Genomic DNA, 72,089 nt, shown 5'->3' on the forward strand with positions numbered 1-72,089 from the left:
TTACCAATAAGATGCGTTGCATTATTTTCTGTTTAACTCTGACCGTGATCAGTAAATCATGGGGCTTCCAAAATGTTTTTCCCAAATCGCTCTCACATGGTTGTCACAAGTGACAACTAGGAATTATCCATTTTACACATCATAAGCAAAAAAAAAAAAAAAAAAACCACTGGCTTTAGATCTAATTGTTTTTGCTCATTTTACATTAATTACAGACAGGAAAATAAATCACAGTACAATTTTTAAATGTAATCCCTAAAAAAAAAGAAAAGTGTTACCATTTAGCATTACGGAAATTTCACATGTAACAGACCTAAAATTAACATTAGGTAACACTTTTAGGTGTGCATACATATGCAGAGATCCTAGAATATTCCAAGGTCTGTCACCTCCAGAAGGTGTTTTTCTCACAGAACTTCAAAGGGACACAAATAAAAGCCATGGACATCTCATTTCCATATTATCAACAGTTGAGTTAAATAGAAGTTTTAACCTTTGAATAGCCTGTGATCAGGAGCAGCATTAGGTCCCATGCACACATACAGAAGCACAACCTAGCTACACAGTATGCAGAATGTTTGCCTGTTCTATGAAACACTTGCAACCTTTCATGCTGCATAGTCGCACTGGACACTGTGGGGTTGATTTACTAAAACTGGAGAGTACAATATCTGTTGCAGCTCTGCATAGAAACCAAACGGCTTCCGTGTTTTTTTTTTTTTTTGTCAAAGCTTAATTGAACAAGCTGAAGTTAGAAGCTGATTGGTTTCTATGCAGACCTGCACCAGATTTTGCACTCTCCGGTTTTATTAAATCACCCCCAGTGCGACAGCTGTGTAAGCACACATTGTTGAGAAGTATGGGCATGTTTTTTTCTGAGAATAATGCTCGGGGAGCCATTTTCCTCCTTAATGCAGAGACCTGACAGCAGGCATGTTCAGGCCATCGGGACTACCGGGAGTTTCCCAGTGAGCCAATGGCTCAGTGGCCGGTCAGGCGCAGTCCTGGAGCCGCTCCACACTGACAGTGAGTGATCGTGATTTCACTCCTGCACTTGTTGGAGAGAGGATTAGGCTTTATGCTCCCTCCAGCCTGTAGGTGGACACTCTGATGTAAGGGGGTGCTGATGGGGACACTCTGATGTAAGGGGCTGCTGACGGGGACACACTAATGTAAGGGGGTGCTGATGGGGACACTCTGATGTAAGGGGGTGCTGATAGGGACACTCTGATGTAAGGGGCTGCTGATGGTGACACTCTGATGTAAGGGGGTGCTGATGGGGACACTCTGATGTAAGGGGCTGCTGATAGGGACACACTAATGTAAGGGGGGTGCTGATGAGGACACACTAATGTAAGGGGGTGCTGATGGGGACACTCTGATGTAAGGGGTGCTGATGGGGACACTATGATGTAATGGGGGGCTGATGGGGACACTCTGATGTACGGGGGTGCTGATGGGGACATGCTAATGTAAGAGGGTGCTGATGGGGATACTCTGATGTAAGGGGGTGCTGATGGGGACACTCTGATGTAAGAGGGTGCTAATGGGGATACTCTGATGTAAGGGGGTGCTGATGGGGACACTCTGATGTAAGGGGATGCTGATGGGGATACTCTGATGTAAGGGGGTGCTGATGGGGACACTATGATGTAAGGGGGGGCTGATGGGGACACTCTGATGTACGGGGGGGTGCTGATGGGGACATGCTAATGTAAGGGGGTGCTGATGGGGATACTCTGATGTAAGGGGGGTGCTGATGGGGACATGCTAATGTAAGGGGGTGCTGATGGGGATACTCTGATGTAAGGGGGGTGCTGATGGGGACACTCTGATGTAAGAGGGTGCTAATGGGGATACTCTGATGTAAGGGGAGTACTGATGGGGACACTCAAAATTAAAGTGGGCCGGTCTGGATAAAGTCCAGGGCCAAATTTGTGTCCCAGTCCAGTCCAGCCCTGCCTGACAGCATTTTTGGTACAAATCGCCAGACATACCAAATAGAAACCAAACTGGTTAACCTCTGTGAAAAATCTTGTTCATGTGTAGAGACCTATTTTTTTCTGAACTAAATAAAAACAGTAAAAGATTCTGCAAGATCCTTTACTTCTTAAAAGTAATTGAACTTCTTTGCCAGCAAGGGCTCCAGGTATACAATTACCTGGACAATATACAATTTTTTTTTAGCAACCACAGATCCCTATTCATCACAAACATATTTTTGTTTGAACTCATCTATTGGAAAAAGTGTCAGCTGCAACCATCACAGATTGGATAGATTTTTCCAGAAGCAACGTTTGGCATTGTTCGAAATACAGTGGAGTCACCATTAGCGAAAATGCAGACACTGATCTTCTATGTGACAAAAGCAATGTCCACCAGCTGTTGTCAGCTTCTCTCAGCAGTTATTCCCATGGTAAATTGGGCCTATTGGCATTTGGGGCAATAGAAAAGGCAATCTCTACTGCAGAGGATCCAAATGACTCCCTGATAATTTTTGAGGTGGTCAATGTGGTAATGGATTGAAGTTCCTAATTAGAAGAATTGTCATGCTTTAGACCCTAGTTCATTGACCACCATTACAAAATACACTACGCTAGCCTTTCTAGCACAGAAAACTTCTTCCCAAAGACCAGGGGGAAATTTGTCTTGGTACAAACTGTCAACAAATCAGTACTTTCTTACATCTGAAATCAAAAGGGGTACCCTGAAGTTCTACCTACAGAGAAAGTGGCACCTATTCTGATTTGGGCTGAATTGCACAGATATCTATATTCTGGGCCACAAAAAAAAACACCATTTCAACTTCTAGACCAATGGTCTCAAAGCTGTGGCCTGTGGGCCCGATGTAGCCCTTTGCTTACCTTTATCTCCTTGGGCACTCTTCCTCCCACTGATACTAGCTGCTATTCTTTCCACTGACAGCAATGATGGGGCATAATTCCTCTCTCTGACATAAATGATAATAAACTTTATTATATATAAAGCCTTTAAAGGTAACTTTTTAAATTGCTTTTCAAAGAAAACACAAGGAATACATAGGATAAAACAAAGAAAAAAGGGACAATTAAGTAAAAGCTTGTCTAAAGAATAAACATTTTTAGATTTGACTTGAATGAGTTTAGAGAAGATGCCTCTCTGATGTTTTTTGGAAGTGATTTCTAGGGTCTTGGGGCATGGCTGGAGAAGGCTCTGTCAACCATCGAGTGTAGGTAAGTAGGGGTGACACACAGAAGACCAGAATTTGTGGAGTGGAGGTTGGGGGGGAGAGTAAGTTAATAAATGTTCGGACAGATAATGGGCTGCCAAGCCATGAAGAGACTTATAGGTGAGCAAGAGGATCTTAAAGTCTATACTAAATCCGATGGGCAGCCAGTGCAAGGACTCCAGGATAGGGGTAATATAATCATTTGTACCAGACTCAGTCAGAATTCTGGCTGATTAATAGTGGACTTAGGTACACCAGCAAGTAAAGCATTGCAGTAGTCAAGTCGGGAGAACACAAATGTATGGATGAGCATTTCTGCTACAGTGTACAATAGTATAGGACGCAGCTAAGTAATGTTTCTAAAATGAAAATATAGGGGGATTTGGGACTTTAAATGAGGCACATAATAATGTGCCTCCATTCCTGGTTCAGGTGCACAAGAAAAGGGAATTTGGGACTTTAGATGAGGTTATTGACTAGTGGAGGTTAGGTTGTAAAAATATTTAATTGGCATAGATGGATGTATAAATACATAACAATGATGCAAAGAAGGATATATATACACTCATGCAAGCATGGCATGGACATAAAGAATACATTATTACATACATATTGGCTTTGCAAGATATGGAATGAATTGATGAGAAAATTTCATATGTACACACACATGTCATATTGCAATCTTGTAAGAGGTCATGTAAATGGTATAAACATGATTGGTTGTAGATAGTGAATCTAAATTGATTCCTATTGGCAGGCATATGATTGCATCCGGAATTCCTGACGTGTTTCGTGTAGAGACACTTCTTCGGGGGTGGATGCTTAAAAATATCTACAAAAAACAGGGCATAGTTAGTCTACTATAGCACTGAAAGTAACAGGAACAGGCAAAAGTTGCCAGTCCTGGGTACTTACATGAGATGAAATACATTGGTATGTGATGAGTATGGAACCAGGATCAAAACAATTAGTCTCTCCTCGCAGCTGAGGTAGTCTAAGGCTGTGCAACAGTAAGGCGCACACAAAGGGTCCCCAGAATACAAATCACCAGTCTTCATGGTGTATTGAAGCGATGAAAAAAAGTGACACACCTGTTCGTGTGGGTGCTCCAGTGTGCATGCTTGGTCCAGGACTCGTTCGTTCTTGCCTACGACTTGACCTACGCACGTTTGTATTGGAGGAACAAAGATTGACGCCTGGCATACGGGAACGACCGTTTGTTGCGATGGTTCTCTGACAATATCCGTGAATACTGTGTATTCAGATAGGGTAAATTGAAGGTAAGTACTCAGATAGGACCATGATGACAGTGAAACCTTGTGCAAATGAAATTATTGTGGTAAACTACAAATCAAATAGACAAGGAAAAAAAGTATACAGAAACACCACGACCAGTTCCAAGGCACCAAGACACAGGAAGGAAAAGATTACTAATTGAAAAAAGCAAAGTGATAAAATGGTATGGTAGTTACCCTAAGTGTGTGCATGAGAGCAAGGCGTTCCTGTGAAGTGCAGCCTATCCAGGTATGTGGTAAGGAGACCTGTGTTACCATATATATGCACCACCACCAGCATCACGCTGTTGCGGCATGTGCGGAGAGGGGTCACCAGTCCTGGCGGTAATCACCATCGTAACTGACGTCTAACCCAAGCTATGTCGACTCCGATGGAAAAACTCATGCTACTGCCAAGACGCCTGGAAATTACATCATGCGGGAGACACGGTGCGTGGCGCCATTGTGCTGAAGGAACCCACCGCATTTGTAGATATTTTTAAGCATCTCCCCTGAAGAAGTGTCTTTACACGAAACAGGTTGGGCATTTAGGATGCAGTCATATGCCTGCCAATAGGAATCAATTTAGATCCACTATCTACAACCAATCATATTTATACTATTTACAAGATTGCAATATGCCGCCCAGATGACGTGTGTGTATATATGAAATGTTCTCATCAATTCATTCCATATCGTATGCTGCAAAGCCAATATGTATGTAATAGTGTATTCTTTATGTCCATGCCATGCGTGCATGTGTGTATATATATATATATATGAAATTGCCTTTTATCCATCTTTGCATCATTGTTATGTATTTATACATCCATTTATGCCAATTAAATGTTTTTATAACCAAACCTCTACTAGTCAAAAGCCTCATCTAAAGTCCCAAACTCTCTTTTCTTGTGTAATGTTTCTCAATTGGGAAAAAAATGTTCTGACAACATTTTGTACATGTGGATCAAGAGTTAAAGTGGTTGTAAACCCTTACAACACACTTTGACTTACAGGAAAGCCTAGATTAAGGCTTACCTGTAGGTCCAAGAAATATCTCATAAACCTACACAGTTTAGGAGATATTTGCCGAAAGACAAGCACCGCTGTCTACGGTGCATGCACCGTAGACAGCGGCGCGCAGGCGCACTGAGCGCGGCACCGTCAACGGCGAATATGCTGCGCGTGGCGGCTTCTGTGCGCATGCGCGGGAGTGACGTCATCGCGGCTTCGCCGAATGACAGCGGTGGGGCAGCGAGACCCACCAAGAAGATGGATGCGCCAGACTACAGGAGACAGCGGTGACATCGCTGGCTCCTGTGTCAGGTAAATGACACATAATGGACTACTATGCGATGCATAGTAGTCCATTATGCTTTACCTTTGCAGGGAATGAAAGAGGAAGTAAACTCATCAGGGTTTACTTCCTCTTTAAACTAACATTAAATATCACCCCTAGATTTTTAATTTAAACTGAAGCTCAAGTATAACGCTATACCATTTATAACTACCAGGACTGACCTTACATGATTGTTGGAGGGGTGCCAATAAGCATGACTTCAGTCTTGTCACAGTTTAATTAAAGGAAATTGTGGGCCATCCAAGTTTTTATATCACAAATACAGTTAGATAGGAGAGAAGCAGACAAAGTAGAATCCGGTTTAGTGTGGATGTATATCTGAGTGTCGTCAGCATAGAAGTGATAATTGAGCCCGTGTGATCTAAACAGTTGGCCAAGTGGAAACATATAAATGCTAAAAAGTAAGAGACCCAAGATCGAGCCCTGAGGAACACCAAACTTGATTGGACCAACTTCATACTGGAATCCACCAAGAGAAACAAAGTGACAGCGATCAGTAAGATACAACTTAAACCATTTCAGAGCTACTTCTGAGACTCCAAATATGGTTTCAAGGCGAGAGAGAGTAAAAGATTGTGGTCTACAGCAGGCTTTCTCAACCAGTGGTATGCGTACCCTTGGGGTACGTGCACCAAGGGCAGGGGGTACACCACTTATGTCGGGGGCAGGGTGGCGCTGATGCAGGTTAAAAAGAAACTCTGATGCTTGCTGTGTACAGTCGCCGGCCGATGCTACAGTTTTACATTTGCAGAGCTGCCTGCAGCAGAGCGGTACGATTGTGCTCCTGCACCTGGCCAGTGTTACTCACACACAGGGGTGGACCGGGGCAGGGTGGCAGAGTGGTACGAGTGTGCCGAGTGCACTCCTGCCCCCAGCCAGCATGCTTACAGTCACTTCCCTGTCAGGTGGAGAGGAGCTTCCTAGGCCCCGCCTGGCGTGATATCCATTTAGAGTCCGGGAGTGTGGGATGGAAGTGGAGGAGTACTGCCTCTGTGATCCATGGACAACTTAGTGAGCAGAGGCTCAGGCTGATAATATGCATGGAGGGGGTTAATGTTTTGCCATTGGTCGCTGATGCATTAGTGGCAATTAATTAACCCCTTCGTGCTGCATTAGCGGCACCAGTGTCAGTGTTAATTGCATAAAGGGGTTAATTAGCACTGACACTGGCGCCACTAATGCAGCACAAAGGATCAATTGCCACTGGTCACTAATGCATCAGTGACCAATCGCAAAACATTAACACCCTTAATGCTTCATATTTCCAATACCAATGTAGATTTAATTACCCCCCCCCAACAGTTAAAGTTGTTGTAAAGTCTGAAGGTTTTTCACCGCCATGCATTATATGGGCACTGATGAGGAGGCACTAATGGACACCGATAGGCTGCACTTGTGAGGCTGAGCTGATGGGCACTGATGAGACTGCATTGATGGGCACAGGTGAGGGTGAGCTGATGGGCACTGATCAGGCTGCATTGATGGACACTGGTGAGGCTTCACTGATGGGCACTGGTGAGGGTGAGCTGATGGGCACTGATCAGGCTGCACTGATGGACACTGATCAGGCTGCATTGATGGACACTGGTGAGGTTGAGCTGATGCGCACTGATCAGGCTGCAATGATCGACACTGGTAAGGCTGCATTGATGGGCTCTGATGAGGAGGTACTGATAGACACAGATAAGCTGCACTGGTGAGGCTGAGCTTATGGGCACTGATGAGACTGTATTGATGGGAACAGGTGAGGCTGAGCTGATGGGCTCTAATCAGGCTGCATTGATGGGCACTGATCAGACTGCATTGATGGACACTGGTGAGGCTGCATTTATGGGCACTGATCAGGCTGCATTGATGGACAATGGTGAGGCTGCATTGCATGGGCACTGGTGAGACTGAATTTGATGGGCACTGATGAGGCTGCATTTGATGGGCACTGATGAGGCTGCATTTGATGGGCACTGGTGAGGCTGCATTTGATGGACACTGATGACGCTGCATTTGATGGGCACTGGTGAGGCTGCATTGATGGGCACTGGTGAGGCTGCATTTATGGACACTGGTGAGGCTGCATTTGATGGAAACTGGTGAGGCTGCATTTGATGGACACTGGTGAGGCTGCATTTAATGGACACTGGGGATGCTGTTAATGGTCACTGGTGAGGCTGCATTGATGGGCAATAGTGAGGCTGCATTGATGGACACTGATCAGGATGCATTGATGGACACTGATCAGGCTGCATTGATGGGCACTGATCAGGATGCATTGATGGACACTGATCAGGCTGCATTGATGGGCACTGATCAGGCTGCATTTATGGACACTGGTAAGGCTGCGTTTGATGGACACTGTTGAGGCTGCAGTTGATGAGGATTTTGCACACAAACATAAACTATCACAAACACACAGAGAAATCATCACAAACACATACTGACATTTCGTACACACAGAAACCATGACACTCAAACAATAGAAATTACTTTCTCGAGACAAGGGTACTTTGGAAATATTTTTAGATCTGCAGGGGTACTTTATCATAAAAGGTTGAGAAACACGGGTCTAAAGTATCAAAGGCAAAACTAAGATCCAGTAGAATAAGAATAGTTAGTGAGCAGAAACATAGGCATGCGCATGGGGTGTGCCGGGTGTGTCTGGGCCCACCCTAACCATCCCTTCTGTCTCCCGAGATCTGCCCCGAAATATTGCATCCAAGAGAGTGTGTAGCCCACGCTGCCTGTGAAACAGTTTCACAGGCAGCAGATCGTGAAGCTTGCCAGAGCCACTCACTGTGTGAAACTGTCCGATAATGTAAATGCATGCAGAGAGAGAGAGACCAACTGTCAAAACTCAGCGGTCATGTCATGTCAAACACCAGCCAATGGGATGGGGACTGGGTGGAATGCTAAATTTTTTGTGGCTCCACCCCCTTTCTTAAGTAGCCCAATCATTGGCTGGTGTTTGATAGTTGTTTAGTCCCACCCATCCCTATCACGGCTGAGTTGTGACAGCTGGTCTCTCTCTCTTTCTGTGCATGCAGTTACATTATCTGACAGTTTCACACACTGAGCAGCTCTGGCAAGCTTCATGATCTGCTGAATGCGTAACTCCCCCTATCCCCTATCAGTGCCAATCAATGCTGCCTATCAGCTCCAATCAATGCTGCCTTTCAGCGCCAATCAGTGCTGCCCATAAATGCTGTCAATCAGAGCCCATCAGTGCTGTCTATCAGTGCCAATTAGTGGCGCCTATCAGAGTCAATCGGTGCTACCTATCAGTGCTACCAATTAGTGCCCATCAAGGCTGCCAATCTGTGCTGCCAATCAGTGCAGCCTATTAGTGGCCATCAGTGCTGCCAATCCGGGCCCAACAGTGTGGCCTATCAGTGCCGCCAATCATCGCCACCTATCAGTGCCAATTAGGGCAGAACATTGCGGGATCTCAGTGCCCATCAGTGCTGCCTATCGGTGCCAATCAGGGTCCAACAGTGCGGCCTATCAGTGCTGTTAATCACTGCCACCTATCAGTGCCAATTAGGGCCCAACAGTGCAGCCTATCAGCGCTGCCAATCAGTGCTGCCTATCGGTGCCAATCAATGCTGCCAATCAGTGACAATCATTGCTGCCTAACAGTGCCACCTATCAGTGCCCATAAGTGCTGCCAATCAGTGCCATCTATCAGTGGCAATCAGGTCCCAACAGTGTGGCCCATAAGTGCTGCCAATCAGTGCCATCTATCAGTGGCAATCAGGTCCCAACAGTGTGGCCTATCAGTGCTGCCAAGCAGGGCCACCTATCAGTGCCAATCAGGGCCCAACAGTGCCGCTTATCAGTGCTGCCAATCAGTGCCGCCAATCAGGGCCCAACAGTGTGGCCTATCAGTGCTGTCAATCAGTGCCACCTATCAGTGCCAATTAGGGCCCAACAGTGCGGCCTATCAGTGGCAATCATTGCTGCCGAACAGTGCCACTAATCAGTGCCTATCAGTGCCCATATGTGCTGCCAATCAGTTCTAACAATCTGTGCTGCCTACAGTAGCCATCAGTGCTTCCTATCAGTGACCATCAGTGCTGCCAATCAACGCCATCTATCAGTGTCAATCAGGGCCCAATAGTGTGGCCTATCAGTGCCACCTATCAGTGCCAATCAGGGCACAACAATGCGGCCAATCAGTGCCCATCAGTTTTGCCAATCAGTGGCAATCATTGCTGCCTAATGCCGCGTACACATGATCGGAATTCTCGTCGGAAAAAGCTCTGATGGTTTTCCCAACAGAATTCCGATGGAATTCGGCTCAAGCTGTCTTGCCTACACACGGTCACATCAAATTCCGATCATTTATAATGCAGTGACATACAACACGTACGACGTGACTAGAAAAAGGAAGTTCAATAGCCAGTAGCCAATAGCTTCTGTCTCGTAGTTGAATCTGAGCATGCGTGATTTTTGGTCTCGGAATTGCATACACACGATCGGAATTACCGATAGAAAGTTTTCCCGACGGAAAAACTTTCTAACATGCTATCAATTTTTGGCTGGCGGAAATTCGGACAGCTAAATTCTGATGGATGGATTGATGTTTATTAATGCCACATGCCAATCTCTAGTATAATAGGTAATCACCACACTACTATTTACAATTAACTACTGGAGGTAAAATAAAAATGTGCCAGTAAAAGGCTTGCCGCTAAGCACTGTTACGTGTTCCCACACCACAAAAAAAAGTGCATTGCTAACTTACTAATCAAAAACTTAACAAGAACAGTGAAACCCTCTAATGCTGTGGTTTTCAACTTGGGGGTCAAATGATGAATTGCCAGGGGTCACTGAATCCTGGGCTGTTCCTGGGCCGGCACCGCTCTCCCAGCTATTTCATGGCTGCCCAGCAGGGCTGTCCCTGGAGTCCGCGGCCACCCACTCAGCCTCTTCGCAGCCGCCGATTCAGTTTATGGCATGGTTGAGGAGCACAGACTAGAGATCAGCTGACTGGTGAGTAATGTGAAGTGGGAGGGGCTGGAGGAGACCCTATCTCCTGATTTTGGCATAGGTGTCACTGCTGTGAGACACCACAAAGTCAGACACAGTGAAGCTGGAGACACATTGAGTAACACTACCTGTGATTATAGTTGCCATTGAAAGTTTCCACTACAGTTCTCAGATCAGCTAGGAATGTCACATCATAAGGGGCCCAGTCACCCAGTGACCCCGCCCCTTGTCCCTATATAAGTCGCCGCATAATGCGTCCCTGCCATTACGGCCAGAGAGAGCGTTGTGTCAACATCGGAAGAAGAAGAGAAGAAAAAGCAGAAGAAGCAGAAGGCGACAGCGACAGAAGACCGGGCCAACGCTAGTAAAAGAGCTGGAAGAAGAAAGTGGAGGCCCGGCAAGAAGAACCAAAAAGCGGGACAAGACCCCCGAAGTCGGAAGAAGAGCCCCGGGCGGCAGCAGCGACAAAGGAGAAAGCCAGGCTCCTCCACTATGAATTTGCCGCCGTACCATCGCGTGCGCGCTGACCGGGAGCTCCGTGAGTAGGACCGTCTCACGGAGAGGAAGAATGGGGGGATGCTAATGTAGAAAAGCACCTCCCTGTTCTGCCTAGTGACAGTGTCACTGATCAGCTCTCCCTGTCATCAGGAGCTATGATCAGTGATGTGTCATATCTAGCCCATCCCCCTTACAGTTAGAACACATCCATAGGACACACTTAACCCCTACAGAGCCACCTAGCGTTAACCCCTTCACTGCCAGTCACATTTACACAGTAATCAATGCAATTTTAATCGCACTGATTGCTGTATAAATGTGAATGGTCCCAAAATCGCACCAAAATTGTCCGACATGTCCGCCATAATGTCACATTCACAATAAAAATCACTGATCGCCGCCATTACTAGTAAAAAAAATATTAATAAAAATGCCATATAACTATCTTCTATTTGTAGACGCAATAACTTTTGCGCAAACCAATCAATAAACGCTTATTGCGATTTTTTTTACCAAAAATATGTAGAAGAATACGTATCGGCATAAACTGAGGAAAAATATATATTTTTTGTCCTTTTCCATTTTTTTTTTTTTTTGCGTTTTTCACATACATCCTCTCCTGTTTTTAAAATGAAAGAAAATGCAGACTTATTCCATTTAAAAAAATAAATAAATAAATAAATAAAATTAAAAAAACGGACCTGAACAGAAACAGACGTAAAACGGATGTAAATGGGTGACCTTTGTTTACATACGTTTGCCCATTAAGGCCCCTTTTTTGTCAGCTCTCCGCTCTCCTCTATGGGGATCAGATGAGCACGGACCGTCTGTCCGTGTTCATCCGATCCACTCTGCAGATGGATAGAAAAATAGGATTTTCCTCCGTCTGCAGAATCGGACTGTTGCGGAGGCGGACAATAGCAGGTGTCTGCGGATGTTCATCCGCAGACACCCGCTATCCCATAGGGATGCATGTATGTCCGTATTTCATCCGCAAACGGATGGATGAAATACGGACTTACTGTCTGCATGTGTGAAAGGGGCCTTACTCAGATCTTAGCCGTTTTCAGAGGAAAAACTTCTCTGTTCTTCCTCTGAGAACAGAAGTTCTTGGATTTATAAACAGGCTGCAGAGGAGATAATTGTCCCCTGAGAACTGCCGAAAACTGAACTCAGATAAAACTCCTCAGTTTAATAAGACTATAATATTTATTTATTGATCAGAGAAAAATGATTTATTTACTTTTATTGAAATGTATTATTATTATTTTTTTTTGGGGGGGGGGGGGGGGAATATGGATCATATTTTTAAAATGATGCATTTTTCATATAATAGTATTGCAGTAGAAGGGTGAGAGCTAAATGTTTTTATCTTTATCACCTTAAATGCAGTTTTCCTAAGCCCGTGGGTTGAACGAAAAAAAACTGCCAGCTTTGGTCAGAGCCGCTGTACTAACTATCCAATGTTAGTTCAGCAATCTCCCCTGCTAAGCTGTTGTGTTCTGACAGGGGGACAGTCCCCCTCCACCAGAACACTCCGATCAGCGCTCTCTGCAATTGAGGCTGAATGTTGGAGGGTTTTTTTGAACCAGCCATTGTCTCCCAACATTAGGTCCATGTGTACCCGGCTTAACAGTCATAACTTCAGGCTGTAGAACATTGTAGATCCTGGTCTTTGTGGTTTAGAAACCGTATTTGTGCCTTTTTCCTAGACGGGTAGTTCTATGTCCATTACCATATTCTTTGCAAAAAGTTTTGCTCTGCATATCACCTAATCTAAGATATTGAGACTTTACTAAAGAATAAAATGTGTAAATATTTGCTTCAGTTGTTTGAACACGTGCAAATGAGATAAGTAAACAGGGACTTCTCTTTTACATAAGTGGATAATCAAAGTAAATCTTCACACAATTCGGGGCCTCATCTACACAGGATGTTTTTTCAGCTGTTCCTAGGGGCGTCTGGTGTTTTTCTTTCCTTGCCTTTAAATGCCCCTCCATGTTAGCCTTTAGGGGAGATTTTCAAAAACTGGTGCACACAAAATCTGGTGTAGCCAGGCATAGTAACCAATCTGCTTCTACCTTCAGCTTGCTAAATGAAACTTTCACAATAAAACATGAAAAGCTGATTGGTTACTATTCACAGTTGCACCAGATTCTGTATGCAGCAGTTTTAGTAAATCTCCCCTAAGTGTCCATTGTACACATTGGGGTCAGGGTTGCTAACTTTCAGTAAATTTACAAAAGAGTTTGTAAAATCTGCAATTTTTGCATCTGTCCACAAATGTCCATTATGGACATATCCGTAATGAACATTCACGGACAGATGCAAAAATTACAAATTTTACAAACTGGTCGTAAATTTATTAAAAGAGGACAACCATGTTTGGGGTTGATTTACTTAAACTGAAGCGTGCAAAATCTGGTGGGGCTGTGCATGGTAGCCAATCAGTTTCTAACTTGTGCTTGTTTAATTAAATGTTGACAAAAAAAAAAAAAAACTGGCAGCTGATTTCTATGCAGTGCTGCACCAGATTTTGCATGCTCCAGTTTTAGTAAATCAACCCCATAGGCTTTTAGAGGCAAGGAAAAAAAAACACTGCAAGTGCGTCCAGGAGCAGTAGAGTTTTGGCAGAAAAGAATGCTTGATGCTTTTAAACGTGTCTAAACGCATGTTAACGCTAGGAGCATTTAGCGCTTCAGATAATTTTATTTTTAATGGCCAGAATAAATGATTATTCTGGCCAATAAAATGAATACAGGCATACCCCTCTTTTAAATACCCAATGGGGTTTATTTACTAAATCTGGGAAGTGTAAAATCAGGCTCACTTCTGCATAGAAACCAATGAGCTTCTAACCCCGGCTTGTTCAATCAAGCTTCGGTAATAAAACCTGGAAGCTCATTGGTTTCTATGCAGAAGTGAGCCTGATTTTGCACTTTCCAGCTTTAGTAAATAAACCCCATTGTGTACTTAAAAGCGGGGTATGCCTGTATATGCCCAAGATCTTGATGCCTGTAAATGCATCTAAACGCGTTACACACTTTAATTAACGCGTCATTCATTTTTTTTTCTGGCAAAACGCTACTGTCAGGAGTAAAGACTTCTAGGAGAGTTGGAAAAACATCTTCTGCGCATGAGGCCTTATTGTGTGAACATTACAACTTTAGTAAATCAGCCTCACTGTGTTACCAACACTTCTTTGAGATTCCTCATAACTTTGGTAAGATCCTTCAAAAGTATACAGAGAACTGTGACTTGGAGATCGGCTGAAAATCTGCTCCTCCTACCATGAGCCACATGTATGGCTGGTTCCTCAGGTTTCTCTAAAGATTGTGGGGGATGGCCAGTCATAGCAATTTGTAAAGGTTACTTTATGAAAGGCATTCACCCAACAGACAGTCTGAAGAAAAACCCACCAGAGGAATGATAGCCCCATAGGAAGCTTTCAAGGTAATTTTTCCAAAGGTCATTTATAAGGTGGCAAATTTTCACATTTCTAGCGCCCTACTTGATGGAATAGTAGCCTTAAAATTAATGTGTTCGTACGATCTGAGCTCCAGTGTGCATCTGATATACTTGTTCATTACAATTCTTGCAGATACCCACCCTTGTCTGTTGCCTACTACATACTATGAGTTTTTTGCCATATTTGTGTTAGAAAATGGAAGAATTGTAGTTGTCCGGTGAGAAGGAGGGATGGGGCTCTTCCATGAGTATGCTGCCATGCTTAAATTGTAGCTCCACTTTTGTTGGGAAAAAAACACATCCTATCTAGATGGCCACTGTACATTGCAAGGATTTTTAGTTAACTGTGTTACCAATTCCTACTTTTCTTTGTTCTGAAGCAATAGCTGTTTTTTTCACTTTCCATATTTCTGAATTGGGGGTGGGGGATAGCATTCATTATAGCAACAAGAGCAACCATCAATGTTCTGTTGTGTAAAGCTGTTGTGTATGCATCCTTTTAGAAGTAAGCAAACCTTAGGAAGCAAAATAATCCATATCTTATAATTATTTGTGCCAGGATTGGCAGCACTCGAATATCCAAAGATTAGATACATAGATTTTAAATACTAAATAGGTGGAAGGAGCCCAATTATTACATCGTTACGCAAGCCAATCTTAATGTGGTGATGCAAGTTTTGCCTACTGTGTAATATTGTGAGAATCTTGAATTGAATAATAAATTGTATTTTATGATGCTATTACACAATTGCTGTAAACATATGGATGATGACTAATATTTTTATGTATTAAGGGATCCTCAAAAAGTTTCTACACTTTTTTTTATATTTAATAGAGTTAAAAAAAAAGAGCAGAAACTTTTTGAAGAACATATGTGTGTATATATATATAAATATATATATATATATATATATATATATATATATATATATATATTTATTTATTTATTTACTGTATATAGCTACACATGTGCATAGTAAAATTACACATACAATATACTACAACAATATGGCTTGCTTTGCTTTTTTTCATTGGTATAATAATCGGCTGATGTGGTGTGGGTGTGTTGACTACTCCTGGAGATATTGCGCTGGTGGTGATTGATAATTCATTTTTTACAAGCTGCATTGACCTCCTATAATCTATATCCTTTGGAGGATCACAGGATTTGCAATGTTTTTTTACAACAACATTTGGCAAAGTTTTATGGACTTTTGAGCATGAACTTTTGGCTGGTTTACATTATTGAAGTTTTTTTATTATTTTTATTATTTGTATATTTCTTTGATTTATTTAATATACTGATATATACTGATACACTTTATTAATGGTTTGGGATAAGGGTTTTTTGGGTGGTGCCTTATGGATTTATGAGTATAGATTTTTGGTTATTTTAAACTATTTAATTTTAATACGTTAGTAAAATATGTATGTATTTATTTATTTATTCTACACTGATGCACTTTACTTGTAAAATGCAATTTATTACATACTAGACTGAATATATTTTGCCATGAATTATGAGCACCTAAATGGACAGCACATATATTTTGTATTAAACTCTTATGAAGTCTCTCGCTAAAAATAAATCTCCTATTGCAAAAGATGCTTAAGTTTGAGTTCTATCCCGCTGCACACTTTCAAGAAAATCAGTCAACCAGTGACTTAAGAAGTGGCATTTCTGAGGGCATTCTGTATGCCAACCATGTGCAGAATGCCTCCAGGTTGCCATATTGCTTTGAATTTTTTGACAGTTTTGAAAAACGATCGTAATTAATATTGTAATGGAATCATGTTTTTAGAAACATTAAATTACAAAATGTTGTGTGTAGCGAACGATATGGAGTTTCACTTTAGACCCCAGCAAACCATTTTCTGGTATTACACTAGCATCCCTACTATTACCAGCAGCTTGCTAGTAGAGAGAACATTGGGCCCCATGCACACTGGTGCCTGAGGCCATATAATGTACATTTGGGCGTATTTCCCCATCTGAGAGCCACAGCTGCTGTGTACAGCTGCCTATAGAAATCATTTACAGGATGCAGGTATACACAATACTTCCATAAACATGTGAATTTGCATGGACCTACGCCTCTGGGCTTATACCTGTGAACAGATGTATTTTGCAATTGATTTCTATGGGCAGATATATGCAGTAGGTCTGGCTACCTGGTTGGGGAATACAATAGAAATTTACATCACACAGCCCCAGGTGTTGATGTGCAAAGTTTGGCTGGTTCATTGGAAATTCGAACTAAAGGTGGTCCTGTCTGCACACTCCCACCCAACATTCTTTAATCTGAAAATCAATGGAGCCGGGCGGAATATTCAGCTGAACAATGGTTGCATTCATTCAGATGCATCCATTGTTTGTATTTACTGAGCATTGTTGGTGGAGACAGCCGATGGGAGATTTGCCCATCCACACTGGTTAGCGTGGATAGGGGAACGTCGGGCTGAACGAGTGAAACCTGATGCCCCATACACACTATTACATTTTCTGCTGATTTTTTCCTTCAAATTTACCAAAACCATGTAGTGAAAGGGCCTGCCTGATTGCATACAAATTGAAGGTTTCACCTCATATTATATGGTTTTAGTAAATCTGAAGGAAAATACTCAGCAGAAAATCTGATAGTGTGTATGGAGCTTAACAGTTTATGGACAGCATAATAGTGAAAACAATGACCCATTCAATGGTGTCCCTCCTTCAACCAGAGCTCTATCACTCCATTAATGAGGAGAGAGATTGAGGAGCATATTACCCAACAAAGCAAAGGAGAAACTACTATTTGTGCAACTACACAAGTGCCCTTTGACCCATGTACACAAGACGCAGGCTGGACGAGCCCTGGGACCCCCATCAACAACATGATTACCTAGGCCTTAAAGTGGAACTACACTGCATCTGAGCTTAACAAACCCAAATTAATTAAAAGCTTTTTAATTAATTTTTAATAAAGCAAATCCCCCCATCCATTCATATCTCCATGCATTATTTTGCTGAGAAATCACTTTGAAAAACACCCCTAGCTTTTTTAACTGTGGCCATCTATAGTAAGGGCAGATGATTCATGTAGCATTTACTTCCTGGAGTCCATCTGCCCTCAGCTCATGCATGCAGGCAGGAGAGTGTGCTTAGCTGAGAAAGTCTCTCCTCTTCTCCTGAACACTCCTGTGATGTATGACATAATTTGCCTAGGCCTAGAAACCAGGAAGTAACTAAAGAAAATATTTAAAAAAAGTTTAAAACAATAAAATATGACACACTTTTCTATCTATTTACTAATGCTAGCAGCATGAGGAATAAAATTAGTCAATGTTGATTGAGAGAGTGAAGTTCCGCTTTAACCACTTGACCTCCGGAAGATTTTACCCCCTTCATAACCAGAACATTTTTGGCTATTCGGCAATTTGCTACTTTAACTGGCCATGTCAACTGGCTGGTCATGCAACACTGTACAAAATGAACTTTAGACCCCTTTCAAACTGACGGCGTTTTTCAGGCGCTTCAGTGCTAAAGCTAGCGCCTGAAAATGCCTCATCTGCAATCCCAGTGTGAAAGCTCAAGTGCTTTCACACTGGGGCGCTGCGCTGGCAGGACGGTAAAAAAAGTCCTGCAAGCAGCATCTTGGGCGCTTTAGGAATGGTGTATACACTGCTTCTAAAGTGCCCCTGCCCATTGAAATCAATGGACAGCCCCGCCAAAGCGCCTCGGCAGCAGTGCTTTGCGAGTAATTTGAACCCTTTCTTCGGCTGCTAGCGGGGGGTTAAAAGTGCTGCGTTAGTGGCCGAAAAGCTCCTCTAAAATGACGGTAAAGCGCCGCTAAAACTAGCGAGCTTTACCGCCCCCTGCGCTGTCAGTGCGAAAGTGCACTTATGTCATTTCTTTTACCACAAAATCAATATATGTATAAGTGTATATTGATTGGTTTGTGTGAAAGTCATGTTTACAAACTATGGTATACACTATGGTATATACTGTACACTGAGCCATACGGGTACAGCTGTGCCACCAGCTCTCAGTACATCTACTGTGAGCGAGTCAGCAAAAGGTTAAAGCGGAGGTCCACCCTAAAGTGGACCTCCGCTCATCGGAACCCTCCCCCCCTCCGGCGCCACAATTGGCACCTTTCAGGGGGGAAGGGGGTGCAGATACCTGTACAGTACAGGTATTCTGCACCCACTTCCGGGATAGCTCTCTGCGGAAAGGGGCGTAGATTACGCCCCTTTCCACAAGTGCCCGCCCCTTTCCGCAAGTGCCCCGCTGCCTGCTGGGAAACACACAGATCCCAGAGGCAGTGGTGACCGTCCTTATTGCGCAGCGCGATTCGCGCATGCGCAGTAGGGAACCGGGAAATGAAGCCGAAAGGCTCCATTTCCTGATTCCCATACCCAAGATGGCGGCGGCAGCACCCGACAGACGATCTACAGATCGACTTCGGGTGCCGACATCGCGGGCGCGCTGGACAGGTAAGTGTCACTATTTTAAAAGTCAGCAGCTGCAGTATTTGTAGCTGCTGGCTTTTAAAAAAAAAAAAAAACGCGGAGTCCCGGCGGACTCCCGCTTTAAATATTTTCCTTTTACCAAACAAGAAGGTAATCTGCTCTACCACTCAGCCCCCCCCCCCCCCCCCCCCATCACAGAGAAAACTCACTACTTTGTAGGGCTCTTTGTATGCTTTACAAGTTTACAGTCTATCGTGAAAGCTGTCACATAGTAACAAGTGCTCCATAGGTGAAAGCAAACAAACTTTGGACAATCGTGCTTGCAGACATGTTTCTATAGAGTAAGGCAGAGTTAAAAATCCTGTCAGTTTATTTATTTGTTTTCTGCCTGGGTAACTTCCTGTCCCAGAGACGCAACAGGAAGTTCAGAGGAATTACCCAAAGTGAGAATATTCCTCAGTTGTCCCCATTGAAAGATTTCCCCTCACCTCATGTTCTGGGGACAACTCTGAAATTTTGGATTTCCCCTCACGATCTTTCTCAGTGGGGTCTGGCCACCCCACCCCTACATATCGAAGTGTTAAGGCTTATTCACACCAGTCCATGCATTGCAACACGGTAGCTGGTGTATGGTGCTTTGGGGCAGAGATCAGCCCAGTGATTATGTACTGAGCTCGGCCCATCACACTGTTTCCTTTTTTTTCTATTTCAAATTAACTTTATTGAGATTTCACACAGAGATCCTATCTTATAAAGTTCAATTGCCAGCCGTGAGGTGTGAGGCAGTGGGTTGCCTTACACTGCATAGAAAAAGAGTAGGAGAGGCAGTTTTGGTAACCATCCAGCGTGAAGGGGACATGTACACTGACAATCCGAGCACTGATCGTCAGTGTCCTGATCATCAGTGCTAATCCTTGCTGATCAGTGCTGCCAGTCAGTACCCATCAGTGCCACCTCATCAGTGCCAATCAGTGCCAACCAGTGCTACCTCATCAGTGCCGCCTAGCCATACCTCCCAAGATTTTGAGATGGGAATGAGGGACACCTACTAGCAAACGTATGTAGGCATAGGACACGCCCCCTGCCACGCCCCCTTAAAGGAGAATTAACCAAAACAAAAGGTTAATTAAATCCACAAGAGCTTTTTTTTTTTACCACTACTATTCCTTTATATTGGTTTTTAAAATTTACAAATGCACCAATTTAGAAATTGGATGAAAGGTTTAGCACTGCATTTTATATACATCTCTATAGATCAGACCAAAATGAGGGACAAATGCTATAACTTATTGTGAATTTTGTTGCTCAAAAATATGTTGCAGAATACATATTGACCTAAATTTATTAAGACATTTACATTTGTTTTTGGATGTTTTATAGCAAAAAGTAAAAAATGATGTTTTATTTTCAATATTGTCATTCTTTTTTTTGTTTATAGCGCATATTTTTAGCACTGATCACTGTATTAATGTCACTGGTTCCCAAAAAGTGTCAAAAGTGTCAGGTTGTCTGCCGCAATATTGCAGTCCTGTTATAGAAAAATAAATAAAAAATCCCATAGTTTGTGGATGCTATAACTTTTGCATAAGCCAATCAATACTAAATAATACTAACAAAATAATATACAGTTATTGGGATTTTTTGCCAGGAAATATGTAGCGGAATACATATTGGCCTAAATTTATTAAGAAATTTCAATATTTTTTTGTTGGATGTTTTATAGCAGAAAGTAAACAATATTGTTTCATTTTGAATTTTGTCTGTCTTTTTTGTTTATAGCACAAAAAATAAAACCCACAGAGGTGATCAAACACCACCAAAAGAAATATATATTTGTGGGGGGGAAAGGGGACATAAATTGTATTTGGGTTCAGCATCGCACGACCGTGCAATTGTCAGTTAAAGCAATGCAGTGCAAAAAGTGGCCTGGTCATGAAGGGAGTAAATCTTCCAGAGGTCAAGTGGTTAAACAGTATAGACCTTTTTACTTGATATACATGCAAAGGTAGCCTGAAGTGATCTTGCACAACTTCACTTTCTGATTAAAGTTCCACTTTAAAGTACATCCAATAAAGGTGACACGCCAGGATTCCCTCACTTTGGAGGCATATTCTCTCACTTCCTGTTTTGACTATGGAACAGGAAGTGAAAGGATCTCTCCACAGCGTGGAGGATTCCCCATCTGCATCTAATGTGTTTATGGGGGCATTGCGTCAATTTTGTCATTTAGCTCGGATGAATGACCAAGCTCCGGTTCACACTGATGCGGTGCGAATTTAAAGCAGTACACGGTACAAACATGCTTTGCAATTTTTTTTTTTACATTGCAATGTGAATTCTGCTTAGCATGTTCAGTTACTATGCGAATTTGTGAGGGGAGTGGTCACATCTGCGATTTCATTTTCTATAAAATCAAGGCAAAAAAAACTGCACTGATGTGAACACCGGACTGCGATTTCAGTCCGACCCCTTTGCAGTCTATGAAGCGGAAATTCGCACCACGCCACACTAAACTCGCACAGGATCCCCTTTTTGCGGCTCGGCTCACACTGGTGCAATGTAAACACTGCATGTGCTTCGCAAAGGAATCACACTGCGTTCCTGTTCACATCACATGCGATTTCAGCCATACAGTTTGTAGGGCTGAAATCGCATCAAAATGGTGCATGACCCTTTTTTGCCCCGTATCTGGATCCATAGCTCCCAAATGTCCCTGATTTCGAGGGACTGTCCCTGATTTGGAGCAATGTCCCTCTGTCCCTCATTCCTCCTCATGTGTCCCTCATTTTGGTCTGATCCATATAGATGTATATGAAATGCACTTTTTATCTATCAAAAAGTGTTTTCCAGCGCTAAACCTTTCACCTGATTTCTAAATTGCTGAATTTGTAAATTCCAAAAGCCAATATAAAGGAATAGAACTGATAAAAAATGGAAAAACTTGTGGGTTTAATCAATCTTGTTTTTTTGTACAATTCTCCTTTAAGGGGACGTGGCAGGGGGTGTGTCCTATGCCTGCATACTTTTTCTGATAGGTGTCCCTCATTCCCATCTCAAAAAGTTGGGAGGTATATGAATCGCATTGCATGGGTGTTCACAGCCAATGCGATTCTGGCAATTGCACTGCGCTTTGTGATCCTTTTTGTGGCGTCGTTACAATAAAATTGACACCACCGCAAATCGCATATACGTTGTGCCATTGCAATGTAGGAAACGCACAGGATTCGCTGCGTTTACCGCATCTCATAAGGCTGGGTTCACACTTGTGTGATCTTAGACATTGCATGTGATTCGCATCGCATTGCTGTGCAGATCACATGCTATGCGAATACAGCCATACAGATTTTATGACTGTATTTGCATCGCATTTGCACCGAAATGGTGCAGGACTCTTTTTCTTTTGGTATGCACTGGAATCGGATTGCATGGGTCTTCACACCTATGTGATCCGATTCATGCACCATTTGGCAGTTTGCACTGCGATCCGATCTGGAGGTGTCATGAACTTTACAATGACACCCGCAGCGGTTCGCAGATGTCAGTGCGACCCGCCGGCAGGTGACGTGCGATGTGGGAAGCCGCACTGGTGCCCATATAGCATATATGTGAACCAATACAAGTGATCAAGTCTCAATCAAAGGCTGAAAGGAGTCACTTCCTGTCTCCGCAGTTACGGGGTCACCAGGACAGAAAGTGAGGTAAATCTGCCCCAAGGAGATGCAGCAACAAAACTTGGAGGGAGGGCATTATACCAGCTGTTTAGCCTGGAAAGACACTTCATTTGGACCCAATTGGGAAAAAAACAAGACCCGTAAGTTTTTTTTAAATATTTAATATCAGCGTATCCATGTGACTCCATTTTCTGCACTCCATGTGCTGCACACGTGGTCAGAACAAGCCCCGCCTTCCGGTGACGTTTTTTGAACTACATTTCCCGGCATGCCTTACGGTGCGTTGCGCCGTTACTAAGCGCTCGGTCTGCTCAGGACGACTTCACCCAGCCCCTAGCTCTGTCTATACGGAGTCCCCTGGTGTTTTCACAACACTGCAACTAAGCGGCCCCATATTTGTTGTTGCTTTCTAACTTTTCAATGTCGTCATCCCATCCCCATCCACAAAATGGCCGACGACACCGCCCACTAGGCCTCCGTCAAGACACGCCCTCTACCGCCCCATAGGCGTGGCCACCCAACTCCACCGTGTCACGTTCCTTTCCTTGTGGGACCACGCCTCCTCCCGCTCTCTATCGTCAGTCACGGGTGGCGGGGCGGAGCCCCTCTTTAGCACACGTCATCCGCGTCAGAGCACGCTGTGCGTGCGTGCGTCCCTATAAATTGAGTGGCGGAGGGATGTGGTCTCTTCCCCAACTACCCCGGCTGTTAGTGCTGTGTGTGAGTGTGTGCTCCGAAGCCTGGCCTCGGCACACATTTCTTATTCATAAAAAAAAAATTAAAAAATAAAAAAAAATCACAAAATCCCTCGAAAAACCCAGAAAAATCCCCGTCCTCTTCTCTCCCTCTCATCGCGACACGTTTTATTTTTATTTTCTCTGCGTTTGATTTTAAAAAAAGCGAAGAAGAATCGTCCTTTTCCCGCCGCCGCCCTCCTGTTCTGATTTTAACGCTCGAGCACTCCGTGTAAAATACAAAAGAAAAAAAAAACCGGAATAAGTAACGGAAAAAATACCATAAAGAGAAACCAGAAGAGACCCAACGACTCTACGACTACAGGTGAGCGGGGACCGGGGGAGGGGGGACACAGAGCTCCACGGAGGGGCCTCCTCGGTCATACCGGCCTGGGGAGCATGGCGGCTTCCTGACAACTCCGAGCCCGGGCCTGCACTCCTACCCCCGGGCCATAGGGGTCCTCACACGAGGAGCTCCGCCATACCGGGGCCGACCGAGGCCTACTTCACCGCCGTATGTTATCTACGACTCGTAGCTCGTATTATGGGCTCTGTGCTATGCTGCATGCTGCCGGTGTGCCACAGATGTGGTCTGTAGATATACTGTGGGGTCTATAGATATACTATAGGGTACATGGAGGGTGTATGTTGTAAATATGTTGACTGAGGGGTCTGTAGATGTATTGTGGGGTGCGTAGATGTACTGAGGGGTCTGTAGATGTATGGCGGGGTGCGTAGATGTACTGAGGGGTCTGCAGATGTATGGTGGGGTGTGTAGATGTACTGAGGGGTCTGTAGATGTATGGCGGGGTACGTAGATGTACTGAGGGGTCTGTAGATGTATGGCGGGGTACGTAGATGTACTGAGGGGTCTGTAGATGTATGGCGGGGTACGTAGATGTACTGAGGGGTCTGTAGATGTATGGCGGGGTACGTAGATGTACTGAGGGGTCTGTAGATGTATGGCGGGGTGCGTAGCTGTACTGAGGGGTCTGTAGATGTGTGGCGGGGTGCCTAGCTGTACGGAGGGGTCTGTGGATGTACGGAGGGGTCTGTGGATGTACGGAGGGGTCTGTGGATGTACGGAGGGGTCTGTGGATGTACGGAGGGGTCTGTGGATGTACGGAGGGGTCTGTGGATGTACGGAGGGGTCTGTGGATGTACGGAGGGGTCTGTGGATGTACGGAGGGGTCTGTGGATGTACGGAGGGGTCTGTGGATGTACGGAGGGGTGCCTAGCTGTACGGAGGGGTCTGTGGATGTACGGAGGGGTCTGTGGATGTACGGAGGGGTGCCTAGATGTACGGAGGGGTCTGTGGGTGTGCGGATGTGCTGTGGGGTGCGCGGCATGGGTATGGGGTCTGTAGATGCACGGTGGGGTGCGCAGAGTGGGTATGGGGTCTGTAAGAGTATTAGAAGGTATGCAAAGGTGTTGTGGGGGAGGTTAGACTGGTATAAGATATTGATGTGCTATAGGACCACCACTGGCATTGGTGGGGGGAGGGTAGTGTAAGGGTTTAAATTTGTGTAAGGGTTTACATTTGTGTAGATGTCCTCTGGAGCAAGTGGCAGTATTATGGGGTGTGTGGTGTTGGGAGGGGGGGGTTAGGACTAGGTAACATATTGATGATCTGTAGGCACACCACTGGCATTGGTTGGGGGAGAATAGTGTAAGGGTTTGTTTACATTTGCACAGGGTTGGGGGAGTTTAAAATGAGCCTTTTACCCTCCAGCTGCAAAGGCATCCGGTTGGTGTTGCACACGTGAATCCTCCCCTTGTCACATTTGGCAGGCAGTTCTGCAACTTTGTGAGTGGGACTGCTACATATCCTCTGTGCCTGGCAAACGCCTCCTGTAAAGTGATCCACCACAGATTACTTTTGAGTTGGCAAGTCCCAGTGTATGTATAGTCTTGCTTGTTTCCTTGTTTAAAATGGAGCTGAAGGCCTTTTTTGTGCAGGCTGCTATAATAGGAGACTTGTACTGTCTGCGCTATAATATTACTCCATTAACAAAGGTGCAGCTTTAAAAAGAGATGTCAACGAATAAAATAAACTTCTAGCTATGCCATAAAATGTTTAATTCTCCTTGCGTGGTTACTGATGCACTTTATGGTATAGATGGGGGTTTATTTTATTCAGCTGGTTGCAGCTTTTAAGTGTTAAGATATTACTATTTTACTAAGGCCCCTTTCACACGTGTGACTTGGGACTGCAGAGTTGCATGACAAGTCATACCCCATGATTTCCAACGACTACAGTTTGTATCTGTGTGACTTCAAAGTAGTCCCTGCACTACTTTAATCTGACTTTGATGTGACTTACACAGGTGTTCCCAAAATCGCATCAAAATCACACGATTTTTGAAGCTGCGGTAGTGTGGAAGGGGCCAAAATTGGATTAGAGTTCTGTGTTCCACTTACTAAGGGATATGACTAGTGTCACCAGAAGTGCAGAGTCCCCTTTTTCATCATAGATTAAATATCCCTGCCGGCTTGCAGCATTCTCTAGTCTAGCATGTAAACTGAGCTGTGCATGAGCATCGCTGCTTATCACCAGTACTGACCCTCTGTGTGCACAAGTTGTATATTCTACACTGGCCAGAAATGCCACGCATCTTTGCCTCAGTTTCAGGGCCAAATTCAGACAAATATTCGACCCTGAAATAGAGAACAGGGAGGGACCACGCTGTGCGATCTGCAGCCGGTTTAGGTGTGAACCAAGCCTTAGGGTCCTTTCACACGGGGCAGATCAGTGATGATCCGCCCTGTGGATATCCGCTTGCTCAGCGGGGATTGCCGGAGCGATCTCCGCTGAGCAAGAAGAGGACAGGTCTGTCTCTGCACACTTCGCAGGGACGGACCTGTCACAGCGCAGCTCTCCCCTATTGGAGATCGGATTGACGGCGGACCGCAGTGTCCGTCACCCCACCCGATGACAGATGGAAAAATAGCTTTTTTCTCCATCACACTTTTTCGTATCAGAGCGCGTCAGATGTCAGCGGACATGTCACCGCTGACATCCGACGCACCATAGACCTCTATGGAGTATCCGTTCAGGTCCGCCTGAAAAACTGGCAGGCGGACCTGAACGGATCGGTAGTGTGAAAGGGGCCTTAGGCTGCTTTATATACATAAAGGGTTTGTAAAAACAAACATGTCATATCTTCACTGTGCAGCTCAATTTGCACAGTGTTCCTGATCCTCCTCTTCTGGGGTCCCCCGGCTGCGATGGTAGCTCCTCCCTGCAACGCGTGTCCACGTTGGAGAAGCGCTCTCCTTGGTGGACGCCTGTGCCGGAGCGCTCCCGAGTCCTGCTTCTGCACGTATTCACACAAAGTGGGACTTTCGCCCGCCTCATTGGACTGAAGGAAAGAAAATTGCTTGATTCCCCCATGAAGACATTCATTGATGGGTGAATCCCTCTCGCTGTGCTATCTTATTGTGACAATAGAAGGTTCCCCCCCCAAGAATACAAGGGTTACAGTTTCCAGCTATATCCGGTGGCAGTAATCACACCAAACAATCCGACAGTCTGGTTGTGCTGAATTTGATCAATTAAATTCTGTACAACCAACCTGCCCATCGATTGAAATTCAGGTAGCCCTGCTGAACAGCCAAATTTCAATCCATCTGACTGGCTTCATGGAGGAAGTAGGTATAGTGCCCTCAGTTCCACTTTAAGACCCCTTTCACACTGGGGCGTTTTTCATGCGCTTTAGCGTTAAAAAAAGCGCCTGAAAGAAGCCGCAACTGCAATCCCAATGTAAAAGCCTGAGTGCTTTCACACCGAGCTCCCTTTCACACTGGGGCGTTTTTCAGGCGCTTTAGCGTTAAAAAAAAGCGCCTGAAAGAAGCTGCAACTGCAATCCCAATGTAAAAGCCGGAGTGCTTTCACACCGAGGCGCTGCGCTGGCAGGGAGTCAAAAAAAGTCCTGCAAGCAGCTTCTTTGCAGCGCTTTTGGAGCGGTGAATACAATGCTCCTGAAGCACCCCTTCCCATTGAAATCAATGGGAAGCGCCTGGAAAACGCTATTGGCAGCAGCGTTTTGTGGGTGCTTTTAACCCTTTATTTGGCCACTAGCAGGGGTTAAAAGCGCCCCAATAACGCTCGAAAAACGCTGGTAAAGCGCTGCTAGTTTAAGCGGCGCTTTTCGGGCGCTGACATTGTGAAAGGGCTCTTAAAGCAATTGGGCTTTCACATTGGGACTGCAGATCAGGCTTCTTTCAAGCGCTTTACGGGCGCTTTTTTTAACGCTAAAGCGCTTGAAAAACACCTGAAAAACGCCCCAGTGTGAAAGGGGTCTAAACGTGTCCCTGAAACGGTTTCATTATATTCAACAAGTGTGCAGAAAAGTTAATCCAGTCACATGTTAGCGGACAACTTCCTGTTCTCTCTGCCTGTGGACTTTTATCTGTTAGCATTGTTCACTCATAATCTCCATGGACTACAAAACTCTCCTCTGGTATGTGGGAGAGCAAGGCGTTATGTAGCCCTAATGCACACTCTTTCCTTGTGTGGAATTGCTGCTCAGTACAGATGTCACCCTAGGCTAGGAAGAGGTAATGGCAGGAGATGACCTGGTTAGAATAAAGAAGTGTTTGGGGGGGGGGGGGAGCGGACATTGGGGGTGGAGGTGGGTGTGTTTGTGGGAGGGGAAAGAGGCGGGTGCCATGGTAGCCCAGGGGTTAATGGAGGTTATGTTAGAATAAAAACTGTTGCCATTCAGTGAAACTGCAGTCATTTAACCAAAACATGTGAGCAGGAGACTTGCATTTTCAGTCTTTGGCATGTAAATTGATTTTTGCATGCCGGCAGGTTCCCTGTGTGCTGTAAACAGTCCGGCCAGGGGAGCCGCCTTAAGACAATCGCCTGGAGAGGACATGCTGGTAGAGGGCCCAAGCTGTTAGAGAGGAGGTAAGTAATGGTGCCTTTAGTTTAAAAATATATCACTGAAATTGTTGTATTTGCTCAACAAGTGCAAGAAAAACTGACCGTTAGTCCAGAAATCTTGTGAGCTGATGACTTCCTGTGTTCTTTGCTTTTGGACTTTTATCAATAGCGTTGTTCACTGATCTCTCCATGGACTACAAAACCCTGTTATGTAATCCTCACACGCTCCCTGTCCTGGCAATGCTGCTCGCTATAGTCACTCTAGGATAGGAGGTGGTAATGGCAGGCTTGCCAGCTTACAGAAGTGCCGTTAGGAGATGCTAGACTTCATCAAGCCTTAACAGATTTATTTTTTTTTTTTTTAGTGCAGAGGTACCAAAACCCCCGGGTTGTGGCCTATTGGGGGATGGGCTGCATGGTGGGTTTCACTGTCACCTTCCAACCCCCACTGGGCACCTGGTCTCCACCTTCCAGCACTACTACTCCCTTCCCTCTCTGGTCATGTTGGTGGGGGGGGGGGGGGGGCGCTCATGGTGACATTGAGGGGAGTCTTAGAAGATGTTTCCAGTCACTTGACGCAGGTCCTGTGTGTGTGTGTGTGTGTGGGGGGGGGGGGGGGGTGTAAAAGAGGCAGTGTTGAAATGTAATTTGATGTAAACATTATGGAGGAGATGGGCTCATAAGTATGGAGCTATAGGTTCATTGTTGAGTGGGTGGTGACCTTTGGTTCATCTTTAGAATTCATGTGGGCTACTAATGTCCTGTACTCTTTTCCTTTGGGTTATCAATTGTTCCCTGCTATCTTTTACTACAGATCACCCCCTCCCCCCTGTCAAGGATAAGAGAGGGAGATGTTAATGTAGCCCTACTTGTTTTGCTTACAGCTCATGAATTACAAAGCCAGTTTTTGGTTCCTCTTCACTGACACAATTTTGTTAACAAAAGCAAGGAGGGTTCTCATTCTTGCTGTGAACTATAATGTAGTGTGCTGCTGCATGTCTCAGATATAACCTTCATTAGTAAATGACTTCTATTTTACTGAACCACCTCCTCAGTGCAGCCATTGCCGATGCCTCGAAGTGTGCACAGCGATGTGGGATGGTAAGATTGTTATACCAGAGTCATGCTCGATGTTCACAAATACACTCTCAGTGCTTGCTAATGTGTTTTCTATTGAAGTTAATGGAAACGTGTGAATGTGTTATGGTGCACATTGGTATACTAATTCAAAGTACATCATGATATGTTAAACGCGTGACCATTTTAATTGCGTTAATGCTTTGATGCATTTCCTTTGATTTCATGGGAAACTCGGAGGTGTGGTGGGGCGGCACATAGGTGTGAATCCAGCCTAAATTTAGAAAGTCTGCCAGACTTCTCGGCTCCCTCCCCCTGCAGTGTTACTCCAGTAGGACCCCCCCGCCTTAGTGCCTTTTTAAGGTTGTGTTCATTTGCTCAGATCCTAGTTTAAATCCCTATTTGTAGGGCAAATAGTATGAACTTCGGTTATTGGATAAAAGTGCTAATTACCTTTGAAATGCCTAGACTTGTATACAATGGGGTAGAAGCTTGTACACACATTTGATAGGATGGTGTTGCACATTTGGTTTCTTGGAATATGCCGGCTCAGGCATGCTCCATGCAGAGTTTTTAAATTGCTGCTAGTCCTTTAGAATTTACTGCTTGGGTGCTTTAGCTGACATTTTTCTATACTGGATCTGTGTAATGTACTTTTAGGGTTTTGCTGTAGATCAGGGGTCTCCCAAACTGCAGCCATTGCTTGCCCTTATCTAGCCCTTAAGGCACTGTTCGTCCCACTGATGAGACACTATTCTGCCTTTCTCCCACCAACAATTGGTTGATATTCCTCCGCCTAATACAAAAGATTGGGCACGGTTTACTCCCACTGATACCATAAACATGTTCTGTTGCTGCTGGCCACAGTCCAACCCCTTCTAAAGTCTGTAGGACAGTAAACTGGCCCTTTGTTTACGAAGTTTAGAGACCCCTGCTGTGGGTTATAAGAACTGCTAAATGGGAAGAGGGTTGGGTACTGATATCTTGTACAATTGGGACCAGTGCTGGGTCAGTCTGTAGTGTTGGGCCTCCCAAAAACAAAGGAAGAAAAGCCCTGCCTCTTCCAAGATGGCTGCCCCCACACAAACATGGCAATACTGGTGACTAGTTGCCTGTCTTACCTTTCCAGAGTTCAGTTCCTGTATAAACTACAGTAAAACCCAGTTCTATACAGCATTTGTTGTACAGATGACTGATTAAAAAAAATCCTTTCTTACTGCATAATGGCACTCTGCATAATTCCTGATTTTGGTGCTGGCTCTACCCATTTCTACTATAATGTACCTTAGTTTTGGTTCGTAAGAACACCATCACAATGAGTCTTTAGCAAGGTGCATCTGAAAGGCAGGGACGAAGTCTGTACTGGAGACCAGAAAACTGTCTCTCAGTATAGAGCACCCTGGGTTTGGGGGGATGTTGGGGGTCATAAGTTGCTGCTCCGCCAATGCGATAGCATGTGCCTGCAGCATTGTACCTGCTAACTGGTGCATACAGTGTTTTCTGTAGTGCAGGAAGATCCTACATGACCGCTCATAGGACTGTTGGCATACAAACCTGTATAATTCTAATCTGACACAATGTACATGTGCAAATATGAGCCCATCAGCTTCATGTAAACATTGTGCCTCCGACTGTTCCCCGTCTATTCTGTATGACTTGTTCTAGCACATTGCGGTGTTTAGATGCAGTGTTGTACATAAGGTCATCCGCAGCACAATGTCCCTGGAATGTTTAGGGCTTGGCTATTGGGGCCATAAAACTGCTGTTTTTATTCTGGTTACTATGCAATATACAGCTCAAGCACTTGAATGTACACTTGCCAAGATATTTTGTCATTCTTTGCCTTCGCTCTGTGGTCCAGTTATCAAGCCAGGTCACCGTTGTGTTCCTAGCAAGCTGTGCTGCTGAACAGATCTCCATTCTGCTGACTTAACAGTAAAGTCATAACAGCATGCTTTGTTGTCTCCTCCTGTCAGCATGTTGCCTATTAGCACATGTGCACCACAGCAGAGCCTGATTGGCTCAGTGCCAACAGCACCTCTCCTAGCGAGCCATTTACTGAGCCAAATATCTTCACCTCTAAAAGCCTGTGTTCATGGACACGCAGGCAAACATTTGGGATTTTAGAGGCAGAAAAAATGGCAGCTAACTCTAAGGCTCCATGCACACTATAAGCTAAAAAGACAGACACTGGATGAAAAATAGTGATTTTGTGCCAGCTTTTGACAGTGTTTTAGCAGCAGTTAAAAGCATTCAGCTTTTATTTTTTCTGCAGTCAAATCACTCCCAAAATGCCTTTTTTTTTTTTTTTTTTTTTTTTTTTTCCCTGCTCCTAGAAGTTAAAGCTTCTAGACTAAAATAGTGTGCATGGACACCTATAATACGATTTGCTTCACTAAAATCAGAAGCTGCCTATAGGAGCGTTTTTTAGACTATTGTACATGGAGCCTTAAAGCAGCGGTTTTTAACACTCAGTGATGGTTTTTATTCTGATATGGGATTCTTCTGGCTCTCCATATTGGTGTTCTGGCCTTTTCTATGATTAGGTTTGTATTGTCTGGGTGCCCAAATGGGAAGAAATACTCGCTATCCTTGTCACTAGGACATGAGACTGCAAACATTTGACTCTAGTGACCAGAACAGTTGGAAATTTTCCAGTGGAGGCGTCTGTTTTAGTGACCGCTGTTAGACCCCTTTCACACCACACCGCCCATAGCGTGGGCGGTAAAACGCTTCTATTTTTAGCGGCGTTTTACCGCCGGATTTGCGGCGCCGAGAAAGGGTTAAAACCGCTGGCTATACGCCACAATAGCGGCGTTTTGCCAGCGGTATTACAGCGCTGCCCTATTGATTTCGGTGGAGGAGCAGTAAACACACCGCTCCAAAGAAGCTGCTGGCAGGACTTTTCCCTGACGTCCTGCCAGCGCACCGCTGTAGTGTGAAAGCCCTCGGGCTTTCACACTACAATGGTGCAGCTTTTTTAGGGTGGCTTGCAGGCGCCATTTCTAACGCTATAGCGCCTGCAAAACGCCCTGGTGTGAAAGGGGTCTTAAAGATGGAGTTTTTACCAATTTCTGTCTGATGCATAAAGGGGAGATTAACATAAATAGAACATTGCAAAAATAGTTTTGCCGTTTTTTTTGCTCATTCCAGAATGAAAAGTTGTGTTTTAGAGTTAATTTAAAACCCCTTTCTTTTGGTGTGCGGCATGAAAAATTGCATTTGCCGCTTCCATAGGGATGAATGAGGACACCAGTGAAATCCTCTGTAATGTACCACATGATCCACAAACGCAGAGGTATCAAATGAGTGAATTCTGTGCAGAACTGTTCATAAGTGACTTAGTAGACTAGTTGATAGATTCTCTTCTCTTGTCCTTCGATTTGGTAAGGTTTTTTTTTAGTTGCCACCTTTCCTGGCGTTGTGTTTAAACCCCTCAAATCGCAGTGTGGGAAGATATTAATCTTTCATCTTTGCTTTGGCAGCAGATTCTGATAGTTTTTACATACTGCCTACTTTATAGTCAGCTGGTTGAGATTCTGACTCAAATGTGGTGACTTGGCTGACAAACGTAAGGTTTAAGCCTGAACTTTCCTATTTCCATACTTTGCCATATATAGGTGAATGTCTAAGCATTGCTGAACATTAAGACCTGAATTCTAGATTTCAACCATAGTGATGTACATGTTTCCTCCACATGTGGTGGGACTTGGTAGTATTGCTCATGTGACTTTGTATTAATCATATCCTTTTGCAAGCTGCCAGTTAGCTCAGTTTGATATGTTAACCCTATATATGTATTGCTGCAATAATGTGGTTTTTACTTTTTGTTTTTCAGTTGTGTACAATTAACCAGCAGTCATCATGAATCCAGGTGCTCCTAGCTACCCTATGGCATCCCTGTACGTTGGGGACCTCCACCCTGATGTCACAGAAGCCATGTTGTATGAGAAGTTCAGTCCTGCTGGGCCCATTTTGTCCATTAGGGTCTGCAGAGACATGATTACACGTCGATCCCTTGGCTATGCTTACGTAAACTTTCAACAGCCAGCTGATGGTAAGTTGCTTTTGAAACTTCCCAATTCATGTTACATGCATTCTGTACTAATTTCACTTGACACAGAAGTCTGTAAGGTTCCACATATCTGCTGTTATAGGTGATCGGATATCAAGTGATGGCTGGCCCAAGTATTTGGGTGCTGGTGTCTAGCACAGAATGCATTAAGTGATAAATGTCATTCTGATGAGTGTTCGTTTTTGGTTCTGCATTCCCAACTTGTGATATAATGTATTCTATTAGTAAGAAGTGTTTCCCAGTTGTGAAACGGCTATGGAATTTAATTTAAACCTGTTCTGCATCATCTTTAGTTCAGCTGATGTCAGCTGTGTGATGCAAATGACTGTTAAAGTCACCTTTACATAACAGCTCATGGCCTTTAATGTTTCAGATTTCTTTTACTGTTCTACTTAGATTGTTATACGGTTACTTTATTCTTAAAGAGGAATTCCACCAAAAAAAAAATATTAAAAGCCAGAAGCTAGAAATACTGCAGCTGCTGACTTTCAATAAATGGACACATGCCTTTCCTGGAGTCCAGCGATGTCGGCAGCTGAGCAATCGCTCGGCTGCTGCTGGCGCCATTCTCGGAGGGAATCGGGAAGTGAAGCGTTGTGGTTTCACTTCCCAGCTCCCTACTGCTCATGCGCGAGTCGCACAGCGCAATGAGAATGGCCCGAGCTGTCTCTGGGACCCGTGTGTCCCAGCAGACAGCATGGATGGACAGGAAGAAGCAGACTCCCGTGGGAGTCTATGCCCAGAAGTGGATGCAAATACCTGTCTTAAGGCCCATACTCACGATCAGACTTTTTGACAACAAACCTGCAAATTGGCTGTTTTGGAGCAACATCCGACCGTGTGTACGGTCCATCGGACAAACTTTTTTTGGTTTTCATCGGACTTTTGTTGGCTGTGCGAACGGACAAACTTTCTGGCAACAAAAGTCCGATGGAGCAAAGTCTGATCGTGTGTACAGAAAACCATAGGACTTTTGTACAAAGTACAAACAGGCATGCTCAGAACCAATGCAAAAGATCAGACAACAATACAGAAGTTGACCAAAGGTGGCGGTAAAGAGCAGAAAAACCACGTGATTTGGTGAAAGTTGGCTGAAAAAGTCCTGCTGTGTGTATGCAACACAAGTTTAGGGCCGACGCCCTTTGTACAAAAATCCAAGGGAAAGTTTGTACAAAGTCCTATCGTGTGTATGGGCCTTTAGACAGGTATCGGCACCCCCTCCCCCCTGACCTGAAAGGTGTCAAATGGGGGGGGTTCCGAAAAGCGAAGGTTCAATTTTTGTGTGAACCTCTGCTTTAAATGTGATCTAACTGGCACCTCTTGCCACATAAACATACAATTTTGCCTAAAAACCTGTATATTTTGTCCATGGCCCCTTCTCCACCACATACCTAATGAAAAATTGTGGGTTTAAAGAGGAAATAAAGGCTAATTTAAAAAAAAAAATGCAACCTGCAAGGCAAAGGCATAATGAGCTAGTATGAATAGCATATTAGCTCATTATGAATAACTTACCTGAGAATGAAGCCCCCGAAGCGGTGCTCCATCTTCATCTTCGCCCCTGCCATGTATCCTGGAGTGACTTCCGGGTCTCTCTGCTCCGGCGCTGTGATTCGCCGGAGCCTCAATGACGTCACTCACGCGCGCCCGGGAGCCGAAACGAGTGGCATATCGCCGTGATCTGCGGCCTGCTCAGTGCGCCTGTGCACTGCTGTCTACGGCGCATGCGCCGTAGCCAGCGGCGCCTGTCTTTTTGTAAATATCTCCTAAACTGTATAGGTTTAGGAGATATTTCTTGAACCTACAGGTAAGCCTTACTCTAGGCTTACCTGTAGGTCAAAGTGATTTGTAAGGGTTTACAACCACTTTAATACCTGGACTGTATGTAGATCGATATCTCGGCCTGAAACCATATACCCACTGCACCATGCATGTGCCCTGTACTCCCCATTTAAACGTCTTGCATTAACAACCCAGTGCAGTTGAACAGTAAATAGGTTGTCAAAATGACTTTCAGGTATTTGACTAAAATCAATGTTAATGACTTGAACTTTTTTCTTCAGCCGAACGTGCTCTGGATACAATGAACTTTGACGTCATCAAAGGCAAACCAGTACGCATCATGTGGTCCCAGCGTGATCCATCTCTGCGTAAAAGTGGAGTCGGAAACATCTTTATTAAGAACCTCGACAAGTCAATTGACAATAAGGCTTTATATGACACCTTTTCTGCCTTTGGAAACATCTTGTCTTGCAAGGTTGGTAACTTTAGAGCTATGCACTAATTGGTGAACTCCATGTGAAAGTAGATGGTATTTACTATTTTTCTGTCTTAATAGGTGGTCTGTGATGAAAATGGATCAAAGGGTTATGGATTTGTACACTTTGAGACCCAGGAAGCTGCTGAAAGGGCCATCGATAAAATGAATGGCATGCTTTTGAATGACCGAAAAGTGTATGTATTTAAGTTATAGCAATGATTTCCCTTTCAAGTTGATGATGCAGGATATTTTATGCATGTTTGGCTTCTCTAAGAAACCAGAAGGAAATGTTGCCTAGTGTAGTACCTAGAAATCAAAGCTAAGCTCTTTCCTAAGAACAGATCAAGGAGTCCTGTTTAAGGTGACATACCCATTAGTTTGAGTTTTCAAGGCTCTTGTACATGGATATTGGACTCAAGCGAGTCAGATTCAGTGTGTTAGCCTGATTTTAATTTGCTTTTAGCTTCATACTGTATACTAGCCTTGACGACTCAGTTTTTTTCCAAGTCCACTTTCCTCCTTGCTCCCTCAACACTTAAGTCCTGTGCCAGAACCTCAGTAGACAAACTTGCCAATTTTTATCTTTTCAGTAGATTTGAATTGATATTTCCAAATAAGAAATGCAAAAATACAAATAAGTAGTCAATGAATGTAGCTCAACCCAGTAGATAAACATGATACAGAATTAAAACCACACAGATTAGTAAAACAGAATATATTCCTAGAGGCTTAAAGCAGGAGTTCTGCCTGTTTTTAAAAGTCAGCCGCTACAAATACTGCAGCTGCTGACTTTTAAAATATCTTTCTCGATCGGCTCTCGGGTGCTGCCACCACCGTCTTCGGTATGGGAGTCAGGAAGTGAAGCCTTGCGGCTTCACTTCCCGGTTCCCTACTGCGCATGCACGAGTCACGCTGCGCAATGAGGATGGTCCCTGCTGTCTCTGGGATCCGTGTGTTTCCCAGCAGACAGCGGGGGCCCCGCAGGAAGTGACGTAAATACCTGCAGAATCTGCGGCTATCTATGCCCGGAAGTGGGTGCAAATACCTGTATTATACAGGTATCTGCACCTCTCTCCCCCGAAAGGTGCCAATTGTGGCACCGGAGGGTTCCAATGAGTGGAAGTTCCACTTTAGGGTGGAGCGCCGCTTTAAAGAAGGGAAAACTCCCAGGCATACCCTCACATGACATCATTGTAACCAAATATTTATATTGTATTAACATATATAAAAATAGAGAAGGGTAATGAAGGAGAAATGTCAAAACTTGCAGGTTCTCTTTAATGGTATGGATTGGGTTTTTAGATTGACAAAAGTGAGTTCAAGGTTTTAATTTTTCCTTCTACAGATTTGTTGGACGTTTTAAATCCCGCAAAGAAAGAGAAGCTGAACTTGGGGCTAGAGCCAAGGAATTTACGAATGTATACATAAAGAACTTCGGTGAAGACATGGATGATGAACGATTAAAAGAGATGTTTGGCAAATATGGTGAGTTGCCTCTTAATATCTCCATGTCACTTAACATAAATTTGTGTGTTAATGTATTTAAAATCGTGCTTTCTTTGGAGCACTAAATGGTACTATTCCAAAATATTACTATGCTAAATTTAGCCTTTTTTTTTATTTGTTTTATTTTTTTTTATTTCAGGCCCTGCACTTAGTGTCAAAGTCATGACTGATGATAGTGGAAAGTCTAAAGGATTCGGATTTGTCAGTTTCGAGCGGCATGAGGATGCTCAGAAGGTAAATTAAGAAGTTGTGGTTTAAAGTAAACAGTGTATTAAATTGAAGTTTAATGTATAATATAAACGCATTCCCTGAAAACTCGTTCCCAAATCATAAATCAATAAAATGAGTACAGCATAAGTCTCTCCTCATAAAACCTTTTTGCAGCAATAACATAATCATTGGCTTCCGGTGTTCTGGCATATTCAGTCCGGCCATCGGATACTGTCTGCCCCGTACTGCGCAGCGCTTGCGCAGTACGGAGCAGAAGGATCTTCGGAAAATCTCCGAAGAGGAACGGCGCCATGAGTGGAGGTGCTAGCCCCACCATCCAAGTGAACATAGGGCTGCCAAAATTAGAGGGCCCCTCGTTGGCTCGCCACACCCTCGCTGCGCTCAATTCTTTTTTATATTCTAACTCTGTCTACTTGGATGGTGAGGCTAGAACCTGGACTCAGGGCGCAGGCGCCGTTCATCTTCGGCTATATTCGGAATCTGTGTGCTGTGTACTGCGCATGCGCAGTACACAGCGGACACTATTCGATGAGGGATACAATATGATAGGACACTGGCAGTGCCTGTGTTTTTCTATAGCCCTGTTTGTGTTGAATGGCCTTTCAGAAAGTCCATACGTCACTGCAGACCTTCCCCCAAGAACATGCCCATTTAGTGGGCTGACTTTATGGTCTGTTCATGTTAAGTTTGCCTTGATGGGTGGGATTGTCTGCAGCAGGCCCAGGTTTTGCCAGAGAAGCATAGGGTGCACCCACTTTGCTTTGCTGAATCCTGTCTGGTAGTTTAGCTCAGATTCTGTTGAGCATAGATTAGCCCAGGGTTGCTCAACCTCCTGAAGAGCAAGGTCCATCTTGAGTTGAATATCTGGTCACTGGTGACATGATGGGGGTTTTATGGCCCCCCAAAATGCATATGTAAACAAGCTCTTGCTGTCCGGAGCCCCTGTTAAAGCTGCTTTCACACTAATGTGCTGCAGTTTGCCCGTGCAGCACAGTGTACCTTTGCTTTTTTGGTGAGTTAGCTGCAATTTGCAATAGACTTCTATTATATCTTGTGGGTGTGGTGCACTTTATGAAAGTGCACTCAAACCTCCAGGATTTAATGGTTTATGGCTCGGTGCAGCTAACCTACAGGTGCTAGCCTTTTTTTTTTTAATAAGTGCTAATATGCCGTTGCTATAGTGCAGTGTGTGATTAATACACTGACTTTTCCTGCTTCTGCTGCCATCGCTCTCCAGGCTTATAGAAAGGTCCCAGGTGATGTGCACTTGGTATCGCTCTGCCTGGGACAGGAATCGGTGCTACAGATGAAGCATCGGCTTATGTAGCTCCTGCTCCCTCTGCTGCTGGCACCAACTCTATGCACTCTGATGCTCTGAGGTGGTGGGTGGGCAACCCAATGATTGTGATCTGGACTTGCTGACCCACCATCCCAGAATATGGGCATGCACTTTCCTGACTTGAGGTTGAGCCACATCACAGGGCTCCGCAGGCCACAGGTTAAGCACCCCTGGTCTTGCCACTAACGATCGATACAACATTTATATGTAGAGGTTTCATACAGTTGCCCACGGGTATAAAAATATTGTTCAAAGTGATAACTCCAGTATATCTCTGCTTCCTGCATATAAAAGGCAGAGATTCCCTATACACATGCAGTTGCTGTTGGTCAGCAGTAGTGATTGGTGGCGATAGATTACATAGCTAAGTAGTCATCAATTTAGCTCAATTTTGAGTCACTGCAGTAAACAAAAATGTAAAAGATGTACCCCTATGAAACGTTACAACTTCTAGCATCTGGGCACTGTTTGCATACCTTGAATACAGCTGTGTGGATGCTCCCAGACGAACTGTGTTTTCAATCAGTCCATCCTCTAATGGTAGCATTCACCTATTACTAATAAAAAATAAAAAAACCTCTGCAACCAATGTGACGTGCACAAGAAGCAGACAAGATTGTCAGAGGGAGCAGGCTGTTGGGAGCTTGAAGCAAGGCTTTGTTTGTAATTTTGGGCGGTTCTTAGGGTGGTTCCTCCTTTCTCAAGTAATTCTGAAACGAAAGTGTAGAAAGGCAGTAGCAAGTGTAAACACAAGAGACAGGCTGCATATGAGATAAGGTAAGTATCTGCTTTAGGCTGGATGGTTTATAGATTTCAAATTTTTCGTGTACATTTATTTGCAAACAAATGTTCGTTAACATTTTTACCCTGAAGTAGTGTAGATTACAGTGAAAGTACATTTTCTTTCCCTGCTTCCTTGAAAACCTATAGCAGTATGCTAGACTTCTGCTTAATGGTGTCTTCTTAAGCTCCCTAGTTTGTATTTGGATCTTTGATATTAGAAATTTTTGCCCTATTTACCCTTGACCAGTGTCTTCTGCCCAACTACCAATCCGCTCCCACATATAAAGGCTAATTATGCGAGTCCTTGATGGGGACTGTGCTAAATAGCCTCTTGAAGACATGATGGCTCTAAATTTCTGACCAGATGGTTTTTTTTGTTTTTTTGTTTTTTACACTAATTGATATAAACAAACTCTTCTATTTATACAGCAAAAGAGCAAATACATTTGTTTACATATACTTTTTAAGGTCTAGGAAGTCTTGACAGTTTGTTTTTATTTTTTCTCCGTTCAGGCTGTTGATGACATGAATGGGAAGGACATGAATGGTAAAGCCATCTATGTGGGTCGTGCCCAGAAAAAAGTTGAGCGGCAGACGGAGCTTAAACGCAAATTTGAGCAAATGAAGCAGGACCGTATCACCAGATACCAGGTTAGTTTCTTTCTACAACTTGGCTCCACCCAAAATTTTGATTAAGGCAAAACTTGTTTCATTTTGTATAGAGTAAGGGAAAGTTAAAACCACTGTTGGTTTTTATTTTGCTATCTTTGACCCATTGGGAAGATTTAACTACATTTCTGTCTCATAGCCAAAACAGGAAGTTCCTGCAAACTAAGGGAGTCCCTTGGGGTCCCCCAGACCAGTGCTAGTGCCCGATAGAAGGAATTTTTCAATTACTTTTTTGGGGACAATGCAAAATGTGTGATTTTCTTGTACTTTCACTTTTAATGCTAACGGAAAAAAATATTCTCCCTAATAAAAACAGACGGCAGTAAACAGACACGGGTTCTAATCTCTCTCCAACTAAAAGTTTTTGCCTTCTACTTTAATAGTTAGAACTGGTTAGAATTGGTATTGTTGTTGTCCTTTTTGTGGCTGGCAATTTTAAGGTTATAAAGTGAGGCCAGTCTCTCCCCACAGGCCAAGAGATAGGGAGGAAAGGACAGAATCATGTTTTTATTACCGATATCAAAATTTCAAGAAAATGTTTGCAACTAGTCTTCAAAGGGAATGTCTGATTGCAGTTATAGATACTAGTAAAGGCTTGTGAATTGCAGTCTGCATGTTCAGATTTTCATCAGGATATCTGCGGGTTTGTGGTTTATTGGTTAAGTGGATGCATAGCATAATTCCAGAGACTTGGCCTGTGATAAACGAAGTTGGCAACAGGTCTGGGTTTATACAGTATGTTGACTGACATTCGCATTGAAAGCAGCAGTAAAACACTACCAAACAGGGAAGCACAGGCTGTATAAAGCAAGCATGCCTCATAAATGTTTTAAATTGCGTTTGCTTAAGTAGATGAATCTCTAATATTCTTGTCTGTTTTAGGGTGTTAACCTTTATGTAAAAAATCTGGATGATGGGATTGATGACGAGCGACTTCGCAAGGAGTTTTCACCCTTTGGCACCATCACAAGTGCGAAGGTGAATAGTTTAGTGTTTACCTTTTTTATTTTTTTTATTTTAGAACCCTGTCTTATATGTCAAAGGAAAAAAAACAAGCCTATAACTAAAATTGTCTTCCTTTTTCAGGTCATGATGGAAGGAGGGCGCAGCAAGGGCTTTGGCTTTGTATGTTTTTCCTCCCCTGAAGAAGCAACCAAAGCTGTAACTGAAATGAATGGCAGAATAGTGGCAACGAAACCCCTATATGTAGCCCTGGCTCAGCGTAAAGAGGAGCGCCAGGCTCATCTGACTAATCAGTACATGCAGAGGATGGCAAGTGTCAGGGCTGTACCTAATCCAGTCATAAACCCTTACCAGCCACCACCATCCAGTTATTTCATGGCTGCCCTTCCACCGGTATGTATTCATGCACTTAGACTTGCGCAGACAACATAAAGCAATTAGATTGGTTGCTAAACACTCTTTCTTGCAGGCTCAAAACCGTGCTGCATATTACCCAGCTGGACAAATTGCACAGCTTAGACCAAACCCTCGCTGGACTGCGCAAGGTGCTAGACCACACCGTAAGTTAAACCTTGACTACGTTAATATCTGAAGTTCAAGGCAAGCGTGTTGCCCTTTCTACAATATTATTGGTATAAAGTTTAATTTGGCTTTTTTATCTATCTTGGCTATTGCATTAAATCATTTGTTCAGGAATTTTCATTGCTTTCACCACAGCTGAAATGCATAGTTCATTCTGTCTTGGTTTTTAGCAGCCAATATGTAAAGATGGAGATACAGCCAGATCATTTGACAATACTTTTAATACAGAGCATGCCTGCTGCTGATTGTACATGAGCAGATTAAAAACCTTCCCCAATATGTTGCTACCTTCCTTCCCCCTGTTCAGCAATCGGTCATCCCCTTTCATTGACAGTACCAGAAATATTCTAAGTACAGGGGTTGGTCCGATCATAACTGCCCAGCTGGTTGTCTTTTTAGTGATTACCACAGCTGAAACTCCTTGCAAGCTTTGCCCTTAGTTATAAAAGTTGTAATTGCTTTTCTTAGAAAATCCACTTGTTTTTGCAGCATTCCAAAACATGCCAGGAGCCATCCGCCCTGCTGCTCCTCGTCCGCCAACGTTCAGCACAATGAGACCGACTTCTTCTCAGGTCCCACGCGTTGTTTCAGCTCAGCGTGTTGGTAAGTAATTAATTCAGGGACAGCTATCTTCAGCTGATGTTTTGAGCAGCTCCGTTGCAGATTTAAAAGAAAAAGCTGCAAAAGTCGTTTTTTTTTATTTTTATACTTCCCTCTCCCAATTACCATTCCCTCGTTCTTTGCTCCATTGCAGAGTTGCAGGTTCTGGACAAATCTTTACATATGACACGTTTGCCAGGCTGTCCACTGCATTACGTGGAACACAGACAAGCCGGTGGGCCCCGTAGTGCAGGGTGAGGGATGTTGGCATCAAACACCTCGAAGTGTCAGATGTGGAGGTTCTGTCTGGAGACTATAGGTCAAGATTGAAGATCAAGGACCAGGCACCAGGAAAGACCATTCAAAACACTTGAGGTTTTATAAACTTAGTACCTATAACGATAGAGGAAGTAAACGCTGTAGGCCCCCCCCCTTTTTTTTCTTCCCTGCAAAGTAAAAGTATAATGTGCTAGTATGCATTGCATACTAGCACATTGTGACACCTGCAAACGAAGCCTCCTTCGTCCCCTGCTGCAGGCCACATCCATCTTCACCTGTGTCTCCACCTGGGCCATGGACTCCAGCTTTGTGAATGGACAGATGCGTGACGTCACTCCTGCACATGCTCATGGGAGCCGCCGATCACTGCACTCTCTTCTGTAGAAATGTCGCTGGCTCAGTATACAGTAAATATCTCCTAAACGGCGCACATTTAAGAGATATTTACAGTACTCATGGGTAAGCCTTATAGGCTTTACCTATAGGTACAAATACAGGGAGGGTTACAACCTCTTTAAGTAGTCTTTTCATGCAAGATACTAGCTTCTATTTTTTAAACCCTTTTTTGTAATGTGTATGAAGAGATATAGGGGAGACTGTAGCAAAGAGTAAAATGCTACTGGGCAGGGAGATTAAAAAACACAAACCTTTCCTGGTGTGGTCTTGCTATAGTTTAATAAAATGCATAATTTTCCCTTTAAGGCCTTTACACCTGCGGTTGGGGAGGTACAAACAGGTAGTACCACCTACCATGACCATTAAACTGGGGCTGCACAGCAACCATGTGTGGTGGTGTGGGTTTTTAGAGGTTAAAACAGGTGGTGAGGAAGCAATGTAATGAGACGTGCACAAAACCCACATTAAATGCCTTCTGAAAAGCAATCAGAGGGTGACACAAATGTAAGACTGCAATGCGTTAAATTTGTGCATTCAAAAACTAGAATTCCTTTGTCCAAGTGCATCTTTTAGGTCCTTTCTTGCATGCCCATGCTCTGAGCCTTTACTGTCCACCTTACTCTGAATAGTGTGCTTAGTGTATTAAATGTGTAAAACTGCACATCTGGGAAATTGATAAAAATACTGTTCAAAATATTGGCTATGTATTACCAGATCGCAACAATTTTTTTCCATTTCCTGCAACAAGCCTCATACAATGTACAGTAAGACTATGCACAGATCTTAATATTTGAGCAGGGGAGTATGTGTAGAATGGGGACTCTCCAGTAAACTGCTGTCATTGTGAACTGTAGGGAAAGGCCCACATTTCAGTAACTATAGGGAATGACTTGCAAAAATCTAACTTTGCTTTGTTTTTTGGTCTTTTGTTCCCCCAGCTAATACTTCAACACAGACAATGGGTCCTCGTCCTACAAATGCTGCCGCTGCTGCAGCTGCAACTTCGGCAGTTCGTACAGTTCCTCAGTACAAGTATGCTGCTGGTGTGCGCAATCCACAGCAGCACCTCAATGCTCAACCACAGGTTGCTATGCAGCAGGTAATTGCACGCTCGCAGTGGCTGACTTTAACTTAATCCTAAAGTCTAAGACCTAAATTAACTTGATATTTTTGTAACTGTTAGGTGTCATAGGGCCTTACAGAAATGCATCTAGTGTTTGTCTCTTTAAAATCCTGCAGTTTTGTGCTGCTTCTATTTAGCTCAATAACCCTTTGTTTTGATTGGGAAGTGCTCAGTGTGTCTCGCATGGGCTGGGCATGGTCAGTTTTTTTTTAATTTTGTAAATGACGTTATTCTACATTTAAGAGACTACATTTGTACTTTATTTATTTTTTTAAGCTACTGTTGCAGAATTGATTTGGGTATTTGTATCGGTAGTACTATTGCTGACCAGTGTCTTTATTTTTTCCTTTTAGCCTGCTGTCCATGTGCAAGGTCAGGAACCCTTGACTGCCTCCATGCTGGCTGCAGCACCACCTCAAGAACAGAAGCAGATGCTTGGTATGTAAATTTGCTGCTTGCATGATATTGTACAAATCTGATTCAGGATTGTGGCTAAACCCATGGTTTTATTTTTAGGTGAGCGCCTCTTCCCACTGATCCAAGCCATGCACCCAACTCTAGCTGGAAAGATCACTGGAATGTTGCTGGAAATTGATAATTCTGAGTTACTTCATATGCTTGAGTCACCAGAATCCCTTCGATCAAAGGTATGAGACTGTTTTTTTTCTTTCAAACTGACACTTTTTATTTCTATTTACCACAGGACAGGTTGATGCAGAAGTTAAATTTCTTACGTTTTCTCTCCCCAGGTTGATGAAGCAGTTGCTGTCCTTCAAGCCCATCAAGCCAAGGAAGCTGCACAGAAGGCAGTTAACAATGCCACTGGAGTTGCAGCTGTCTAATATGTAAGCTTGAGGGACTTCTTGTTTTTACATATTCAGATTTGTGATTCATTTTCAGCCTGTAATGAGGATGTCTGTAATGAGGAGATCTGCAGTTCCTCAGTATAGGCTTGGATTTTCACATGTGTTCTACTCTTTTAGTTTTAGTACCTGCAATCTATCTCCTAGGTCTATGGTATTTTGACCACTGGCTTACTGCTGAGGCCCCTGTTCCTCAATCTTTCTGCCTTCTGGAGTCACTGCTTTTTATACAATGGGAGACCGGTTGCCCGTACTGGATAGTTCTAAATTTTTGTTCCCAAAATACCCCCCCTTGGGTATCCTCAGCATGCGACCGATTACCACCTGTGACTCCTGGAACTAGTGTGCTCCTATTGACCTCCCTGCAATGGCCTTATGCTTGGAACATTCCATGTGTGCAATATGCCTGCACTAAGACACTGATTTCTTCAAGCCATCTAAGACGTTTTTGGGTACAAGGCCAATCTTCTTACTATACCTTTCTTTGATATTATCCTGTGCCTTTTTTGTGATATTCCCTGGCAGTTGTGGCGCTTGCCCTGAAGACATTTGGTGGCATTGCTCCGCATATTTCTACGCTATCCTTCTCCTTCGTATGCCTGAAGAAACGGAACTTTGATTCCGAGAAAAACATCAAGTCAAATTATTCCCACTTGGATATTAAACGCACTGTATGCCACTTCATCTGCTATCTGGATATTTTTTTTTTTGTGTACATAATATTGGGACCAAGAGTGTTCTCGTGATTGAGGCTTTACCTACTGTTTTAAAATGAACAGATCTGTTTTAATACATGATACAGATCCTCATTTTTATTCAAGATGTAAATAAAGATTTTGACATTTTAATAGACAAGTTGTCAGGTACCTTTTAAAGTCTACTTTGCCAATTTTCCCTTTTTTTTTTTTTTTTTTTTTTTATATACATGAAAGGGTGACTGATCTCTGGGGCCAAAATCTCACTATTGGGCCTATGAGTCCTCAAATAGGTGGTTATTGTCCTTTTTTAAGAGCTATTAATTTAGAAACTTAAGATGAAATGTATGTCCCCAAATATATTCCCAGTATTGCCCTCTTGCATGCGTAATCAGTTTTCTATAAGAACATTACGAACTGAAGATGAGTAGCGGATACATGAAGAATTTGGGTAGGCGGCCAAGGGTATAACAGTTGGCCATGCTAGCCTGACGTCCAAGTTTGGTTGCATGTGACCACTTTGGCAGAGCTGTTCCATTTTGCCAGTAGAAACTACAATATAACTGGCTTTAAATGACTTTTTCATGCAAGAAAAGTGTAAAGTGACAGCAGAAAAGACCCAGTGCTTGCGTCTGCCCCATTGGGGTTTTTTTTTTTTTTTGTTCTGACTACCTCCGCTGGAAGTCTATTTCAAGCATCAACTACTCATTCTGTAAGTTAATACTCTCTAAGATTAGTTTTGAATTCTCCTGCTGCTGAGGGTTCTGTCCCTGTGTTCTTGATCTTGGCTTCATATTGACAATCCTGCCTTCTTGACTTTTTTCACCACCTTTCTGTATTTAAATGTTGCAATCGTCTGTCCTTTTGCCTTTTTTCCTTCAGACTGTACCTATTGCGTTCCTGGAGTCTTTCCTTATGTTTTATCCCTCAGACACTTCACCATTTTTGGCTGTCTGGACTCGTTCTATCTTGTATCTCTTTGTAAATGAGGGCTCCAGAACTGCATACAGTATTTTAAAGAGCCATGTAGAGAAATAATACATAGTTAATCTCAAACTGGTTGTACATGTGCATACAGAGGGGGGTGCACAAGCAAAGTAGTCCTTTGCAGTATTTTACCTTGGTGGTGTCATATCACTGATGGAGATGACAAATTATAACCACACATAAAATGACCTCACAAGTAACAAGGTGACTACTACACTCTCACGTGCAACTAGGGTAATACAAAACACTTTAAATGTCTACACTTTATGCCAGAACAAAGTTAGCAGACAGAGTTGTGCCCAGTCCATATAAGAAGTAAAACTTTAAATATGCTTTCCCATAATAAGCCCATATGTGGCAATAGACAAATGCAATATCTATAAACTGTCACATCTGGATATCTTTGGCTCAGAACTACTGTACAACTTTTTTGACACTGGAGCTACCATCCATGTGGAAGATGAATCTTCCTTGTGCACTTGAGCCTGAATGTTGCTCATTATGTTAAGCAGCGAACTAGCTTTTCTTCCCTTTAAATCTCATGGGAACTGTTTAGCTCCAGTCAAGTGTGAAAGACTTTGGTATTTGTAGCGGCCTCTTATGTGTGCCTACAGTGTATTCATTTCAATATATTTAGACACACCCTCATGTTACTGATGGGAATAGAACTTACAGCGTCAGCAATTTAAAGCTTGTGCATTTACCACTGAGCTCTTTGGTCTAAGCCAGTGTTCTAAGTGAATGTGGGGTTACCCTTTTCAGGTAGTGTATGCAATGTACTGTTCCTTTCACATGTCATGTTTTTTTGTGGCATTTTGGAAAGGCAAAGTGAAAGGCATAGTCCACCTTTTAGTAGAACCATGTTCACACCGAACATGAGTCATGAACAACCCCAATCCTGAATTGCACAGCGCTTCTATTTATATATTTTTTGCCTTTACCATGGCTGTGCAAGCAGGATCTGCAAATGAGATGCATATCCCATCTGCTACTTTGGCAGAACAAGTCTTATGCCTTCTCTTTTATACACAAACGGGTGCAATCTGACCCACACCATCTTTATACAGTCCATTTTAGGTTTACCAAAATTGTAAATTCCTACCTAATCTATCCAATTTGTGGCAGGCCCGTGATCTACATGGTAGATCTAAAGGACTATGCAATAAGAATGGAACGTCTGGTAGGCATTAGACTTGCAGAGGGAGGGGCAATACTTGAAGCTTTACTCCACTATGTAGTGCTGTGATGCTGTTAAAAATGCAGGTCAGGTACTTGTGCTGACTCAATTTAATGTTCATAATGCAGCTAGCTCTTTGCGAAAATGAATATAAATGGCAAATTAAGTGGGTTCTAAATTTTAAAACTGAGAAAGCATTAAGGTTAGGAAATTTAAGGTAAATGCCACTACTACCCACCTCCATTCCTAAACACTCATTTGGCTCTTATCTCTCCAGCGCCATAGGCTTAGTCTGCTGTCAAACCCTTGAGTAGGGAGTGGTGGCATGGCTTTTCTTACGTTTGTCTATGGACACGCGTGGGTGGGAACTTGGAGGAGGGATGGACATTGCACATAACAGGTATATAATACCTTTTTTTTTTTTTTTTTATAACAAAACAGCCTTTATCACTTTAACTTGCTCCAGTTTGTTAACCACTTAAGTCACGGAAGGTTTTACCCCCTTAATGACGAGATCATTTTCTGCACGGCATCGCTTTAAGGGGGTAGAACCTTCTGGGACTTAAGTGGTTAACTAGAGCAAGTTAAAGTGATAAAGGCTGCTTTGTTAAAAAAAGGTATTGTATACAACATCACACAATAGTCCGTTAAAGCGACGCAGTGCAAAAAATGGTCTGGTCATTAACTGACTATTGTGGGATGTTGTACCCAGACAAAATGACCATATTTTCCCAGAAATAGCTTTCATTTGGTGGTATTTGATCACCTGTTTTTTATTTTTTGAGCTATAAACAAAGATTGACAATTTTGGAAACAATATATAAACATTTATCAGTTTAGGTCATAGGTTTTCAACCTGTGGCCCTCCAGCTGTTAAACAAGCATGCCTCCCAAAGGCAGAGGCGTGATGGGACTTGTAGTTCAACTGACAGCCTTGCAATACCTCATGGGACTTGCAGTTCTGTAACAGCTGTAGAGCCACAGGTTTAGCACCCATGGTTTTAGGCCAATGTGTTCTACATATTTTGGTAGAAAAAATTGTAATAAGTGTGTATTGATTGGTTTGCACAAAAGTTATATAGTCTACTAAATAGGGGGAAAATTTGTGGCATTTTATTTTACTAGTAACTTTTTTGGGACCATTGACGTTAGTGATCAGAGCTAACAATTATCCACTGATCACTGTATAAATGACACTGGCAGGGAATGGGGTTAAGTGTGTCCTAGGGAGTTGTTTCTAACTGGTGGGGGGGGAGTGGACTGACTGGGAGTACAGAAGATCGCTGTTTCTGATCACTAGGGACAGACTATCACATTGTACTCCTCTGACAGAATGGGGATCTGCTTTGTTTACATTGGCAGATCCCTCTTCTGCTCCTCTGAGGAGCAATCGCAGGTGGCTGCTTGACCTGTGCATTGCTCCCTCGCTGTGGCCAGTGTCTCGTGTACGAAACAACGTATGGGTACATCGCTTTGTGCAATAAGGCTGCCCTGCTGCAATATATATGCAGTGGGCAGTCCTTAAGTGGTTAAATCTGACATTAAAAGCTTTTTATCCAAGTGGCGGTACATATACCCAGTAACGTGGCTGGCCTCGGGTGATAGAGCTGAAACAAATCCTCCTACATAAGTTGTATCTGAAAAGATGTAGAGAGAACTGCAGGTAAACAAAGGAAATTTATAAGCTTTTCTGAGTTCAGAAAAGGAGTGGAGAGCTGAAATTGCTCTGCAAAGCTGTGAGCTCTGAAAACTTATTGGAGGAAAGACATGCCACTCTTCACACAGAACACAGATGAGGCTGTCAATCAGGTCTAGAGGTCGACCGATATGGTTTTTTTCTCTGGCCGATGCCGATATTTAGAAATCATGGCGGCAGATATGCCGATTCCCCCCCTCCCTTTTTTTTATCCCCCTTCATCTCATAAAATCTATCCCACTGGGGTGTTTTTCAGGTGCTTTGGGGCTAAAAATAGCGGCTGTAAAGTGCCTGCAAAACGGCTCCCCTGCGGTCTGTGTGAAAGACAGTGCTTTCACACTGAGATGAATGTGCTAGCAGGATGTTAAAAAAAAAAGTCCTGCAAGCAGCACGTTTGGAGTGGTGTATACTGCTCCTCCACCACTCCTGCCCATTGATATTAATGGGCACCACTGCCAAAGCGCATGCTATGCGATTTGGCAGTGGTGTTTCATGGGTGCATTTAACCTCCTTCCTCGGCTGCTAGCTGGGTTATATGCGCCCCCACTAGCAGCCGAATAGCACCGCTAAAACTAGCAGTGTTTTACCATCAACGCCTGCCCGCTCCAGTGTGAAAGCAGCCTTCATAAGTGATACAGAAAATTTCTTACATTAAACAAAACAAACCTCCAATCAGTTTACTTGTATGTATGATTTAGATTAAAAAAAACTATAAAATAAAAACAGGTAGTCAAAACTTTTGGACGAAAAAAAAAATGGGCCAACTTTACTGTTTTAGTGTTTTTTTTTTTTTTTTTTTTCAGTGTATTTTTTTCCCAAAAAAGGCATTTGAAAGACCTCTGTGCAAATGCCGTGTGACATAAAATATTGCAACAACCATTTTTTTATTCCCTAGGATCTCTGCTAAAAAATATATAATTTTTGGGGGGTCTAAGTGATTTTCTGGCAGAAAATACAGGAATTTTTACTTGTAAGCAACAAGCGTCAGAAAATTAAACTAAGAACTCTAAACATTAGAGTTCAGTTCATTCAGAAGTGTAAATATTGTATCTCTTTACTCTTTTCTTGGCAGACTGCCCAGAGAGGAGGAAAGTTGCTTCTATGAAGACTCAGGCAACTTGCAAATGACTTCTATTACAGAAGTCATTTGCAAGTCGCTAAATCAGCCTTTTTATCAGCACAATCGGCCGATGCCATTAATTAAAAAACTGCAAATATCGGCCGATATATTGGTCGACCTCTAATCAGGTCCCTCCCTTGTAACCTGTTTTCTCCATGTCAGGATGCTTATCAAGTGACTCATGCTGATATCAGAGGAAGGAAGCAGCAGACAGAAATATCCCTCAGTGCTATGAATTGAGGCAAGTACCTAAAGAGGGATATGCTTTGTTCCCATTTCATGTCTGAGGTTTACAACCACTTTAAGTACAAAAAGCCAGTTGATCCTCCCAGAAATTCAGGGAGTGCATAAATTCTGGTTATCAACCCTTCCCAGTTGCCTTTTAACTGCAGATCTCCTCCTGATGTGGAGGTGTTCTGTAGTCCAGAGGAGGAAAAAAACAGCAAACGCACCCACCATATCAAAGGACAGCTGGATGTCTCCCCAATGGCTGGTTCTTATCTCAGGGTTCAGTTCTACATTAAAGATGCAAGCATAGCCTTATGAAATAAGCCTGTTGATGTTCCACGACATACCCAGACCTTAATTTACTTTGTTTCCAGCGGCAAAAATTTCTATAGCCACAGCGTGAAAAAGCTCCCTTGTAAACATTGCATTAGTGAAAAGTAAACTAGGCGTGGATTATGTTGAACGAAAAAATTGTGAGTGTCCTATGAGATGAATCACTTTTGATAAAATATGGTCTCCTTGGTTATCCTAGATGCAGGTCCTGAATGAATGTGGCTGATATTGTAGGGCGGGGATCCCCAGACGGAAGAGATTTTTTTTTTTTTGTTTTTTCCTAGCCTTAGGCCCCTTTCACACGGGACGGATCAGTAATGATCCGCCCCATGATGATCCGCTCGCTCAGCAGGGATAGCTCCGTTGTCCCCGCTGAGCTGGCGGTGGACAGGGCGGTCTCCACACACTGTGCAGGGACCGCCCTGTCAGATCTCCGCTCTCCTCTATGGGGATCAGATGAGCACGGACCGTCTGGCCGTGTTCATCTGATCCGCTCTGCAGATGGATAGAAAAATAGGATTTTCCTCCGTCATCAGAATCGGACAGTAGTGGAGGCGGACGATATCGGGTGTCTGCGGATGTTCATCCGCAGACACCCGCTATCCCATAGGGATGAATGTATGCCCGTATTTCATCCGCAAACGGATGGATGAAATACGGACATATTGTCCGCATGTGTGAAAGGGGCCTTACCTTTTTCCATTTTGATTCTTGTCAGTCCTGGCTCAATGCTCTAGCAGCTCTTTTGTCTTTAACAGAGCTGCTCGTGTTTACAGTTTGGGGGTTTGATTTAATTATGTGGGATTGTTTTACTGTACAATAACGGGAAATACTCAGGAAGCTATACTTACTGGATTGAGGCTTTTCTACTTCGCATGCCTCCTTAGTGACTACACATTGGTGAGGTGTTTACCTCCAGACCCTTCTGACTTGTTGCTTTTATGTTCTGTTTTTAAGAGCAGCTGCTGTCTAGATGGCTATTTCCCAATGTTAACAAAAATGTTGCTTTATGGAGTTAAAATATATACACATGTGGTCTTATGAAGGACTAAACCGAACTACCAAGATCTTCTCTGGTTTCCCCTTTTGGTATACAGTAATACCTCGTATTGCAAGTAATGCGGTTTACAAGCTATTTTCTTTTTAAATCCTGACTTGCTTTGGGGGTATTGTCTCGCAAAACGAGCAGGATTTAAGCCTCTGGGGTGTGCAGTGCCGCATTTGGCCAGAGGTGCGGGGTGCCAGTGACTCTGAGCCACTCGGAAATACTTTGTTCCCAAGTGTTTGCGAATGTCTCTGGCTCCCCTCCCCCCACTTCTGATTACACGGGGCACTGCATATACTAGCAGTGCCACTGGAACGGATTATCTGAGTTTCCATTATTTCCTATGTGGAAACTTGCTTTGATAGAGTGCTGTGGATTACAAGCATTCCTCTGAGACGACTTATGCTTGTAATCCAAGGTACCCCACTGTATTTGTTCCTCACCTCCACATCATTCTTTTATGTACAGAGCCTGCAAGGATTGTTTGCTGCTCTGGAAAGTGATCACTTAGTTCTTAATATTTTTTGAAAAGAACTATTGAAACAGGATTCAGTACTAGTGAAGAGAGGCAACCACACTCTAAACTGAAAGCTGTAGTTAAAGCAATAGGAGGTCTCTTGCACTGGACCACTCACAAACCTTTATTTGTATTAAGCTTATATATGATTGCATCTTTTAATTTGGAATGTGGCTTCTGCCTTTTTAATAGCACTGAATGTTATATCTGATATACACTAATCTATACCCACAGTTAACCCAGAGACAGGCAAAAAAAAAACATAGCATTCAATTTGGTCCAGTGGGGCAAAAATCTCCCAAGAGGCAATCTGGTATTCCCTGGATCAACTTTACCTATAAATGTTATGTTCATTTAGGAAAGAATCCAGGCTTTGAAAAAAAATTGAGCTATACAGAACCAGCTCTTGAGCGAGACATTTTCACAGCTCCTTACTGTGAAAAAGCTTTTTGTATTTGGAAGTTTATATCTTTTTTTTTTTTTTTTTTTTTTTTCTCCAGATGTAAAGGGTGGCCCCTTGTTCTCTGACCTTTTAGAGTGACAATACCAAGTTAACTTTATGGACTGCTTATGTATTTACGCATGTTGATTGCCTGAATTTCCTTTTAAGAGAATAAATTCAGCTTCTCAACTTTTCTTATAGCTGAGCTCCTCCATGCCTCTTATCAGTTTGGTTGCCCTTCTCTGCACTTTCCCCAGTTCCCCGATTTATTCTTTTTGAGAACTGGTGCCCAAAACTGAACTGCATATTCCAGATGAGGTCTTACTAATTTGTACAGGGGTAAGATCTCTAGCTGAAGCCCACATCTTTCAACACAAAGGACTTTGCTCATTTTGGAAAATAGCTTTGCATTGCATGCTATTAAGCTTATGATCTACCAGAACACCCGGATACTTCGCCACCATTTGATTCCTCAAGTTGTACTCCTCTTAGTATGTATTATGCATATTCTTAAAACCCCAAGTGCATAACTTTACATTTATCAATGCTAAACCTCATTTACCACATAGTTGCCCAATTAGACAGAGCATTGAGGTCAGCTTTTAAGTTGGAGACATCCTGTAAGGACGTTATTCCACTGCATAGTTGGTGTCATCTGCAAAGACTGAAATGGTACTTTTAATCCCAGACCAAAAATCATTTATAAAGATAAGGGCCCCAACACTGAACCTTGGGGTACACCACTGGTAGCTTTAGACCAGTGATGGCGAACCTTGGCACCCCAGATGTTTTGGAACTACATTTCCCATGATGCTCAGACACTCTGCAGTGTAGTTGAACATCATGGGAAATGTAGTTCCAAAACATCTGGGGTGCCAAGGTTCGCCATCACTGCTTTAGACCATTCAGCATAAGTCATTAACCACTACTCTCTGAATTCTGTCTTTTAGGCAGTTTTCTATCCATTTACAAACAGATTTTTCCAAACCTGTAGACTTTACCTTACACATTAGCTGTGTGTGTAGGGAACTGTCACATGCTTTGGCAAAAGTTTTTTTTTTCATATTTTACTTTTTTTTTTACACTGTTTTATTAGTGTCCCTTTTTATTCCTATTACAAGGAATGTAAACAAACATACCTTGTAGTAGAAAAAAAAAAGCATATCAGGATCTCCTTAAATATCAGATCTGAGGTCAAAAAGACCTCAGATCTCATATTTACACTAAAATGCAAGAATTTTTTTTTCATTTGAGATAAAAAAAGCACTTTTTAGGAGATATGGGCGGAAGTGACATTTTGACATTGCTTCTGTCCTGCAATGTTATGGAGATGGGTGGGGGCCATCTTCCCCCTCACTCCTTTCCATGACTTGCAGTAAGAAGGATCTGATTGGCTCCGATAAGTGGTGGAGGGAATGGGAGGGGGCGCCCTCTCCCACCCATTAAAAGTGATCTTGTGGCAGAGACCACTTTTATCTGAAAGCGGACCACCTGTTGAAGAGGATACTGGGGTTTTGGTAGCCTAGTTGCTGCCATAACTATATTCCTCCTCAAATTGGTGACGACGGGTGGTCTGTAAGTGGTTTAATCCATGTTGATTATTGCTTAAAATATGTTCTAGAAAAAACTCATCTATGCCGGTAGACCATGGGAACTGAACAGTCCTTTGCCTTGATTTATTCATTTTTTTAAGCACGGTTTACAGAGTTTAGTTCCTCTAACTTTAATTTTTTTTCTTTTCCCCCAGGCCCTAAAACGCTTCCGAGAACTTCCGCTTGCCATCTGTGGAGTTCTGTTTGGTATTTTGATGAAACCATTGAAGTTTGGGATTTGGATAAACTTCAAGCAACATTATTGATCACATCCATGTCTTCAGTGAAATTTAGACAACTCTGGATTAATGGGGTCTTCAGAGAGCTTAAACACCATCAAAGTTCACATATTTGGGGTCCTAAAAGAACTTCACACAACACCATTGAAGTTCTTCATAGGAGAAAATCTATGAAAACATCGAAAAATAATTAAATCTTGTAAAAACACCGCAAAAACCTAATAAAAAAAATCATAAAAAAGGAAAGGAAACTACCATGCTTACGTACGTAACAAATGCCAGGGCTGGCATACTGCTAGTCCTAGATATATTAAAAAACACAAAAAAATTGTAAAAATATAAAAACAAACTAAATGGTTTTTTTTAGACCCGGGGAAAGGCATTTTGAACACAGTACGGAAAGTTAAGCATTCCTTTCTTTGATTTTGTAATTCTTTACTGTGGAAAAGCTCAGATTTTCACCACAGTTGGTATCTCGTGGGAAAGATAGCTGAGCATGAAACATAATTTGGATTATAAAATTCTTGCTTTAATAAAAATTACTTTAAACTTTTGTGTGGATTTTTTGTGGTGGGGGTTTTATTGGATTTGAACAGATGTCAGATTTGTCATTTTCAAGTTGGATGTGTAGCTTCCATATACCCTCTAAATCCAATCTTGCTAATCTGCTTACTTTTTCCAGGTCAGTAACTCAGGTGTTCAAACTTTGACTGCATCCAGGCCAGTGACTAATGGATCCAGCCAGGTTACAAGCATTCAGAAATTGCTATGGCAGCATACATAATTCTCTCAGTACAAGTGCCCTTTAAGTTTCATGAGAACCCATGTCTTTGCTGTTGCACAACTGGTCTAAGGTGTGATCAGACTGAGCTCAGCACAATAATGAAGCGGTGAGCTCCATGGATCCGTATGGTTTCCTGTTTTTTTTTTTTTTTTTTTTAAACAAACAAGACGTGTTTAGTGATGTCACACAGACATAATAATAATACATTTTATTTATAATGCACTTTCCATCAAAAGACCTCAAAGTGCTACATAATTACAATAAAAACAAACAAACCGCTTAATTTACAAAACATTTGCTAAAAAGAAAAGTCTTCAACCCCTTTTTAAAATTTTCAGTAGACTGAGAAACCCTCAGACTATCAGGCAAAGCATTCCACAGACGTGCAGCAGCACAAAATCTCCCATGGTTTTTAACCTAGTTTTTGGAACCTCTAAACAATTCAAATTAGTTGAGCGAAGGGAACGCGGTAGATTTTGCAATCTAAGAAGTTCCTTAAGATAAGGTGGAGCTTGTCCATGTATGCATTGATGCACAAGAAGAGAGACCTTATACTCAATCCTTGTAGAGACCGGCAGCCAATGAAGAGATTTTAAAATTTGAGTGATATGCTCATGCTTCCGCACTCTCATTAGGATCCTCGCTGCAGAGTTTTGAACATATTGCAACCTCTGCATGCTCTTTCTCGGAATCCCAATGAGAAGTGTGTTGCAATAATCCAGCCTGGAGGAGACAAAGGCATGAATCAACCGTTCAGCATCGGAAAAAGAAAGGATAGGACGAAGTTTAGAGATATTACGAAGGTGGTAGAAAGAAGTCTTGCATACTTGATTTATATGAGCTTCAAAAGTGAGTTGGGAATCCATTTTTACACCAAGATTAGTGACAACAGACGAAGCTGGAATTTTAGAGCCTGAAAAGGCAATACTTGTTATCAGCGATGATTTAATCTGGTGAGATGTTCCAATCATAATAAACTCAGTTTTGGAGCTATTTAGTTGCAAGAAATGTTGTTCCATCCACTCCTTTATCTCCTCCAGACAGGCGGTAAGGACTGATAGGGGTGACTGCACTGAAGGAGTTTCAGCTGCAGCTTTTACATAAAGCTGTGTATCATCAGCATAACAATGGAAAGAAATATTATAACGATTTATAATATGGCCCAAGGGAGTAAGATATAGAATAAATAAAATCGGGCCAAGCACTGACCCTTGGGGAACTCCGCAGGTAACCATATGCGGTTTAGATTTAAAATGACCCAATGTAGTTTGTTCAATCCTATCTGTAAGATATGACTCGAACCAACTGAAGGCTAAATTTTTTAGTCCAACATTATAACGAAGACTATCTAAAAGAATGCCATGATCGACAGTGTCGAACGCAGCTGACAAATCCAACATAATAAGTAAAGACTGAGAACCGGCATCAGATGACATAAGAAGATCATTTGTAACCCGAACAAGAGCGGTCTCCGTACTATGAGCAAAACGAAAGCCTGATTGAAATTTTTCAAAAAGGCTGTTATGCTTGAGATGATCCTGAAGATGACTTGCAACTGCTTTCTCAAGTACCTTGGATAAAAAGGGAAGATTAGAAATAGGCCTATAATTAGAAAGGACTTCCGGATCAAAAGTGGATTTTTTAAGCAGTGGTCTAATAACGGCACTTTTTAAAATGGAAGGAACATGGCCAGTTCGAAAAGAGTAATTAACAACAGCAGTAATCAATGGACTTAAAACTAAAACATACGTTTTTACCAGTGGAGTTGGAAAAGGATCCAAGGAACAGGTTGTGGGCTTCATTTGCTTAACAATACCCTGTACCTCTTCCAATGACACCTCTGGTAAATGATCCATTTGTCGGGGCACAAAACAGTTTAAATGGACAGTTTGAGCCAAAGGACCAGACAGAGAGGAACGGATATGATCAATCTTGGATCTAAAAAAATCCATAAATTCATTACACCGCTCTTCCGAAATAGCAGTAGTCGATGGCGAATTTGGCTTAAGCAATTGATTTATAGTTGAAAAGAGCTGCTTAGAATTTCCTGAACTATTTTGTATAACTTTAGAATAGAACTGCGACCTAGCCTCCTTAAGGGACTGTGCATATAGATGTTGATGCTCCCGGTAAATTTGTTTATGGACAGTGAGGCCAGAGGCTCGAAAACGCCGTTCAAGAACCCGTCCCACTGCCTTCATCTTACGAAGCTCATCTGTATACCACGGGGCTGAGTGAGTAAAAGTAACAGCTCTCGTTTTAAGTGGGGCATAAAAGTCCAACAGACTGTTAAGCTGGCTATTATAATAAGCCACCGCATCATCAACAGAGCAAAATTGTGTAGATAGATGCTGAAAATCCATTGCCAAAAGTTCAGGATTTATATTTTTTAAGTTTCTAAAACAAATGTCCCGCTTGGGCTTATAACAACTGGATGATGATGTCAAATCCATTGAAATAGCCATATGGTCTGACACACCTAGGTCATACACCTGCAAATTAGTCAAAGGAGCAAAATTCGTAATGACCAGATCCAAGGTATGCCCCCTAGTATGTGTGGGGACATCAACGAGTTGTTTTAAATTAAAACAATCCAGCAGCTGAAGAAATTCCGCTGCGGGATGACACGAAGGGGTATCAACATGTATATTTAAATCTCCTAAAATAATAACATTTACATTTGATATACAAAAGGTTGTTAAAAGATTTGACAACTCAGCAGTAAATGATGAGCTAATTTTCGGTGGCCTATAAACAAGAATGAACAACACAGGGAAAGGAATTTTACATTTAAAAGCAAGACATTCAAATGACACTAAATCTGGTACTAATTGCAAAGATAGCTCCAAATGGCTGCGATAGATAACTAGCAGGCCCCCACCTCGCCCTGTGCTGCGGGCTATTTCAAGATAACTATACCCTTTAGGACAGCTCTCGTTTAAAGAAGAAACAGGCGTCTCCAACCCCTGGGCCGCGGCCCGCTACCGGGCCGTAGCCCGTTTGCAGCCAGGCCGCAAAGTTTGCACTGATATGCGGCGGTGAGCAGAGCGATCACCGCACTTACGCCCACACAGCCCTGCCGCTACACTGCTGGGGGTGAAGCAGACAAGCAGAGAGATGACATCATCTCCCACCGCCTGCCCACATCACCGCTGTTCCGCCCACACAGCCCGGCCAGTATACTGTTGGAGGTGAAGCGGGGGAGCAGAGATTACATCATCTCTCACAGCCTGCCCCACATCACCTCTGTTCTCTCTCACGTGGAACCCTCCACTCCACTTAGTGACAATTTTGCATTTAAGATGCTGTAAATAGTGGCATGTGTCTGTGGCAATCTGAATCTGGTGGCAAGTGACTGTGGCAATCTGCATCTGGTGGCATGTGTCTTGCAATCTGCATCTGGTGGCATGTGTCTTGCAATCTGCATCTGGTGGCATGTGTCTTGCAGATTGCCACATGCCACCAGATGCAGATTGCAAGACACATGCCACCAGATGCAGATTGCAAGACACATGCCACCAGATGCAGATTGCAAGACACATGCCACCAGATGCAGATTGCCACATGTCACCAGATGCAGATTGCCACATGCCACCAGATGCAGATTGCCACATGTCACCAGATGCAATCTGCATCTGGTGGCATGTGGCAATCTGCATCTGGTGACATGTGGCAATCTGCATCTGGTGGCATGTGTCTGTGGCAATCTGCATCTGGTGGCATGTTTGTGGCAATCTGCATCTGGTGGCATGTGTCTTCCAGATTGCCACATGCCACCAGATGCAGATTGCAAGACACATGCCACCAGATGCAGATTGCAAGACACATGCCACCAGATGCAGATTGCCACAGTCACATGCCACCAGATGCAGATTGCCACATGTCACCAGATGCAGATTGCCACATGCCACCAGATGCAGATTGCATCTGGTGACATGTGGCAATCTGCATCTGGTGGCAATCTGCATCTGGTGGCATGTGTCTGTGGCAATCTGCATCTGGTGGCATGTGTCTGTGGCAATCTGCATCTGGTGGCATGTTTGTGGCAATCTGCATCTGGTGACGTGGCAATCTGCATCTGGTGACATGTGACTGTAGCATGTGTCAATCTGCATCTGGTGGCAGGCGATGTGGCATGTGGAAATCTGGTGATAGGCAACGTGGCAAGCTGGTAGCAAGTGACAAGCTGCATCTAGTGACAGATTCTGCATTATGATGAGTTGAACTATTTCATTTTATATTACAATATAATAATAAAAATGATGCACTTCAATCATCCTGACACCACATTAACCATGGTGTTGTGATGACGTGCTAGCACCAGCCATTTCCTGACAAATTGGCCGCGAAAAGCCGCATCGTCCCCCATGTGCCCACCCCCCCCGGGCCTTGCCACAATTTTCATCCACAACGCCGGTCCCCGGTGCCAAAAAGGTTGGGGACCACTGTCTTAGAACCTTCAATTGCAGGCCCCACGGTGCGAGGCAGTAGAATTGTACTGCATGCTGAACTTTTATCCAGTGCATTGCCCCCACACTCCACTGCAACCCAGTGGTGGGAACCTGGCATAAAGGGCATTTTACCTTGTCCATTTGGTGGGACTGCACTAGAATAGTTGCTCAACTCTGTGAGGAAGGTGACCGGCTGAGTGGCAAGCAGACAGATGCCTATGTGGAGAGCTGCATAAAATAGAGAGCCAGAGAAGCTGACCAACTTGGTTCTGGTGGGAGAGCGTCACCTAGGAGACAACCTGGCACTCTTCTACTATCTTGCGAAGTTCTTCCAATGTTAGTGCTTGCACTCTGCAAACCCTTGGAGCCCTGCACCTTTTTTCCATTCGGGATCTGCAGAAATCTCTGCTGTACAGATCACAGGCTCTTTCCAGTTAGTGCTTTTTAGAGGGCATTTGCCAGGCACTGAGGGAGGGTAATATATTGCCACTTCACTGCCTGATTTAGCCCTGTAATACACGCTACCTCACTGCAATCGCATTCCTGTGCATTGTGGCCCTATTGAACGCAATGGTTGCCATGGTTAAAAATGCTGCAGCTTCAACGGTGTGGGCAGTAAAGCTGCCGCTCAGCTGCCTGTTTTTACCACCCCCATTTGAAAGACCTATTTCATGAGCATTTGGCTCTGTTATTCCAAGTGAAAGCTAGAATATGAACTTGGCAAATGAGAACAAAAATGGGGTGGGACTTTACATGTACCTTGCAGGGTCTAATAAATGCACATACCAAATAGGCTTTAAAAAAAAAACAAAAAAAAAAAAAAACTTTAATTTCCATATACAAATGGTTTGCTTTAAAAGTTGAATACAACTTTTTGAAACTACAGTTACTGTAAGTCTATCCATGATGTGCTGGTCCTGGTTGAAGAAATGAGAAAACTGGCTTATGTGTTTCGTGGGGAGTCTCACTTCATCAGGGCCTTAGATTGGAACACACACTCTCACACACAGATATACAAACATATTATTGACAAGTTCACATCAGAAAAAGAGGCTCCAATCGGGAACAAACTGACATAACTACATTTTATTAAATAGCATAATTTCCAAAAATGTAATGCACAAAAACTTTCACCATACACCAGTAAAAGGCACCATTGACAATGTTGTAAAGTACTAGAAAAACATGGCCTTGGCTCACAAACCTACAACCGTGCACACACTGGTGCTAACAGCTGGAGATGAATAGCAGTTGTAGATGATGTAGGAACCAGCAGCAGCTAATAGAGCTTGATGGTGAAAAGCTCTAAAGTCAGACTAGAAGATTGATCAATAGATGCTACATACCATGCAGTGGAAACTTAATTTGCAATATAGGATTAGAGAGTAGGGATGGGGCCACACACCTCCTGGTTCAGTTCACATAGCGAACCCTATTCATGTCTACGGCAAGTTAACATGAAAAATCAGTGCTAATTTTAAAGGCTTATATTGCAAGTTATTGCCATAAAGTGTATGGGGACCTGTGAACTGCTCTAGGGGACATTTAATCAATGCAAAAAATATATATATTTTTAAACAAGTTTTTTTCAGAAGCAGTGATTTTAATAATTCTTAAAGTGAAACAATGAAAAGGAAATATTCCTTTAACCACTTCAGATCCGCGCTATTGCCAAATGACGGCATTAGCGCGGACCTACATTTTCAGGACTACGTCTATTGACGTCGTCCTGGTTACGAGCGGCCTGCGCGCCCCCTGAGGGGCGCGCGCGGCGCGCTCTGTGATCGGCGAGTCCGTGAGACTCGCCTGATCACCGATCCGTGTAAGGGGTCGATCCCGACCCCTTATCACGTGATCAGCTGTCAGCCAATGACAGCTGATCATGTGATAGAACGGAGCCGGTAATCGGCTATTATTCCTCCTCGCGCTGACAGCGCGAGGAGAGAAAAAAAAAAAAAAAAAAAAAGCCGATCACCGGCGGCCGTGATCGGGACATCAGTCCCGATCACGGCCATCAATACATGTGCCCACCTGCCACCTGCCTGTGCCCACCTGCCTCCCGCAGTGCCATCCTGAAGTAAAATAAAAGAAAAAGTAAGTGCCCCCCGTCAGTGCCCCCTGTCAGTGCCCATAGTGCCCACAGTGCCACCCACAGTGCCACCCCACAGTGCCACCCAATCTGCCTCAAAGGTGCTGCACCCCAGTGCCGCCCATCAGTGCCCAGCAGTGCCGCCCATCAGTGCCCAGCAGTGCCGCCCATCAGTGCCCAGCAGTGCCACCTATCAGTGCCACCTATCAGTGCCCATCAGTCCCATCTATCTGTGGTACCTATCAGTGCCCATCCGTGCCACCCATCCGTGCCACTTATCCGTGCCACCCATCCGTGCCATCTTATCTGTGCCCATCTTTGCCCATCAGTGCCGCCTTATCTGTGCCCATCGGTGCCGCCTTATCTGTGCCTATTAGTGCGCACTTCAATGAAGGAGAAAAATGACCCGTTTGCAAAATTTTATAACAAACTATTAAAACATGATTTTTTTTTTTTTTTTTTTTTTGCATCTTTTTTTGTTTGTTTAGCAAAAAATAAAACTCCGAGCTGTAACTAAATACCACCAAAAGAAAGCTCTATTTGTGGGAAAAAAATGATAAAAATTTCATTTGGGTACAGTGTTGTATGCCCGCGCAATTGTCACTCAAAGTGCATCAGCGCTGAAAGCTGAAAATTGGTCTGGGACTGAGGGGGGTTTAAGTGCCCAGTAAGCAAGTGGTTAAATATTAGTCTGCCTGTAAAGTGGTGCAATGTGTAGAACATTGCTGCGCCAATGACATTTCTAAAGGGAAAAAATATAATGTATTGCTGACTCCTGGCAATATAGATGAAAAATCCCTCCAATATTCCAGGCCCTTCGGGTCTGGTATGGGTATTAAGGGAAACACCACGTCAAAAAAAAAAATTTGGCGCGGGTTCCATACCAAACCCTTACCTGAGCATGCAGCAGCCTGGAGGTCAGGATAGGGGTGGGGAGGATGACCGAGTGCACCCCCCCCCCTCTCTCATGAACCATCCCAGGCCACATGCCCTCAACATGGAAAGGGTGCTTTGGGGACTCCCCACATCCTCATTGCTCCCTCCTGAGCACTTGATTATGATCCCCTCACAGTCATTTATGATTCTTCCAGCCTGGGGCATTTCAAGCAGGCAGGTTAGGGAGGAGGTGAGGAAAGTGATCGACAAGGCAGGACAGGCTCATCCATCCATCACATGGAACTCGTACAACTCCCCCTGACAATCAATGTGTTCCACTGCCTGGCAGCTCTAAGGGAGAGGGCACAGGCTGAGTACTCCCTCCTACCAGAATAACACTATGTGATTGGAAACATCGTTGGTGCTGGCTGCTCTGTGCTGTGACAGGTCAGGTGCCCAATAGAGATCCCCATGGCCAGTGTCACTTACCAGAAGATAGAGGAGGTGGGTGGACATCCAGCGTGGTGGAAAGCACTAGGTGCTGCAGAGGAGGAAGGTAATGCCTTCGCAGCCATGACGTCAATGATTGCTAGATGCCAGGCGGCTCTAGCAACCAGTGGCCAGTACATTATCAGGTGGAGGCGGAGTAAGCATCACTGCTATGGTGGATTTTGCTCACTCTGTCAGTATCGTTCTGGGACACTGTATTGCCCTGGAATGAAGGCGCATGGGACGTAGGACAGGCTAGCTAATTGCGGACTGCCCTGAGCACCCTACCTGTGCCCCCCCCCCCTTCCTCTAGTAAATAGTACCGCTCCAGGGCAGCTGCCCCTTCTGCCCCTCCTCCATTTGCACCAGTCTTATGGAGCGGACTGGGTTTGGAAGGCAAATCGGTCAGGCGCCCCCATTAAGTGGCTACCATCGGGGGGGGACAGTCCATACATATGTAGGGGGCCCACGTGGCGGACCCCAACCAATGAGTTGTTGTGCAAGCAACCTGTGTTCCGTAACTGTGGGGGAGGCCTGCAGCTTCTAGTTTTGACTGTTCTTTCATCACAGCGGACCTCTCACCTGAGTTGGCTACAGAGACAGATGCCATGTTGGGAGGCTGGAATTGGAGGAAAAATGGGCGCGGGTCAGTAAAGTGAAGGGGGAGGAGCTCTCCACTGTGTGAGGAGACCCCATGTCGGGAGAGGTGCAGCGGAGACACGTGAAGGGTGCGAGGCAGGCTGTAAGTACCCAGGCTGAAAGGAAAACACACCAGTTAAGTGGAAATTGCAGGACAACTACCTACAGCGCTTCTAATCTGGGTACTAGGGATGGTGCAGATGCAAAGGAAACTGAGATGGTCACCTACACTTAGGAGGTTGGTAGTTAGACTTTCCTGCAAACCTTTGGGTGATTTCAATCTAATATCTATACTGTATATACTAGAAACCCCTGAGAGCTTTTAAGCAAGCAATGATGCATATGGTGGTTAAATATTAGGAAATCATATTTATTTTCCTTTGGCAGAGGAGTTGCTATATATTATTATTACTAGTGATATCAGCTACTGGTAATCTATATAGGAGGTGAGTGTTAATATTTATACAGTAACTGACTTGATAATATAGCATTGAGAACCCAGGGTAGAAGGAAAGCTACACTATTTGGGTGAAACTGCCAAAGGGCTTTTAAGGGATGGTGCAGACACAAGGGACACTGACATGGTCACCTATACCTGGCAGGTAGGTAGTTTGATTGCTAATGAGAAAAATAAACAGATGGATTTATTTGTTCCTGCCCCAGTCCTTCCTTTGCTCAAAGCCTGGACCACATACCTTCAACACTGTGCTATATGTTTTCTGCTGCACCACTGGCATGGTTATATCTTCTAAATCCTCTCCATGTATTTTGCAGAAATTTGTGCTTAACCACCTCAATACAGGGCACTTTCACCCCCTTCCTGCCCAGGCCATTTTTTAGCTTTCAGCACTGTCGCACTTTGAATGACAATTGCGTGGTCATGCAACACTGCACCTAAATAAATTTATTTTAACTTTTTCTTAACACAAATAAAGCTTTCTTTTGGTGGTATTTAATCACTGCTGGGATTGCTGGGCACTGATGAGGAGGCACTAATATACTGTACTGATAGGTGACACTGATAAGCACTGATTGGTGGAATGGATAGGCACTGATGAGCACTACTGGGGCTTTTCTGTACTCAGGGCACTGATTACCTGCCCAGGTCTCCCCTGTGAGGAGATGCCGCTGATCAGCACTCCTCACCACACACTCTCAGTGTGAGGCGAGGAGAGATAATTCACGGCACTTCCGTATTTACATGTGATCGGCTGTGATTGGACACAGCCGATCAAATTGTTAAAGAGCCGTGCCCACAGCTCTTTACAGAGATGATCGCCATGCTACGCTCCCCCGCGGGAGTGCGATAGCAGCCATTCTGGGGTGCCGTCCTCCCAGAACGGGAGCGGAATCGTCCCTTCGTTACTTTTTTCTTTTCATTTTGGATAGTGTGTGTGGGGAGGGGGCGGATGTTATAGCCCCTGTCAGTTTGTTTGCCACCCCTGTCCCATTGCGGAGATTTCCCTTAATTTCCTGCCCCATAGCCAAACAGGAAGTGAGAGGAAATCTCTGCAAATTAGGGAATACATTGCTCCCCCCCAAAGCCCTCAGAACTAGTGACCTCATTGGAAAATTTCAGGGTGAGTCTTAAACAGGACGGGCTAGGTCATATTTAAATTGCAGGGTGGATGAGTTTAGTCAGGCCTAGGGCAGCACAAAACCAATATACACCACTGCAAATCGGTCATTGCCTCCTTCCTTCCAGTAGACATTTGGGATGCATACTTGCACATTCAAATTTTTCCTCCCCATCAACAATATCCACATTTTGTAGTGGGTGATCAGCTTTACCACTATGTTGCTTCTCTCTCTGGCGTGTCCACAGCCCCCGGGGTTTTTAAAAAGGTGTTTGCCTGGGTCTTAGATCTCTTGGGCACAGAGCAGAACTATTTTGTGTTGTACTTGCATGAACTCCTGCTGCTCGAAGGAAGTGAACTTGATCCTCTCTTGAACAAAACTGTAGTTTCGGGCTTTGTCCACTGTCCACATCAAAGTAGTTTTAAAATGGGCAGGTGGACTTTCCTAGTCATCAGCCTCTGGACCTGGGGAATTCCATCCAGGGGTGTTTCAAGTAATTTGCCACAAATTGAAGATGCCATAAGTGGATCTTCTGGCATTTGATTTAGCTACACACTACATATTTATCGGCAGGACCAGGAAGCCTCAAGCCTCCACAGTACATTCTCTGATGATGCCATGGGATCAGTTCTCATTGCAGTGAATTGGCCCAGAAGAACATGAATCTGAAACATAATCACATACTTGGCAGACTCTACGTGGGCTTTCCTGGATCGCCCAGACCAAGGACCAGTGTTAAGGCTATTTTTATACCTACCTCACCTATATGCTTACCCATACATAAAATAAGTGATTAAAAACCTTTTATCCATATGAATCAAACCATGAAATTAAGAAAAAATTATTCCTGTGCGAAAAGGATACAAATCTAATTTATTTAATCGTAGTATTGTACAGAAAATAAACTTGTATTAATCTGAGGTTAGCAACTATAACAGAACTGAAACAACGATGTTACCAATAATACAAAATATTGCTATAATGGTCACACACATGCTATCAATAGATTCATAATATATTAAGGTAAAATCCTACAATAGAAAAAGTTACAGAAAAGGTAAAGCGTAATATGAGAATACATTACATAGGCATTCTTATGTGTGGCTATATTGGGTCCAGTCCATGAGGTAGAGAGAGAACTAGCATCCCTAAGCTGTTGGTTTTTATGGTGTTAGAATAACCCACTCCTACCAATCAGAACTCAGGGTCACCTCATTGGTTCAGAAGTTTCATTGAATCCTTAATGGCTACCCCTGCAGCCTAATGTTTATTGGTTGAGTTGCCTTAAATTCTGATTGGTTGTAATTTCAAGCCCAGTTAAAGAAGCATGCTTCCCACACCAGCAAGAGGCTAACTCCGGTGCCTCTTTGTCTGAAAACCTAAGTACCTGCTTTATTATCTCTTGATTTACAACCGTCAGCCCTCTTTGATATAACATAAATTAGCATTTCAAGGACTTGTGATAAGGAAGAGGCTCTATGACTGAAATGGCCATCTCTACGAACAATAGGGTAACTTAGTTACTATGCAGAAAGCAGACCAACACGGTGTGTTTGAGATACCAAAAACAGTAAATAGGCCCACCTTCTAGTATACATGTTCCTATAAACCATACGCATATATATAAGCACAAAACGGGGCATGGTAATCTAACTAGAAAGTCCTCACAATGGTTCCCTTGAAGTTCCTTGATATAAAACAATATGGATTTCAAAATCTCCACAACACCAGTCAGTACAGCTTCCTGCGTCTTGGTTACTGCCATTGACAACATGCCTGAAGAAGCCGAGGTCCTAAGAGGCAAGGGCCTGTAAAATTCAGTCAACCCTACCATCTTGAAGGCAAGGTTGATTTTCGGAAGGTCTACCATGGCACCAGGAATGCCTATTTTGTGTGAGACAAGGATATTTCACCATAGAAAATACTTCATGGGACGTAGATTGTCCCTCCTTCAGTTTGGTCTGGATTAGCATTTTGCTGTGAATATACTCAAAGGGAAACTCTTGGCCCTAACCATTCAATTAGAGAAACCATTGGCCTCTCATTCTTTATAGTTAAGGGATAAATTCACCTGATTTTAGGGTGGAACATGTAACATGTTCCCAGTGCTGCAGCAGCCACCCTCTGCCCCCCTCCCTGTGGCAGCAGTATTGGGAGAAGTTCCCTGTACTACCTGCCACTGTTGTTAAAACAGTGTGTCCCTGCGGGTCTCCACCCACACGGCTGCATCCTTCAGACACACAGCTCTGTGTGTCTGAATGATCTATAAGTCTCGACATCCTTAGTGGCTGTCGGCTTGTAGTTCTCAACTACCATGACGCTGTGGAGTGCTGTGATAGTTCAATGAGTCTTCCTGTCAGCGAGTATTGGTTTACCCATACGGGGTGAATGGGTAAGCCGATACACTGGCAGTGTGCAGGAGATCTGCATGACATCAGCGATCTGCTGATATGCTCTAGGCTCCTACTACAAAAAGTAATGCACTTTTTTTTTACCTGCAAAAAAATTTGCATTTATTATTATTTTTTTTTTACAATAGTCAACTTATCCTTTAAGGCAAGGGTCTCAAACTGGCAGCCCTCCAGCTGTTGCAAAACTACAAGTCCTGTCATGTCTGTGCCGGTGGGAGTCATGCTTGTAACTGTCAGCCTTGCAATGCCTCATGGGACTTGAAGTTTCACAACAGCTGGAAGGCCGCCAGTTTGAGACCCCTGCTTTAAGGCCTTCATGCATGGCGTTGCACACATCTTCCCCCCGTCTCTCTGTGATACCTTAACCCGGTTTCTTAAGCTCTTCAGAACATTTAGGGATATTTGCTTATTTGACCTTTCTCACAAGGTGTCCTCTCATTGCTATGAACTCTGTGCCTTTGATCCCTGACTTAGCAGCCTTATCCTGTATGGAGCCTTTATTAGTCTTAGATAAGGGCAAAGTTGAGGGAACAGTCAGATTCAAACTCTCCAATGCAGAAGTTGCTTGACTCCCCACTTTTGCACAAGTCTTGGGCTTGATTATAGCCTTCAATGAAGCAAAACCATTTGCCCAGTTTCACTCCAGACCACTACAACCCAACATTTTCATAGTGAGATAAGTCAATCAAGTTCCTGGACATACCTATTTGTTTGGCACAGGTGACCAGGTTGTCCCCGGCTTAGTGGCTCAGGAATCTGGCTCTGGAATCACAGAAGTCCTTCCATCACAATGTTTGGAAGATCGTCATGATGGATGCCAGCTCGTCAGGCTGGAGAGGAGTCTTTGATGCCTTGTTAGTGCTAGGGACTTTATCATCAATGTTGTCTTGTCTTATGATCTGAGCTTCAGACGATTTGACTATATCTGCAGTGCTGGACCATCTTGCTAAAAGGGTCATCTAACACGGATTCAGTCAATGTCACAGTGGTGGCAAACATCAATTGTCAAGGAGGAAGGAAGGAACCAGAGGTTGTTGTCACATTCAATACCATGTGATCAGATGTGTTACTGGCAGTTCTTTCCTAACGTGCTGTGTCTGTGTGAGGAAAGGTTGTCAGCACACTATTTACACCGATAATTAGGGCACTGATCATAAGTGTCCTGATTATCAGTGCAGCCTCATCAGTGCACATCAATGAAGAATCAAAATTACTAATTTGCTAAATTTTAACCACTTCCCGCCCGCCGTATTGTAAACTGACAGCTGCAGCGGGCATCAGTTATCCTGACTGGGTGTCATATGACATCCAGCAGTTTTAGCTGCTTTCGCACACCCACGAGGGTGCACAGCGTGCTGATTGGTAGTGCGGTGTGTCGCTGTGACACCACATCTCCGATCTTGGTAAAGAACCTATGACGTAGGCTCTTTACCATGTGATCAGCTGTGCCCACCAGTGATGGAAATCAGTCCCCACCAGGGATACGAATCAGTGCCCATCATCAATAATGCCTATCTGTGCCTATCAGTGCCATCTATCAGTGCCCACCAGTGTTGCATATTTGTGCCTCCTCATCAGTAGCGCCTTATCAGTGCCTGTCAGTGAAGAAGAAAAATTGCTTATTTACAAAATTTTATAAAAGAAATGTAAAAAAAAAAAATTTTCTTCAAATATTTCCGTCTTTTTTATTTGTTTAGAAAAAAATAAAAAAACTTGGGGGGAGTAAATACCACCAAAAAGAAAGCTCTATTTGTGGTAAAAAAAAAAAGATAAAAATGTCATTTGGTTATAGTGTTGCATGACTGAGCAATTGTCATTCAAAGTGCAACAGCATTGAAAGCTGAAAATTGGCCTGGGCAAGAAGGGGGTGAAAGTGCCTAGTACGGAAGTGGTTAAAATAAAACTTAGTGCTCCTTCCAAGAAGATCCTTGTTCAGCCACTTATCTGACACACTTTTTCCCTGTCCCCCAGTTTTGCTTCTCTGTTGCCACCCTGTCAGAAAGTGCTTCCATAAGACGTTACAAGTGGTCATCGCAACATACATTATGCACACATAGTCTGCTGTTGTCACCATAGGTGTGTGCAGCCTATTGCACTAGGAAGTGCACCCCAAAGCCCAAACACACATAAACACTCCTAAATCTGTGTTTGCTGCAGACACAACATTTTTTTGGGGGGTTTCTTTGGGTAGGGGTACCAGGGAGTACAAAAGTAAAATGGCTCTCATGCAGCAGGCTCACTGCATTTGGATTGGGAAGGTGAGGTGGAGCACCGTCTGGAAACAGAAGGACTCTGATGATCTAATCCTGGAATTTAAGGAAGAGTCCAGTCTGTCCTGAAGCTCTGTATAGCACATGAGCGTTCAGCAAAGCCAATTGAAATAAGTATACAGACACTTTTTTGTACCAGCGTCTAGCCTTATGGACAATTAAGGTTGTATTCGTGGACACAGAGGGGTTTCTCCACAACACCATTCGCCGTAGGAATTTGGACTGCCGTGTTTGCGTGAAGCAAGGACAGAACCAAAACATTCCGTGAATCGCTCCACTTCACTGCTACACCTCAAGCAGGCTCTCTCCCCCATCTAAGTCAGGATTCTACAAGACATAGGGTCCGGCAATTAGATCGCATGGTGCCACATGCGCCGATTCCATAATAAAAAAGGTGACTAAAAAGTGGCATGCTCTTGTAATAATTGTCCACGTACGAATTTTGTAGAGTCAATCAAATCCAGGGTCACCTCGAGAGTTCATTGTTGCTGAAGTGCATGAGCCGCAAGATCTGCTCATATCTTGTCCTGGTCATGGAACAGAGAACATGGGTGTATGGTGAATTGGGTCAGTGGACCAATATGACTGCAACTCACTCTTTTTGGTTATGCCCATGAGGAGGGATAGGCCCAGAAAGGTCTTAAATTCGGAAAATCTTAATTGGTCTCCAATCTCTGGCACGGGTCAGCTGGGGATTAGCGGCGAATTGACCAGCATACAAATTGCTTTGGTCCACAATAGATCTATAGAGATCTTCGGTGAAAAACAACAAATAAAAATCAAGTGACATAAAATCAACTGTTTCCACCTGAATTCCGGCTTGGCCAGTGAATGAGGGAAGTACAAGTGCTGCAAAAGTGGTGGGTTCCCAATTAGGATTGGCGAATGCAGCAAGAAGGACACTATGGACTTGACAGGCCTGTGTTTTGTCTTCTTCTTGGTAGCAGCGGGACACTACTCGTGCTTGCCACCTCGCCAGCTTGAACTGCACTTATGGGACTCGCCACGTCACTAAGTGTTACTGCAGTGCTGGATGCATGACCAGGATGTACTAGACCACTGGTGCTTGCCAGTTTACCAGAAGTAATAGTACTGGCTCTCTGCTCCATACGAGGGACCTGTGGTTCTTGCACCTCAACGACAGCA

The 72,089-nt window shown here is 43.6% G+C and overlaps 1 protein-coding gene across 4 annotated transcripts; it reads left to right on the top strand.

Moving 5' to 3' along the window:
• Window positions 1-23,594: 23,594 nt before the first annotated feature.
• On the top strand, window positions 23,595-55,909 carry PABPC1 (poly(A) binding protein cytoplasmic 1). 4 transcript variants are annotated; one of them, XR_013277686.1, is made up of 17 exons: window positions 23,595-23,973; window positions 33,455-33,673; window positions 35,755-35,948; window positions 36,030-36,145; window positions 37,297-37,436; window positions 37,597-37,691; window positions 40,324-40,461; window positions 41,362-41,457; window positions 41,566-41,835; window positions 41,912-42,002; window positions 42,514-42,624; window positions 44,226-44,398; window positions 44,776-44,860; window positions 44,939-45,069; window positions 45,172-45,267; window positions 51,123-51,201; window positions 55,273-55,909. XR_013277686.1 is itself a non-coding variant. In XM_077493115.1 (17 exons), exons 3-16 carry the CDS (start codon window positions 33,481-33,483, stop codon window positions 45,262-45,264), a joined length of 1,926 nt encoding a protein of 641 aa, XP_077349241.1. In that variant the 5' UTR covers window positions 23,595-23,973; window positions 28,465-28,563; window positions 33,455-33,480; the 3' UTR covers window positions 45,265-45,267; window positions 55,273-55,909. The 4 variants fall into 4 exon arrangements, 3 of the variants coding, with proteins under 3 accessions (XP_077349241.1, XP_077349242.1, XP_077349240.1); XM_077493115.1 differs by lacking the exon at window positions 51,123-51,201 and adding an exon at window positions 28,465-28,563; XM_077493116.1 differs by lacking the exon at window positions 51,123-51,201 and having other exon boundaries at window positions 23,596-23,973; window positions 42,514-42,627; window positions 44,238-44,398.
• Window positions 55,910-72,089: the final 16,180 nt, after the last annotated feature.

This window comes from Lithobates pipiens, unplaced genomic scaffold (assembly GCF_037356315.1).
Source record: "Lithobates pipiens isolate NorthernLeopardFrog02 unplaced genomic scaffold, aLitPip1_a1.2 Scaffold_19, whole genome shotgun sequence".
Lineage (NCBI taxonomy): Eukaryota > Metazoa > Chordata > Amphibia > Anura > Ranidae > Lithobates > Lithobates pipiens.

Excerpts from the sequence above, each read along its gene's own strand:
- PABPC1 (XM_077493115.1), top strand. The coding sequence starts at position 33,481 with ATGAATCCAGGTGCTCCTAGCTACCCTATGGCATCCCTGTACGTTGGG. Across the intron at positions 37,437-37,596 it reads AGAGATGTTTGGCAAATATG|GCCCTGCACTTAGTGTCAAA; the intron begins GTGAGTTGCCTC and ends TTTTTATTTCAG. Across the intron at positions 45,070-45,171 it reads CAGAATCCCTTCGATCAAAG|GTTGATGAAGCAGTTGCTGT; the intron begins GTATGAGACTGT and ends TTCTCTCCCCAG.